At 38.2% G+C, this 72,089-nt stretch overlaps 1 long non-coding RNA gene across 1 annotated transcript; it reads right to left on the bottom strand.

Moving 5' to 3' along the window:
• Positions 1 to 38,702: 38,702 nt before the first annotated feature.
• On the bottom strand, positions 38,703 to 47,327 carry LOC127491394 (uncharacterized). Its single transcript, XR_011384264.1, has 2 exons — positions 47,121 to 47,327; positions 38,703 to 38,910 (listed from the first exon to the last, which is right to left on the bottom strand). It is a non-coding gene; the product is annotated as an uncharacterized lncRNA (long non-coding RNA).
• Between the last annotated feature and the right edge of the window lie 24,762 nt (positions 47,328 to 72,089).

Below are 72,089 nucleotides of genomic sequence, written 5' to 3'. Positions count from 1 at the left end.
ACCTGCAGTGCCAGCACACCGGGTTCTAGTCCCGGTCAGGGTGCCGGATTCTGTCCTGGTCACTCCTCTTCCTGTCCAGCTCTCTGCTGTGGCCCGGGAACGCAGTGGAGGATGGCCCAAGTCCTTGGGCTCTGCACCCACATGGGAGACCAGGAGAAGCACCTGGCTCCTGGATTCAGATCAGCATGGTGCACCGGCCACAGCGCGCCGGCCACAGTGGCCATTGGGGGGTGAACCAATGGAAAAGGAAGACCTTTCGCTCTGTCTCTCTCTCTCTCACTGTCTAACTCTGCCTGTCAAAAAAAAGAAAAAAAAAAAGGAAAAAAAAAAGAAAAGAGATCCTATCCAAGCCACATGAATTCTGCTAAAACTGAAGCCAGAAAACAAACAACAAAATTTATGTGGATGCATGGGACATAAGAATGGTAAAATTACTGATGCTTTACAAACAGTTCATCAGAAAAATGCCTTAAAGAAATTACAAATGGATAACATAATTTTTTTCTTTCTTTTTAATTGTGAGATTTATTTATTTATTCATTTATTAGAAAGGTAGAGTTATAGAGACTGAGAGGCAGAGGCAAGGAGAGAGATGTCTTCCATCTGCTGGTTCTCTCCCTAAATTGCTGTGAAGACCAGTGCCAGACCGAAGCCAGGAGCCAGCATCTTCATCTGGTTCTCCCACATGGGAGCAGAAACTCATGGACTTTGGTCACCTTCTCCCTGCGTTAGCAGGGAGCTGGATCAGAAGTGGAGCAGTGGTGACTCAAGCCTGGTGCCCATGTGGGATGCCAGCACTGCAGGCAATGACTTAACCCACTATGCCACAATGCCAGTTCCTGGATAACACATTTTAAGAAGGAATTAGATGATGTTGAATATGAAGCCTGTAGCAAGAAACCATTCACATCAATTTGTAAAGAAAAACTCAATGTTACTCATGTTCTAATTAAAACGAATCAACAATTAATATAAGAAACAATAACCACTACCACATACAACTCTGTGGGTACAGGTTACACAATTCTGAATAAAAAAGTGTAGTGGAGCCGGCGCTGCGGCTCAATAGGCTAATCCTCTGCCTTACGGCGCTGGCACACCGGGTTCTAGTCCCGGTCGGAGCGCCGGATTCTGTCCCAGTTGCCCCTCTTCCAGGCCAGCTCTCTGCTGTGGCCCGGGAGTGCAGTGGAGGATGGCCCAAGTGCTTGGGTCCTGCACCCATGGGAGACCAGGAGAAGCACCTGGCCCCTGCCTTCAGATCAGCGCAGTGCGCTGGCCGCAGCACGCTGGCCGCGGTGGCCATTGGAGGGTGAACCAACGGCAAAGGAAGACCTTTCTCTCTGTCTCTCTCTCTCACTGTCCATTCTGCCTGTCCAAAAAAAAAAAAAAAAAAAGTGTAGTGGAACAAACTTTCACCTTGATGGATGATGCGAAAACTGTTGTGTCCATATCAGCTCCAGACAAGAGTCATGCTTTCAGCAGAAATGTTAAGCAAGTGGGAAAAGGGTCCTGAAGCATTTCTTTGATGTTCTGTATCAGGAATGGAAACAAAGGTTTGTCAGTATTATTCAGAAAGAAATGCACACATACTGCCATGTCTACCAAGAGATAGAGTTGGTCCCACCAAAGCACAGGTTGATCAGTAAACACACGGGATACAGCAACAGTTGTTTAGGGTGCTGAAGACATATGCCTGTTGACCTTCTGAAGGACCCAAGAGCAATAACATTTGCCTTTTGTAAGAGAATGTTGAGAAATCTAGCTAAAGCTTTAGCAAAAAGCCACTGAAAGCTTTACCAGATAGTCCTCCTCCACCTTGACAACTGTGCTCCTGCCATTCCTCTCATCAAACAAGAGCGCTTTTGTGAGAGTTTTCCATGGGAAGTCATCAGCATTACCTTACAGTCCTGATTTGACTCCTTCTGATTTTGTTCCCGAATCTTAAAATGTTTTCATGGACATCCATATTTCTTCAGTTAATAATGTAAAATGAGTACATTGATATGGTTAAATTCCCAGTATCCTCAATTATTTAAAGAAAGATTAATATAGCTCACAAAAGTATCTCGAACTGGAGGAAATTTAAGTTGAAAAATAAGCTCTACTTCTAAGTTTTCCTTATGTTAAAGAGAGACAAAGATAGAAATATCCCACCCATTCATTCACTCTTCAGATGCCCATAACAGATAGGGCTGGGCCAGGCCAAAGACAGTGGTGGTTGTAAGAAACTTCATCTGTGTCTCCCCATCGAACAACAGGTACGTAACTGCTTGAGCCATCACCTGCTACCTCCCAGGGTGCACAGAGCAGGGACTTGAACCCAGGTACTTCACTACAGGATGCAGTTCTCTCAAATGGCATTCTAACCAGTATGACAAATACATGACTCCCCATTTTTATTTTTATCTTATAATTACATGTATTCATTAATTTTTGAAATTTCTTCTTATGTAACATCTCTAGATAGTTTCCTTTCTATAAAATGGGAAAGAGAATTCTATCAACTATGTAGAACTGTTGAAGAATAAAACATTTCTAAAAAAAAAAAATAAACAGAGATAATTGTTGTATAGCACTCAAAAACATTTGTGATAATAGCAGCAATGGGCAATGATGTTACTGATACTCGTACCATTAATTTGACTTTTATCACTTTGGGGATGGGAGTCTAGAATGATATTATTCAAAGGGGATTTGTTCCTATTATTGTTTTGTATGTGTTTATTGATTTTGTTTTATCATGCTATTGCATGACAATGAAAATATGAATTGCAACTATAATGCTATGTATAAATTGTATAAAATTATTTTGAAATAAAATATTACATCATACTATATTATAAAATTATAATGTATAGCAATGCTAGTAAGAGATAAGATGAGAACTATTTTGCTTTGCATAGGTTTATGCCAGTTCTAAAGCCCCACATAGACTAATATTATTAAAAGAGGTTCACAAATACATTATTAAAAAATCATTCTTCTGTAAAACTTAACTGGACAAACTGTTCTTGTGTGTTTTTCATCATGAATCATTTTCAGGATAACTATCAACAGACTGTTAGAACAGTACAAGAAGGAATAATATAATTAGCACATAATCAAAAGATGCCTGTACAGAATATGTAACTTAGTTCCCTACCTTCTAGGTATGTGTGGGAGGACTCCAGAGACTGACTGCAAGTAGCTTATTCTATTGTCATCTATTTAGAAGTCCAAGCTAATGGTGCACACCACTTTAATGAGTGATTGAGAACTTATGTAAAATAAATGGCTCATCAAATAGGAAAAAAAGGAGATACATTAACAGGTATTAATGTATGTTATATTGGATGAAACCAGCCCTGAATATACTCTTCCACTTTCTTGGAAGTTCCCGCAGGGAGCCAATTTTCTTCCATCATTCATTTTAAACTCTGTATGCTGATAATCCATCATTATGAAAGCAAGCATTTGAAAAGACTGCAATAACCTCTTATGAAAACTAGCTTACCATCCATTTAAATGATAACATTTGATATTGCTGATTGAATTGAAAAGAATTAAGAAGAAATAAATTTGAATTTGCTAAAGGGTAGCTTAAAAACCTACTATATATTGACAGTTGAATCAAAATGAATTCAATGGAATAATATTTTATTTTATCTTGTGAATATCTAAATTATAAATGCAGGCCAGTTCTGCAAAATCAAAATAATTTTCCCATTTAAAATTGAGAAAATTGAGACATAAAAAGAATCCTACAATTGGCTAAGGTCATACAGAAGTGGTTGATTTAGTATTTGAATTTGAAACTATATCTGTCAAATTCCAAATATTCATCTATTCCCCTTATACAAGTATAAATCATTAATCATTTCCTTTGTTGTAAAAATAGCCTGACTCATTATGAGCCGAGATCAGTACTAAGTATTTTATATTCACTTTCTCATCATTTGTTTTTTCACAGGTAACTTTGTAGGTGATATAGCATCATACATCCTCTGAGAAATGGGAAAGACAATGGCAATGATTATTTTACTTTCATAGTAGTCTGAAGAATGGATGGATGAATGGATAGATGAATAGATGAATGGTTCTGACACAATTTTAGGATACACATATTGAAACTTGTTGAAAGACTCATTATGAAGATAGATTTAAAATTTTTATTTTATTTTATTTAGCCTTAGGCAGAAAGTAACAAGAATTTTGGAAAGTGTTAGAGAAAAATATTTTCAGCAGCATCATGATGATCTTAGTAAAAATTCAAATGCAATTCAGATCATGGCTAGATAGACAGAAACCAGTTAGTTGATTATTGCAGTGAAACAGATACTACTTAATGGTCTCTCTCTCTTTTTTTTAAGATTTATTTATTTAAAGTCAGAGTAACAGAGACACAGAGGCAGAGACAGAGAGAGAGAGGTCTTCCACCCACTGGTACAAACCCAAATGGCAGCAATGATCAGAGCTGTGCTGATTCAAAGCCAGGAGCCAGGAGCTTCTTCCAGGGTCTCCCACGTGGGTGCAGGAGCCCAAGGGCATGGGCCATTTCCTATTGCTTTCCCATAGCAGAGAACTGGATTGGAAGTGGAGCACCCGGGACTCGAACTGGTGCCAATATGGGATTCTGGCACTGCAGGTGGCAGTTTTACCCACTATACCACAATGCAGGCCCCCAATGGATAAGTGATTAATTTTTTAATGTTTTAATATGAGAACCAGCACAATTACTGATAGGTTAGTTTTATTGTCACTAGACAGAAAAAATAAATAATGAGTCTAGACATGGTCATCTAAAGAGTAGTTACAGAAAACAGTCCCAAAAGCCTAGTCACTTAAAGTATAATACTTAGAGATTTAGAAAATTAGGAGAGGCCGGCACCGTGGCTCTTTCCTCTTGGAAAGATAGTGCTAGGAGCACTGTTCTGTAGTCCCCTGACCAGACTTAAGTGGTGATTGTCAAGGCACAGGAATAACAGAAGAACAGAAGAGCTGGGCTAAGTTATTGTGTTTGAAGGGTCTTTTGTGTAAAGAAATATGTGTATCCACAGCTCTCTTAGTGAGTGAGACTCACAGAAAATGTTTAATTAGAGGGTCAAGTGAGGAGATCCATAATTAAAATGATTGTCTTTATGATTATATAGGGGGGAATCATCAGAGACGAGAAACCTATCTGGAGTATTGCACACAATATTAATCATTGTTATTCTCCTTTAAGGGAGTTATATTCTAGTATTGTATCTAGGCCCAAACTCATTTGTTTCTAAGTTCTTCCTACCCATGCCAGCCCTGCCACTTTTTCCCATGGCCCAATTTCTCAAGCTTGGGGAAAAAATAACATTCATTCTAAGCCAATACTCATGAAAAATTTTTTTCAAGATTTTTTTAATTTATTTGAGAGGCAGAGTTACAGACAGGGAGAAGGAGAAGGAGAGGGAGAGGGAGAGGGAGAGGGAGAGGGAGAGGGAGAGGGAGAGGGAGAGGGAGAGAGGGAGAGGGAATCTTCCATTACTGGTTCACTCCCCAAATGGTCACAGCAACCAGAGCTGCGCTGATCCAAAGCCAGGACCCAGGAGCTTCTTTTGTGTCTCCCACGTGGGTGGAGCTGCCCGACCACTTGGGCCACCTTCCACTGCTTTCCCAGGTACTTAGCAGGGAGCTGGCTTGGAAGAGGAGCAGCCAGGACACAAACCAATGCTCATATGGGTTGTCAGCGCTGTAAGTTCTGGCTTTATCCAATGAGCAAGAGCACCAGCCCCTCTCATGAAAAATTTTATGTTTGAATGATCATTGAGTCTTGTACCTGTGAATTTGAATCCCAGCTCTGCCATTCGTGGGCTTTGTTACTTTGGAAACTTCTCTTTCACTGGGACTTCGTTTGTAATTTGTAGAAATCTAATTTAAAGGATTATTGGATTAATGAGATAATAAAGAGGTAATAAAGTCAATAATGTCACATGATCCCTTCTACTGTTTTTCCTTCACAACCTATGTTCTTGGCACTTACACCCATTCTGTTTGTCAGTACTGAGTCTAAAGGCTTCCCCTTTGTGAATCCTTCTGAAATTTTCTCCCTTTTTCCTCATACAAAAGCCTAAAACATTTTGGATAACATGAGATTTAGTAGTCATATATATATATATATATATATATGTAGATGAGAGATATTTTATGACAAGATACAATGAAATCCTTGCAGATAAGAATCTTGTGTCATATATATTTTTGTATTTTATAAACCTAACTTAAATACACTGAAGCTATAATTAACATTTGCATTTTGAAATGGAGAAAAGAATGTAAAAAAGAGGAAGGGAGAGCACCAAATCTAGGAACTTCAAAATTAGTTGTGGTGGGGCTGGTGCTGTGTGTGGTAGGTAAAGCCACTGTCTGCAGTGCAGGCATCCCATGTGGGTGCCGGTTCTATTCCCGGCTGCTCCATTTCTGATCCTGCTCTCTGCTATGGCATGGGAAAGCAGTAGAAGATGGCTCAAGTCCTTGGGCCCCTGCACCCGCATGGGAGACACGGAAGAAGCTCCTGGCTCCTGGCTTCGGATCAGCGCAGCTCCAGCTGTTGCGGCCAATTGGGAGTGAACCAGCGTATGTAAGACCTCTCTCTCTCTCTCTCTCTCTGCTTCTCTTTCTCTCTCTGTGTAACTCTGACTTTCAAATAAATAAATAAATATTTAAAAAGAATTAGTTGTGGAACATAAGTTCTAAAATTTAGTTAAAAACACTTTGGAAGATAATTAGCATCATTAAACCTTCAAGTCTTCATGAGTAAAATAGCAATTATAATAAGATACACTATATATACTATGCATGTGTGTGTGTGTGTGTGTGTGTGTGAATCTATGGATGACCAAAAGAGAGAGAGACAGAATTTTGAATGATATATCATCTACAGCCATGATCAAACATTCCCTATAATACAAACTTGGCTGCAGTTGAGAGTTACAGTCCTAGTTCTAGTGGTTCTCAAATTTTGTCTTGTCAAAACCAACTGAAGAGCTTTTTAAAGCATAGAGTTTTAGATAACCTCCATGACATTCTTATTCAACTGGTCTTGGCTGGCCCAAGAATTTATATTTCTGGCAAGTCCCCAGGAGACCCTGATGCTGCTGGTCTAGGGCCACACTTTGAGACCATCTGCTCTAGGTAGTCACCTCCATGTCCACCTCCAGTTTCAGTTCTGAAAATTTGGCATACTCACATCTTTGTCCCTCTAGGCACAATGTTGCAGCTTTCCTTCCTGGGTAACCATCTTTAAGAGCTGTGACTTCTTGGCCATGAAGAAGAGGAGACCTGTTAGTAAGGTGGTGCAGTCTTACCTGTAGCTCCATCTAAGCCCTGGACATCATCTTAGGCTCTGGCCCCCATCTCCCTCTTAGGCTCTGGCCCCCATCTCCACAGTAAGCTTCAGACCCCAGCCCAGCCTGATTCACTAGATATCAGGTGGCTAAAAGGCCCAACCACAAGTGTCAGCTCTATCCATACCCTAACATGATTCATTGCTCCCACTTCCCTATCCCCTGCAAGAGTATAACAGGACCTGCTTTCTGCACACGTGGTCTCTCTCTCTCTCTCTCTCTCTCTCTCTCTATCTCTCTCTATCTCTCTTTCTTTTTTGAACCTCCTTTCTTCTTTTTCACTCTCCCTCCAGCCTGTCAGATATTCCCCTATGAACAAACCCTTTCCCTTATTCCAGTTTTTGGTGTGTTTTGTGGTGGCCTGGCAAGACCTATACTTCCATCTTATTTTTCCCTCTTCCAAACATGCTTTTTCTTCCTAGCACTGCTATTTTTGTGCATGTGTTCCTTCGCTGCAAGTACAAGTTGTGGATTTTCTGTCAAATGACCCCAGAGGTGTTATCCTCGTCTTTGCTGGGGGAGAATTCCTAGACTAGCAATCTATTATGTTGCATTCCTGCTTCAAGGGCATCATTGATGAACACCTACTGGACAAAGACTAAATAATTTACCTCGATAGTTCTGACTTGCTTTATCTAAGGTCACATCAGTCTCTGCTGTAATTCTGCCATAACAGCCTTTGCATTGCTCTTTGATATGCAGTTCTCTATTTATGCCCAGGGAAATAAAAGATATGAGAACAGGAGTAAAAATCCATAAGTTCTAATCCACTGTTGTTAGTATCTTTGGAGTGAGGCTCAACAGAAGCCTTTTATCTCCATTTGACTGATTAAGAAACTGAGTCATCTGAAAGTTAATAAAATCAATCTTGTCATATAGGGGATTGGAAATGAAACCACATTTATTATCTCATTTGATACATATAAACTATATAAACAGAGAGAGTGAGTATCTATTACACTCACTCCCCTTTTTAATTTTCTCCTTCCCATTGCTGTAGTTTGCGTAAGTATTAGCATATGCATTCTTTAAGAGAATGCACTGAAAAACAAAGTGCTGTTCCCTTCATCAAGACTTTCCTAGAAATCCACTTTCTAGGTTGACTAGAAATGAATGATTCTATATTTGAATTGTTTGAAATTTCTTTTAGATTCTTTTTTTTTCTTTTAGATTCTTATAAAATACACACATTCTCAGGGATTTGGAGGGTAAAGAATGGGAAAAAGATTATTGTTCACCTGAGCTTATTGTGGGAGCTAAATTCAGCTCTCTGTTTCTTTCCTGAAGATTTGATAACCCGGAGTTCTAGCTGCTTGATACTCTGTGTTAGAACAAAGACATGGCATGGGAAGCCAAGACACTGTGGCAAAAAAAAAAAAAAAAAAAAAGACAAGACAAGACCTAAATGAAAGATCTCTGTGAGTGAGATCCCAGTGGAAAGAACGGGCCATCAAAAGAGGAGGTACCTTTCTCTGAAGGGAGGAGAGAACTTCCACTTTGATTATGGCCTTGCCTAAATAACGTCGGAGTTTGTGAACTCAAGAGGCTTCCATAGCCTTGGCAGCTCATGACAAGAGCCTCGGGTGATTACTGATGCCATAAATAAGAGTGTCAATTGTTGAATCAACAACAGGAGTCACTGTGCACCTACTCCCCATGTAGGATCTCTGTCTTCAATGTGTTGTACTAAGAGAATTAACGGTAAAACTACACTCAAACAGTACTTTATGCTTTTGTGTCTGTGTGGGTGCAAACTGTTGAAATCTTTACTTTGTATATACGAAGTTGATATTTTGTATATAAAGATAATTGGAAATGAATCTTAACGAAGAATGGGATGGGAGAGGGAGTAGATGGGATAGTTTGTGGGTGGGAGGGAGGTTATGGGGGGAAAAGTCGCTATAATCCAAAAGTTATACTTTCGAAATTTATATTTATTAAATAAAAGTTTTTAAAAAAGAACAAAGACATAAGCCTCAGCCATTCTCACTCATTGCCCAAAAGATTAGATAAATCTTGAAATTTATTCCTTGCCCTTGAATCTCAAATGGGTCTCACATCCTATTGCCTTTACTCCCCCTGCATTCTTCCCCAGGTTCTGGAGGCCCAAAGCAGCCACCTGAAAGACCAGTTGCTTAGCCACCTGAAAGACTAGTTCCAAGAATTCACCTCAGCCTGCTGCCCCCTTCTCCCACCCCAGCCCCAGCACTCCTGGTATATAAAAAGGGCTGGCTCCTGGGATCGGGGCCTCCTGCCATACGTTCCATCAATGTACATGCTGTTGGCACTCACCTCTACCAGTTTATTTTCTCTAAATAAATTTTATCTGGCTGTAGATTCATATACTCCCTCCTGTCTGTTCTGTGCCTCTTTTTCTAAGACTGTACCTGTTTCCTTCCTTCAAAGACTTATGCACTGAGAGTGTGAGAAAGAACCAGATCAAGACTGAAAAAACAGCAGACATTTCATTCATAAAGATATTGTCTCCCCAGTCTATAGAATAAAAATTAATTCTCATTCAAGACAGCCCACAAATGAAAGAGCTAGAACTCAAATAGATACATGATAGAAACCAATGGATTGGATTTCTATTTTTTTCAACATCAGTGTGAGCTCAAAACAGAATATTTAGGTAAGGAAACAGCTATGCATTCCAGAATCTCATTTTTCATCCTAAGGCTATATGTAGATAATCATGAAGAACAAAAATCAAGTTGATAAAAGTGATCATTTCAACATTTTGTTCTTGTTATTAGACATGGGGTTCACTTACAGGTTAAATCATAGACCAACTTCATCTACGTCACATTCTCTTCCCTACTGGGCACTTGAAATCTTACTTGAGTCTGGAAGAATTTTTTGCCCCAGATAATTTTAGGCTATAAGGATTATGTATGCAAATCAAAGAGAAGCAGATAGAAACCAAAGAAAGTAATCTGAGATCTCAAAACATCCAAACTGTAACTTTTTCTCCTATGTTTCTTCTCTCTATTTCTTTTTGAGTGATTATCTAATTGTCTCACAGGAAAATCTCTCCAGATGCTTCCGAATGGGATGTGGGAGCTGCAAAACCTCTCCAAAGTGAAAAATTATCTCCTTGTTTCCATACATTGACCTCAGGGAGGAATACTCATTACTCATGTTAGATTATGTGCCCGCTTCTTCGACCAAGCACTGCTGCCAGGAATATGATATGATTACCCAAGACACTGTCACATGCCTAAACTTTGCCCAGAGATCAGGATTTGACCGTAAAAAATAAGATATGCAATTTTTCAAGACATCAAAACTAGCTTAGCTAAAACAGATCACCGCATCCACTTGTTATCCCTAGAAAATGATTAAAGTGTGGATGTCTATTTTTTTTTAATGATTTCATTTATTTATTTGAAAGGCAAAATTACAGAGAGTGAGAGGGAGTGAAAGGGAGAGATCTTCCATATGCTGGTTCACTCCCCACATGGACACAGTGACTAGAGCTGGGCCAATCTGAAGCCAAGAATCAGCAGCTTCTTCTGGATCTCCCACGTGGGTGCAGCAGCCCAAGGACTTGGCCCATCTTCTGTTGGTTTCCCAGGTGCATTTGCAGGGAGAGAGATCCAAAGTGGAACAGCTGGATCACTGACCAGCAGTTTTACCCTTTATAGCACAATGCTGGTCCCAGATATGCATACTTTTATCTTCCTTAGTAGAATTCATTCTTGGTCATGAGTTCTGTGAAGCGATGGAGAGGTCAGTAAACAATAGCTGTGAAGGCACTGAAAGTTTACTCCATGTTTTTTTGGTGGCAAATTAAAGGAGCCTTTCCAATTTGACTCCGGATCTGTGGTGCAGCTCAGTGTAAGCTGTCACAGAAGGCTAAACAGAGGACCTGGGACAGCGTCAATACATCTGCCACACACAGCCCAGCTACCCAGAGCCCTGTTTTTGATTACTTAGTCCCTAGAATCATTTTTATATGAGAAAGGAGCTTCTTTTATTGATCTCACTGAAATATCATATGTTTTTCCTTTGAATCATACTGTGTGTTAACAATGTTTACACCTCATATGACAGAACACAGATTCTGAATTTTGACAGAGAATAAATAAGGTCAGTGTTTGTTGATATCATATACCAGAGATACCAACATATGCGTACAAACAGTGAGAATATTCAGTACAAAATAATTTGTCTTTTCAATGAGCAGCTGTAGCTATGTGGGATCAATGTTGCTGAGCCTTTTTCCCCCGTAAATCACCCTGCTTATAAAAAAGAAAATAAAGCATTCAAAATCAAACAAATGCACACGTACTTATGATTTATTTTATTTGTGCCAAACAAAAGTGACTTCCTCAAGTGTGACAATGATCACAACATCTGTGTCATTTAAACCAAGTACCAAAAGGTGTTATTATAACATTATCACAGTTGTTAACGCTATGCACTTTTAAAAATGCTTGCGGTCTCTTGCTTTAGATGATGTTCTATGGTCTGTATTAGAAACCTAAATCAATTTCCATTTTGTTTTTGATATCTGAATCACTTTATTTCTCTATGCAAAACCCTATATTAATTTGGTAACGTAACTTGCAGAAACTTAAAAGGATTTTAATGCCATATTGCTGAATCTTCATGGAATTTCACTGTTGATATTCCAGATTTATCTGAAAATGTACATTCTGAATAACGTTAAGTACTAAAGAGAAAATAGCCTTAAGTAAGGCTAGCTTTGAATAAGCAACTCCCATTCCCATATCTTTGGTAACTCAAGATATTACAGGGAAAAATAGTGTGCCTATCACTCCTATATTCACTTTTAAAGAATACATTTATCTGGGGAACTCGCTTATCTTCTATTAATTAATACTCTTGTAATAATGACTGAGTGGCACCCGGTCTATCGCTTGGCCCCTCCCTACCATGTGTCTACCATGTACAGATCAAATAAACATAACTTCGCAGAAACGCTATGTGCTAGGGGAGAGGTAGAAAAAAAGATAAAAAGATATCAAAGATATTCCATGCAGTGGAATGAAGCATATGTGATGTTAAAAGTTAATTGCAGCAGTTAGCAATCACCAGCAATAGTGGAATAAAGAACTAATTAGATCAGCTTGAACTTTAGGGTTTTCTTGTACTATGGGATGGGGGGGGGCTGTATTATGCCCAATAAATGAATGAGCATGTATAAATAAAATCTAACCTAAATGTATGGCAGCACCTCTGCTGCATGGTTTTTTTTTTTTTTTTTTTTTTTTTTTTTTTAACATAAGGCATACCTTTTCTTGCGTAAAATTTGGGGTACTAAAGTTGTTAGCAGAACGCTGCCGTCTTATCTGTAGCACCTTCTATGCCCTGAATGCCATCTGATGCTCTGGCCCCCATGGCCACTTTGCACAGGAAGCTTCAGTCCTAAGCCCCATGTCCCAACCACAGGTGTCAGCTCCACCCCCATCCTGCCGGGGGATTCGCTGCTCCTACGTCCCTGCAGCCCAGCAAATGTATAACAGGACCTGCTTCCAGCACACTTGCCCTCTCTTTCTCCTGATCCCTCTCCTGCTTACTCTCTCGCCTTCTCCTCCCAGCCAGTAGGGCTTCCCCATCCGAAAATAAACCTTCCCTTTAACTCCGGTGTTTGGTGTGTTTTGTGGCGGCCTTACAAATATATGAGATTTGTGCCTTCTACCTATATTCCATATAAAGTCTAGAAGGAAATAAACCTCAAAGATTTCAGGTACAAATTAAATGATTTGTTGAATCTCCACTGGGGAATCACTACAGAAAGGTCCCTTAACCACTGATCTAAAACTACTGGTGAATTAGCGTTCAACACTCTGATCCTCACCACCTAATTTCCAATGACTTCAAGGCAAATTACAGACTGTCTTAAGGAGTATCAATGTGGGCTCCTTTGGGTGATTCAGAAAGTGCAATGAGGTTCAGAAGTCGTAAGTTCCAAAACAATCTTGAAAATATTTGGGGTTCGGGGCTGGCACCGTGGGTCACTTGAATAATCTCCGTCTGTGGCGCCAGCATCCTATATGGGCACCGGGTTCTGTCCCAGTTGCTCCTCTTCCAGTCCAGCTCTCTGCTGTGGCCCGGGGAGGCAGTGGAGGATGGCCCAGGTGCTTGGGCCTCTGCATGCACATGGGAGACCAGGAGGAAGCATCTGGTTCCTGGCTTTGGATTGGTGCAGCACCGGCCATAGCAGCCATTTGGGGGAGGGGGGTGAACCAACGGAAGGAAGACCTTTCTCTCTGTCTCTCTCTCTGACTAACTCTGTCAAATAAAAAAATTTGGGGTTCAAAAAGTGGAAGCTTCTGTTGTGGATCCTTTCCATTCAGACTTTTCCATTACTCCTTAGACAGGCTTATACTTTAATCAAGGCTTCTATTAAGCATTAAGTAAGATTCTCCTCCCTCCCTTTTTGTACTCTGATAGAACTAAAATAAAGTGAGATAATTAGATATTGGAATTTCAGCAGTTTTCCTAAAAATGAGTGCAGGCTTTTATGCCTTCCAGCCTATATTCCCATCAGGTTAAAAGAAATTACTTAAGCATTTTTGCAAGAATTTACATTTGTCTAATGAAAAAACTTTAATAGCATTGATAAATTAAAAAATTCATTTTTGTTACCAAAGCTGTGCCATCAGAGTGTAAACCATTCTAAACTGACTGTTTTGAAATCTAAATGCACTTTACTTTAAAAATGAAGTAAACAAAGAATATTTCAAAATAATACCTTTTAAATACCCACAATTTTCCATTGTTGAAGAAAACAAAATTTTATTTTCCTTCTCCATGTATAGATTTATAATACTCTGAAACTAGTTGGCTAACATCATCTATATACAGATAGCAGTAAAAGAAAAGATGGTTTTTGAATTTGGATTTGTGAGGAGTCGGACTGGCTAAATAGGCAGTCAGGTTGGTCATCGTGGAAATTAAGGGTGCAAAATGCTTGCTTTCCACAAAAGTTATCTTTAGCAAGGTCAAAAGTGCCTGCCTGCCCAGTCCTCGGGAGTCTCCAATTTTATTACGAGAATAGCAAGGGAGTAAGTGACTCCAGCCTCTTGAGCTCCCAGTTTACTGTAAACCAAGTTAGGTAACCCACTCTTCTTATGGTTCTTTTGTTTTATCATGAGCAAGCCAGACAGGGTAAACAAGGTTACAAATCAGGTGTTTTGATGACTTTCTACACCCCCAGTCCCTCATCTCCGCCTTGTACCAATTGACAGTTGTTTTTTGTTTTTTTGTTTTGTTTTGTTTTTCCCAAAACCATGCTTAAAAATCCCACTACCATCAGCTCCTTTGGTTTTGCCTCTCTTGGACACCCTTCCTGGCCACTCCACCAGGAGGTTTCTGACTTAAATGTATCTTGCTTTTAAATAGGTCTTGCTTTTCTTTCTCCCTTGTCTGCTTAGAAATTCTTCTTGCTTCTGAGCCAAAGAACTGACCAAGGTAATCTTTTTTGTTTGTTTGTTTGTTTTTTTGTTTGTTTTGACAGGCAGAGTGGGCAGTGAGAGACAGAGAAAGGTCTTCCTTTTCCATTGGTTCACCCCACAATGGCCGCTGTGGCCGGCTTGCTGCGGCCTGCGCACTGCGCTGATCCGAAGCCAGGAGCCAGGTGCTTATCCTGGTCTCCCATGTGGGTGCAGGGCCCAAGGACCTGGGCCATCCTCCACTGCACTCCCGGGCCACAGCAGAGAGCTGGACTGGAAGAGGAGCAACCGGGACATAATCCTGCGCCCTGACTGGGACTAGAACCCTGGGTGCCGGTGCTGCAGGCGGAGGATTAGCCTATTATGCTGTGTGCCAGCCCCAAGGTAATCTTTTCTCTACTTTTCTCCACCACCTTTTCACTAGTAACAGATACGTATCATTTCTCTGGCTCTGAGCTAATTTAAAGATTCTAAGTGACTGACTTATTCTCTCAGAAACTTTACTCTTTCAAGTGCAAAACAATGCTGGGATGATTTATTTTACAAGGTAGTTAAGATGATGGACATGATAAACAACAACTGTTTGGCAATGAATAAGTGCTCACTTCCTGGTTTTCCTTGTTAACATTACAAATCACCACACACACACACACACAGATACACACACACACACAGGATCAATAATACCCCATAACAAGATTTTGGGTGATCATAAGGCTTATTGTAAGTACCAAATTGAAAAACATCACATTGTGGTAATAAATACATAGAAGAAAGTGGGCACCACTGAAGAGTGCATACTGATGGATCTCTATACTTATGTACAGCCATTTGTCCACCCACAGATAGACTGCTGAAAAATTTCCACCACCTCGGGAAGTCCCATTCCACTTTCTCCCACTGTGCATTTTTCCCCTCCACTACAAGGGTAACTAATATCATCATCAATTATTCCTGTCTATTGTTGAAAATCCCACGAATTAAATTAAGGGATATGTATTCTTAAGTGTCTGACTTTTTGCCTAGCATGATATCTGTGAAATTCACTAATGTTGTATATATTAACAATTTCTGCTTTTCCTTTCATTGCTGAGCAGTAAAATTACTATTTTGATTCAAATATATACTTGAATGTTTAGGGGAATAATTGAAAACGTGGATAGGTTTCCTACAGGCTAACCTTCTGTAATTCCTCCATGCACCCAAGGAAGTCTATTTCTTTTCAATCTTCTCTGCTATTTTATCTCAGCTAGCATAAGGTTTTATTTTCCATTGCTCCTATTACCAGGAAACACCTCTCTCTTTCTCTGCATATGTTTTAGCACCTCCAGTGCCATCAATTTCCAAATGAAAACATATTTTTTATTCCCTTGGTTATCTATTTCAGTTCCTCTCCGATTCTACACTTTATCACAACTTTATTGCCTGACATCATAGAAAATTCTGGATTTGTTTGAAGTACAGACATCATACAAAGCAAACTTGTTTGGATTATGAAGTGACATGTATGTCAAGGCTAAGAATAGGGTGGTTGATGACGGATTTAAAAAATCTACAATTTACCTCAGATAAGAGTGCTATTAGATCCCAACTTTCCAACAATACGCCCTTTCTTAAAATCCATTTCCTCAGATTGAATCTGAGAATCCCAAAAGGCCTTGCTACTTCATAATTTTTTAAATGTTCAGATGATCTCTCCAAACAACTAATTTTAATTGGAGGACATTACCCTAAGGAACATTTAAACCACAGTGAAGAGCTTCAGACTCTTGCAAAGAAAGTTACAATTAATTCATTTCACTCCTGGAGGCGCTGCCTGACATGTCACAAATGGAAATTTCTTTCACTGAGAAAGAGTAAACCTAAACAAACTGACCATTTGAACTTTCTTTTGACCTTTTTTCTTATTTATTTTTTACTCTTTACTCTGGATGCATCTCTCAATTTAAAGAGAAATATCAGGTTAACAGATTTTAATAGTTGTTTTTCTTTATCAGTATGTATAATGAGCAGGAGAAAGACTATGTACTGCGAATTAACTGATTGATTTTACATCACTTGGGAACTGCACAAACCCAGCGTCATTCTTTCTTCTCTATTCACTGACATAAACCTATAGATAATAAAACACAGGTAACTTTGCAAAACTTCAAAACTGTTTTCACTTAAAATGATTTGTGAGGATGGAATTTATTTTTTAGATTTTCTTGAAATATTTTGAGTCTATAAATATTTCATCAGATAAATATCCTCCTCCCTCCAAAATATCAGCCTAGATAATTAAATAAAACTAGCTACCATTTACTGAGTTATTATTATATAATGTCCTGAACTATACTCTGTATTTGGAAAACACTAATATATTCATTTTTCATAATAATCTTGATAACTTTCAATACATGTTTTACCTTGGAAGAAAAGGAGACAAGCCTAGAAAAACCATGCACAGTATTTAGGATTTTAGGTTGATGCAAGCAGTGAATGCCAGGCATGCAACAACTTCATTCTGTTCTCTTCTCAAAAGCTCCTTCAAATGTCACAGAACTTAACTATGATCACAATTATATGCCTATTGCCCTTTTTGGGTAAGTCAGAGATGAGTGTCAGCAGTGTTTTTTCATGAAAACATCTGAGATAAGATTCTAACCAATAAGGCAGGGATTTAATGATACTCATTTGCCTCATCGATGAAGAAAAATATAATAGATTTATCATATCAGTGAAAATTTAAATAATTCACTACTGCTCCCTTAGGACTAAAACATACTTAAGTTAGTTCATGGCTCATATAAATTTAAGTACAAATTATTGAGGGTATACAAACATGTACATGTTAAAAAGGAGACTTTGAAAAATTTGATATAATGGTGTCAGAAACTCCAGGGATCCTTAAAACCAATGGAAGAGAAAAAGAAAAAAAAGCATTCAATAAGCAAAGAGTGCAAAGAGAATAGTGAAGAAAAGAAATTTTCAAAAATGAAGGAATAAAAAGGGAAGAGAAGAGGAAACAAGAAATCGGCAGGGAGTGGAGGGATAGGAAGCACTAATCAGAGAGAATCCTCACTTTCCCCCACTGGCATTTAGGCTATCTTCTTTTGTAGTTTTGGTTTTTTGGCTTAGTTGTGTTTTGTTGCCAAATCTTGAAGAAGAGCAAACAATTCTCTGATTCCATCCAGCCTAGATATTTTGCTTCTATCCTCAATGCTGAATTAAAAAAATAAATAAAAAATACATATCATCTGTTCTATGTATTTGGTTAGATTCTTTGTAGTGCTGGAACAGGACCATTGAGTTCCATCAGCCTTGTTTGAGAGGAAACCACAGCCCTCAATGACTTCTTCTGAGGACACTTCAACAATGGCCCTGGATGCACCATGTTGTAATATCTTTGTCTTTTTTTTAATACTATACAATGCAACAAGATGTTGTCATTGTTTTTGGCGTCATCTCTGTGACCACCATCCTTCCCACAGAGCCATTAGCATACAATGTGCATTCTGTGTTTTTCAAAGGAAGACTAAATGAAAAAGTGAATGAAGGAAGGACTGAACTGATTTTTTTTAAACTTCAAGATCTTGGGATGTGATCATAGCAAAAGAAGCTCACACTTCATAGTTACTGTGTTCAGCACCCTCATTTTTCAAGGACCCCTGCACACCTTTGTTGCCTCAGGCTTTTGCACTGTCCTGCCTTTGACTGATTTTCAGACCTCCAAAGGCATTAAAATCTTCCTCCTCCCTTTTTAACCTTTATGTCAGTCCCCTCCATTATCCTCACTGAAGTGAGAGTTAATTATCTAACAGACACTCAGATTGACTTACTTACCTACTCTCAATGTCTCTTGTTACTGAGGATGAATTCAAACTCTTTAACAAGATCTTCAAAGTCCTCAATAGTCTCCATCTGCTTTCTCTGCAGTCTCACTTCTTACAAGTTTCATTACCTATTCTCTGTTAATATGACATGAGCTGCTGACTATTCTTAAAGAGCCAGCCCTGCCTTTGGCCTTTGTACAAGCTGCTCCTTTGGTCGGAATGAACATTATGCCCCATTTTCGCCTGAGTTACCTCTATTCTGTCTTTAAATTACAATTAAGTTTTCTCTTGTCCCAAAGGGACTTCTGAACTGTTGCTTTGCTTGCTTCTATTTAAATATCACCCTCAGATAATTTATCATCCATTGTATTGTAATTTATTTATTTATTTGTTTAGCCCTGGTCATGCCACATGAATAACTTCAGGGAAGAAACAATTTCATAGATTTTAAGTTTATGTCTCGGGGCCGGCACCATGGCTCACTTGGCTAATTCCCCGCCTGAGGTGCCGGCATCCCCGTATGGGCGCAGGTTCTAGTCCTGGTTACTCTTCTTCCACTCCAGCTCTCTGCTGTGGCCGGGTAGGGTAGTGGAGGATGGCCCAAGTGCTTGGGCTCCTACACCCGCATGGGAGACCAGGAGGAAGCACCTGGCTCCTGGCTTCAGATCGGTGCAGCTCTGGCCGTGGCAGCCATTTGGGAGGTGAACCAACGGAAGGAAGACCTTTCTATCTGTCTCTCTCTCACTGTCTATAACTCTACCTGCCAAATAAATAATAAAAAAAAAAGTTTAGGTCTCAATTTCTACTTCATGACACTGAAATTAACACATGGTAGGTGGTCTTAGTCCAATCATTCCATTTGTTGTAACTAAATGACATGGAGGAAATAACTGATAGTTAGAGGACATGTATGCCTCAGAATTTTGGATATCAGGAAGTCCAAGATCAAGTAGGGGAGATTCTGAGTCTGGTGAGCTCCTGCTTCCTGCTTCATGGATGGCAGTTTCTCACTGCATCCTCACTGCGTGAAAGGGAATATTTACAACTCTCTGAGGTCTCATTTTTAATGGCACTAATTTAATAGAGCAGAGTGCCTCTGAGCTGATCTGCTCACCTTCCAATAGCTCCACCTTCAAATATCATCTCCTTGTTGGTTAGGTTTCAACTTAAGAAGTTGGGAAGGGGCACAAACCTTCAGACCATTCCATTGTTATTCAGGAATGCTGGTGTTATGGGATAAGAAAGTAAACTGACAAAGCTACAAAAGCCCCAACAGCTCATGATGAGTTCAGTGTCATTCACTTGTCTGATTCTTGACTCCCTCCTGAGAAAGTCTCCACAAACTCAGTTGGAAATTTGCTCTCTGATTCTTGAGTGTCCAGTTTTCTACTCCTTCCAATACCCCTTCCTTGTGGCTTTATAAAATGCCTGGTATGCTCCATCTTTATCTCAGTCATCCCTGGGCAGGAATCCTGAGTGAAGCTGTGGTTCACCTGCTACGGGGCTCAGCGCAACACTTGTCTCCTTATATAGAGTACAGCTGTTATTTTCCAGGATCTCTGTCCCGCTAGGGAAGGGGCAATGCCTCCCTCTACTTACCTATGTGTATATAGGCAAGTAATAAGAATGTCTAATGCACTAAACAGATTAAAAGAACTGTTCAACCAGGTCATTTGTATTTGTTACTTAGATTGATGGCTATGTGAAAGATAGCTACTATTTACTGAATACCAAGTAAACATTAGTCTCTAAACTAAGCTTTCTCTGCAGTGACAAATATTCACTCCACATTTATGAAGATGACACTGTATCAACATTTCAGGTAAAAATTATACAACTCTGAGAGGCTAAGAAACTTGCATAAAGTTCCATAATTGAGAGGGAGAGAAATGAGCTTTGAACGTAAGTTGTCTTTTTTTTAAAGATTTATTTATTTATTTTAAAGTCAGGATTACACAGAGAGAGAAGGAGAGAGAGGTCTTCCATCCACTGGTTCACTCCCCAGATGGCCACAACAGCCAGAGCTGTGCCTATCCGAAGCCAGGAGCCAGGAGATTCCTCAGGGTCTCCCACATGGGTGCAGGGGCCCAAGGACTTGAGCTATCTTCTACTGCTTTCCCAGGCCACAGCAGAGAGCTGGATAGGAAGTGAAGCAGCCGGGACTCGAACCAGTGCCCATGGGGACGCCGGCACTACAGGCAGCGGCTTTACCTGCTATGCCATGGCGCTGGCCCTTGAACATAAGTTTTCTTATTCTAGAGCCCTTGCACTAATAACTATGTAATGCTATCAAGCTGAAGGTAGTGCAAGGAGATTGCTGATACCACTATTTTGTTTTTTTTGTTTCTTTCTTTTTGTTCCTTTTTTTCCCCTTTGACTTGTGTCTTGTTTGGGCTGACAATCATTTGCGCACAATCATCAACTGATAGGAGCAGCTTAGAGAGAATGTAAAAAGAAGCATAAAGTGAAAGAAAGACATCATTTTAATTTTTTCTAGCACATGGTATTGGATTGTTAGAGAAAGACTAGATGTATTTAAAGGAGTTAGTTAACAGCAAACTTTAAGGATGAATAGCTTTAAATGATTTAATGATCTTAAAATTGGTTTGTGATTTTATAAATTTTTGTATGTCACATGCAAGAAGGAAAATAAACATCTTTAAGAATAGCGAACGAGATAAACAACAATAAGGAATGTCTTCACCACCTGGTAGATATTTAGGCACTTTTCGAATAACGTAAAATTACAAACAAGGCCTAGTTCTATTTGGGGAACTTGAAGGTACTTGACAGAGCTGACAATCTGAAGATCACTTGGATCACTCCTATTCCTTTAATGTACTCAGGACCTCCATGTCAATGATTAAAGTCCACCCTTCTCTAAAATATTTTGGGTAAACATTCTTCAGAATTTTATACTTACTGTCTTTAAATTTCAAAGACTACCTATGAAGAAATATGCTTTCTTTCATTCATTGCTTTGCAAAAGATCATTGCTGGAGATAAAACATATAATGCCATGTATGATTTTAATAGGAAATATAAAATTAGGTAAAATAAGGAGTAGAAAATGTTATTCCATCTATTAATAGAAGGACTTGTTCCATTTCTGAATTTGACTCTAAAAGGAAAATTTGCTGTAAGAGGTTAACCGCAATGATATATTTAGCTGGGATTGTGCAGCACGTTGCTTTACTTCAAAACTACCATTTTCGCCCCCTCAAAATCCCCACTACACTTATCCTTGATGGGACCTCCCAGAGGTACTGCTCTGTACTGGCCAAGCTGGGAGCAGGAACAAATGTCATGGTGACAACAGTTCACAATGAGCAGGAGAGGATAAAAGTGGCCTGTCATTTGTTTTAGACCAAGTGGGAGAATGAGAAGGTGGCTGTGGTGTTGTGATTGGCAGCTGGCTTTGAGGCGAGGGTGTAGGACTCAGAAAGAGGACCCTTTGGAAAGTGCTGTACATCTCATCTTCTGGGGCCACATGTCTGGATGCAGCCATAAATGCCTCTGATCATCTTCAGTCCCTCAGGAGAATCCTTTCCTCCCCTACCCGCTTTTGAAACAGGGAGTACAGAAAGCCCCAGGGTATGGTAGGGAATGGAAGGAATGGTGGGCCCACAAGGAGCTGTCTTCATGAAAGAGAGCTGTGAGCAGCAAACTGTCCCTGTGTTACATGGCCCAATGCAGCTATGCAGTGAGTATGTTTTACCCCTCTATTGCAGACTGCAGTAGCAACTGCATAAGAAAGAGGATATGGTAGAGTCAGCTTTTTGTAACTGTAGTGAAATACATGAAGCATGTTAACTTTATGAGAAAAAAGGGTTTTTTATAACTCATGATTCTTAAGGTTCCTGATCAATACTGGGTAGGTCTCATTAGTTCAATATCTGGTGACAGTGTCCTTGTTGACAGAGTCCCACGGCATCACCAAGCAAGAAGCAAGGAGCATAAATGTCTCTCTATATATGTGTTCTCTCTGTCTGTGTGTCCGTGTCTCTCTCTTTCTTTCTTGAAAAGCCACCAGGATTAAATCATTGAGTTCCACCCTAAGAAACTAATAGAATCCAATCACCTCCCATAAGCCCCAACTCTAAACACTCTAATTTGATTACATTTTGCCTTTCTTAGTGTCATTAACTTAAGACTTTAGGGACTAAATGCTTGCATGAGTTTGGTGCACAAATATTCAAACCATAGTACTATGCTGTATTCAGTTCAACACTGATATTAGAGTATGATTTTAATCTGAGCAACAAAAGATGGGCAGCCAAGTTTGCACAGTGACTGTGGGCAGGCTGTGCTGTTATGCATAGTCCTAGGCTTGCACTACCTGATGGCATCTTGCTTCGTAGACTAGCTGCAGGCTGTGAAGAATGTGTCAGACATAGCTGTGACATCCAGGCAAGAGATTATAAGCTCAGTAACACCTTCGAATAACACCTAGAGATAGGTTGCTTTCATTAAAATTAGTATAAACAAAACAGTTGCCAGTAATACCGTAAAGCAGAAGTACTTCCAGAAACTTGCCACTGTCTGCTCCTTTTACTTTTTAACTGTGTGCAAAATATTTTTGTTTATTGGAAAAGTCACATTTTCCTCATTTATCACTAGAGGAATATTTCAACAGCACCCAGAACATGTCAAGTGCAAACACAATGAATGCGCCTGTGTTTGACACTGAGGTTAAGAGCTTTGCAGCAGGTCTTTGCTGGGTCTCTAGAAGATTGGGCCAACAACCTTTAGGAAAACAGCCAAATGCTGTCCCTGCAAAGCTTTCATGTTCTCTTATTGTCGCCTGGGAAATTTGGAAGGATTCAGGGCTATGTGAGCCACCACAATGTGGAAGTGTTGTCATATTGAAGAGGCTTTTAATGTTTCTATAAAATGTTCCCCAAGCTGGAATTGCAGAGGTCCTCATATGTCAGCTACTCTTCTCATATCCAGTGTTGTAATGTCTTAGAGAGCATCTTGATCATCCAATCTACTCATGAATACTTACTACCTCCACACAAGAGGGAGAGGTGCATTTGTAGACAAAAACCTGCCTCCTTGTGACTGCTGTGCAGGATTTTCCTCCCATCAATGACAGTGTGATATACTTATGCACTCATGCACGATTGCTTATTTGCTATAGAAATATAAAGTATGCATTAAACTTGGCCAGCAGTCTCACTTGCAGCAATCTATTCTGAAGAATTGGCATAGAACTATATGAAACAAAAGAGTGCAAGGAAGTTTGCTGGTGAGTGGCACTGGAGTTGTTCCAGCAAAACCAGAACCATCAGATATTCTAGAGGACATTTCTGCCTCAAACAGGAAACTGGATTTGATGACCTTAAACATTCTTCAGATCATGAACTCATGAGCTCTCGAGATTTCCTCCTGCAGAAATAAAAGGGGAAGGATTTTTTCTGTTCTCTCTCTCCTCCTCTCCTTTTTTAAAACTCTATTTATTTTGATTCTACTTCTGCCCAGGCTATGGAGATTCATGGAGAAGATCAAAATCAAGTCAGCATCAGGAGGCTTTGTATAGTCTTGGCGGTGTTTGAAGAAAACTTTTCTGGTAGTACTAGGAAAGAGGGAGGAATCCAACACTCAGGCTCAAAACAGAAAACCACAGAGCCAGCAGGAGCAGCCTCCCCACATCCAGGGGGAAGCAGAGCTGGCATGACCTTGCCTGTACTTCTGGTACAGCCTCAGAGGGCTCTGTTAGTAACCAGTGTTGTAAGCTTGTCCTTATCCTCACAGTATATTTCCAGCATGTTGCCAGAAGCATCTATCATCTCCCCAGAAGGCAATATGTGTGTGGTGATTATAGGAGCAGATACAAATTGCAAATTTGTTTCAGAAAAAGCTAAGAGTCCAATATTGGGGACTCTTCTTTCAATCTTGCAGAGAGAAGTGTATATAAATGAGCAGGCTGGACAGAGGGCATTCAAATCCAATACTAAAATCCAGAGAAAAAGGAAATGACAGAATTTCCAACAGAAGATATGCGCTTCATTGAGGGACCCGGGAAGACAAGTTGACTTTGGCATCATCTTTTTGATGATATTTAGTTTGTTGTGGAGTGAGTAAAAGGAGATTGGGGAAATCCCACCGACCAAGCTCTTCCCTCCACAAAACCAGTTCCGGTTCTACTGTAAAGAAGTCTACTTTACTTAATAAAAGATAGGAGGATACTGTCTCCAACTAGATAAAGGTTTTCACTTAAAACTCTTAACAGGATTAGCTCTTGATGAATTTCAAAGCTCACCTAACTGCATAGATAGTATTCCTTAGGATCTGCAAGTAAGAGATGGAGAAATATTGGTTCTATTCCCGCAAAAGTTCAAAGATCTCTTTACTATACAAATTGAAGTCTCAGGTTCTGAAACTAGAGACCTAGAAAGATTAGCTATGTATTAAAGTACTTCAAAACTGACTGTACAGCACATGTGTAGATGAGGATCCCATATCCAAGGCACTGGGGAGAGCACCATTGAGACTATTTATCCAACAGAATATGGTGAAGGGCTAACAAATACTAGAACCATGAATTCTGAGACCAAGAGAATAGTGATATTTGAATCTCTTCAAATATAGGGGTCAGAGATTGGGAACCAAAAAATTCTCTTGACTTTAAATAAATCTAGTACATTAAAATGCATTCTTAAGAAGATATGAATTTGAATCTGTTCTGCCCTAGAAAATTATATTTTTGGCATTGAGGTATAAGACTGGAAAGTCAAACTCGTGTTGCCCACTGAATTTAAGAGAAGTACTCTCAAATTAGCTGTCCATACATGATACTCACCGTTCCTCTGTCTCCACCTTGGTTTCTTATCACTCAGCGGCAGTTGCTGGGTAGCGAACATTATGAGCAACTTTTAGAAAGGTTATGTCTTGGAAGCTGTTTCAATGAATCAGGAATATTTTGATTTTCTGATTTCTACCTGGGTTCAAAAAGATACTGAATGACTGCTTTCATAAAATAGAAGTACAAATAAAGGATTAAAATGACAACTCTATTTTGGTTGTCAAATGGCTTCTTTTTACTAATTGGTCTATTTAAGACAGTGTCAATTCCTCTTCTTTGACGTATTCCTCTGATGTTGCACTTGTAAGAGGTGGATGCTTTGGAGACAACATTTCAAAAACTTAAACAGAGCCCTCCATTTCCCTGTATTCTCAACACATGAGCAGTAACCCACACACATAATCACACACCGAATCACACACATTCATAGGCACACACATGCACCTACAAGGTCCCCAGGAGGGAAGTGGTTGCAGTACAGTCTTGAAGCAGATGCCAGCTCACTGTTTTATTACACAGTTGCTGGCAAAATTCTAAAATGGTAAAGTTTCACTGGACGCAGGTGGTAGCATGACACAGAAGGAAAACCAAGAACCTTGAAATCAAACAGCTCTGGGTGTGAGTCCTCACTGGGGATCCTTGAGTTGGTGGCATCCTGATTTGATTCCTTAGTTGCTGTGATAACTAAATCAGATAAGAAATTAACAGCTTCTCTTCCAGTCTAGTTCTCTGTTGTGGCCCGAGAAGGCAGTGGAGGATGGCCCAAGTGCTTGGGTGCCTGCACCCGCGTGGGAGACCAGGAGGAGGCACCTGGCTCCTGGCTTCGGATTGGCGTAGCTCTGGTCATAGTGGCCACTTGGGTGGTGAACCAATGGAAAAAGGAAGACCTTTCTCTCTGTCTCTCTCTCTCTCTCACTGTCTAACTCTGCTTGTCAAAAAAAAAAAAAAAAATTAACAGCTTCTAGTCTCAGGCTAGATACATAAGTTGGATATAGAATGATTATGTCTCTCCTTTCCATTCAATTTCTTGAATTCATAGTCTAATACGTTAGATGCAGCAATTTTAAGATCAGAGAATATCTGAAAAGGAGGAAAGAAGTAACCCCAGTAGATGCTGACAAATCAGAAACAGATTCTACCTATTACACACATTTTCTATATTTGACTATGACTTTGATAACAGTTTCAGAAAGTTTATGGATTGTTGAAATGCCTAAAAGTGAATTAATTACATTTCTTTTCCTGTTGGGGTGAGCTACAGACCATTTTTAAAAAAGCTATATAGTGGAATGGTGCAAACACCAGTGGTGAAATTTCAAAGCTGCCATTGCCACTTCCTTTACCATTACTTGGGATATTGCTGTAATACGGGCATGAAATGAAGCTAACGATCAGCTTTTTAAAATTCCTCTCACTATCCCCAACCAAATCATTCCCTTCACAATATCTAAACAGTTAATTCAAAATAACTTACAGATTCTCCATTCTACTTAAGGCATTAAGTAGACTGGCATTTTCCATGTCAAGGTATACATGAAAGCATGATATGGACTCGGCATACTGGATGGAAGAGGAAGATGCCTGTGGATTCTGAGAGCCCCCTCAGGCAGTCTCAAGGATTTGAAATGTTCATTGTTGTTTTGGTTTGTGCCTTGCTATCCTTCTCAGCACTGTTTTTCAGAGCCACTGTTCCCACTTCCTTCAATAATTAATATTGATACTGGAAAAAAAAAAAAAAAGAGAAGCTACTCTTCGTTGATCACGTCATTGCCCACTGCAGATGCGTTAAATAGTTCCTGACTGCATTACATACGCACTCCCTTGTTTCACCCAACAAGCACGCCCTGGGAAATGTAAGCATAAAGATTACCTGAAGTAACAAAATTGATCAAGTCACTAAACCAAGTCTCCAAGAAGTGGATGAGAATTCCACTCAGGCAGTCTCACTGTGAAGTTCCTCCTACCTAACTTTTAAAACCTAAGAAATCAGGGCCAGCATTGTGGTCTACTGGGTAAAGCCGCCGCCTGCTGTACCAGCATCCCGTATGGGTGCCAGTTCGAGACCCAGCTGCTCCACTTCTGATCCAGCTTTCTGCTATGGCCTAGGAAAGCAGGGGAAAATGACCCAAGTCCTTGCGCTCCTGTACCCATTTGGGGAGTGAATCGGTGGATGGAAGCTCTCTTTCTTTCTCTCTCTGCCTCTGCCTCTCTGTAACTCTGACTTTCAAATAAATAAATAAGTCTTTAAAAAAAAAAAACCTAAAAAACGATTATGTAGTTATTAAGTTTCTTCATTATTCAATGTCCTTTTCTCAATGTTCCATCCTAACAGTTTACCTCTTACAGAATGACGCTTTGAATTAAAGACAATATGGACGATATGCCTCATCCCAATCATGGCCAAATATGTTAAAAAAAATTCAAAATAAAACAAAACAAACCTGCCTGAGTAAATTCAGTGTAGCCCCATCAAATTACCAACATACATCCAACTTTCCTGCTTCAAATGCTCAGCTCATAAATAATATCTACACCCATCCTCTAGATTTGCTTTTGTTTTTCTGGACTTATTTCTGCTGCCTTAAATAGTTAAAATGTAAATGGAATTCACATGGCTGTGGCACAACATTCCAAATGATAATGAAGCATTTGAATCCTATTTCTATTATCCAGCTTAGTTATTTGCTCATTTCCTGGATAGCTGAAAATATGATCACCTTACACTAGGGCATTATGCAAGTTATCTGAAAATATGCTACATATGTCAGAGCCAATAACATAGCCTGTCAGATCCACAGGGTCCTTTCCATTTCATGTGGAATTAGAGAAAGAAAGTGGCAGGGGTGGGGGACTGTCGGGTAAAACCAGAACTGCAATATATTGCCTTTTTTTTTTCCTATTCTGGAATAAATCAGGAACTTTGGGTATTGTGTGACTGACGGGAAAAATAACACAATTGACCCATTTTTAATGCAGTGTGTTAATAGAAAATTAAGCAATTTCCAAGCAGAAGGAAAGAAAGAGATTTAGAGATGAATCATACTGTAATTATTTATGCTACTTCTTATTGAGTTATGTTAGCAAAAGGTATAATAAAAATAATAATTCAGGTCAATCGCTCTCAATTATAGATAGAACTACATTAAGAATAATGACCAAAGAGGTTTTAGTTGAAAATGTTCAGCAATCTAATACTAATTAATGAATACGGAAAAAACTCAATCACAAATTTAATTCTTTTTTTTAGATTTATTTATTTATTTGAAAGTCAGAATTACACAGAGAGAGAAGGAGAGGCAGAGAGAGAGAGGGAGAGAGAAAGAGAGAATGAGAGAGTGAGAGAGCGAGAGCGAGAGCGAGAAAGAGTGAGAGAGAGAGGTCTTCCATCCACTGGTTCACTGCCCAATTGGCTGCAATGGTCAGAGCTGCTCTGATCCGAAGCCAGGAGCCAGGAGCTTCTTCCAGGTCTCCCATGCGAGTACAGGGGCCTAAGGACTTGGTCCATTTTCCATTGCTTTTCCAAGCCACAGCAGAGAGCTGGCTCAGAAGTGGAGCAGCCAGGACTTGAACCGACGCCCATATGGGATGCCAGCATTGCAGGCGACGGCTTTGCCTGCTGTGCTACAGTGCCAGTCCCACAAATTTAATTCTTGAGCCTTATATAGAGTGTGATTTCTCTCATGCCTACTGCATTTTATTCATATTTTTTTCAGTTTAGTACCATATGTTTTAAAATATCTTAATTTTCAAAAACAATAAAATAAAAAGTTAGAAATTGTTGATATCCAGCCTTTAAAAGAGTTAAGGAATATTAGAATACTTTTTAAAGCAGTGGTGGACTTCTGGTGAGCAGTTAAATCATCACTGGGTTACCTACATCTCATACAGACATAGTGTCTGGTTCAAGTGCTGGCTGCGCCACTTCTGAGCCAGCTTCCTGCTAATGTGTACTCTGATAGCAGCACGTGTAAGCTCAGGTTCTTGGGTTCCTGCCACCCACATTGAAGATCTTAGTTAAGTTCTGTGCTTCCGGCTTCAGCCTGACCCAGTCCTGGCTGTTGCAGGATTAGGCTAGTGTACCAGTGTTTGGAAGATCTCTCTCTGTCTGTCTCTCTTTCTTTCTCTTTGCCTTTCAAGTAAGATGAAAGTAAATAAATAAAAATAAAAAAGGAAGAAATTAACAAATGTGTCTCAATGTAGTCTGGGTACTTTTTAAAAATTTCCCTTACAAAGATGGCTAACTTTTCTTCTTCAATGTCTTCTTTTCATTTCCATTTTATAAAGCTGCAGGTTTTGGGAAAGAACTGAATTAGTGACTATAGTCATTTAATGGGCATATGCACCTAAAATCTGCATTCATATACTTTCCCTTAGTAAAATCTACTCTATTGTTGCACAAGAAATAAAGTAGCCAAATCATACACTCTTAATCTACCCCCAAATCATCAATGATTCCACCTTGCATTCTAAAAATTCTCTACAGTTAGAGTATATCACTGTAATTTTAAAAATCTAATCTTTTCTGCTTCTTCTTTTCTCTGTTTCTCCATTAAATTCTGTGGATCATCTATTATTTCCTCAACATGGAAGTGGATTGTTTTGCTTTAGATCTATCTATTATTTCCTTCTCCTGGGAGTTCTTCCTGTCTCACTCTCTGTAATTTGGGGGGCGGGAGGTTGTCAGAGATGAGACTCTGTCTCCTTACCCTAGATGAAACAGGTTAGGAAGTCTCATGCCACTTGATAGGTGTGTGGTCCAGGACTGGGCAATGACTGCAACCAGGAGAGAGTCCTAGGAGAAGTTTCGTTTATTAGATAAACCATTAACATTTACACTGAAATTTTCCTTCAAAATATACTCCTACATAATCAGGGGATTCATCACATTCTCTAGGATTTTCTTCCCAGGAATAGTCCACATTTTTATTCCCAAAGAAATGAGACCCATGCTCTCCTTCCTGCCTGTGCCAAATACTTACATCTGTAACAATGCTTGGCCAAGAATGTGTTATGTTCTTTCCTTGATAGAGTGAGCTCTCTGCTACTAGCCTGGTATAACTACACAGAGACAATGACTGGTCTAAAGTCAATCCACAGGAAAATAGGACTGAGCAGTAGAAGAAACAGACTTTCCTGGAAAGATTGTTTAAGCATGGGGTTGCACCAATTATCAAGAAAAACCTACATTTTCAATTTTCATTAAAAGCCGATAAATTCCCATTGACTGCTATTGCTCCCAACATAATCTGTTTTGAGTTGGGCTTCTCTCAAGTGCAAACCAACACCACCCTCCTTCCTTGCATTCTTCTGTACTTTTATTCTGGCCTCAATCACTGCTTCAGAGGATGCTATAGTGACTTTTTAGATGTGAAGTTAACTTGGACAATTTTTATGTTGGATGGGTTGGGTAACATTTGGTCTTGGGTAACATTTGGCATAAATCATAGTGAAAATTTCACAGTATCCCAAAGATATGTCCTGACTCTTTTCCCATTAAACAATGGATGTAACTCTAGCTCCAGTCAATGTCTTTAAAACCTCCAAACAAAAATAGTAAAACACAACAAAAAAATTCATGTGATTTACATGACTCATTAATCTCATATTACTTTTGCAAATTCTCAAATTTAGAATCATCAAAGATTATTATGTACACTAACTTCTTTTTACATGTATGATTTTCTATTTTCTATTTTTTATTAATAATCATAAACTATGTTTCATATTTGTTCATTAATTTATTTATTCTCATAACAAATGTTTTTGGAATATCAACTATGAATCATGCACTATGGTGGATGCTGGAATAAAAATACAAAGAAATATGTTAATCATGGTTTAAAAATTATTTAAGGTTATCATGGATTATTCAGGAATACAATTTAACTTCTAGAATCCTCTTCTGTTATTCCTTGTTGAAAAAAGCTTACTTTCTTTAGGAGAACTTTCCTTTTTTATAAATAGGGACACTGACTTTGCCTCACTATAGTAAATGGAAACAAGAATTTATATTCTTTTGCATAAAAATTAAAAAATGATCAAACATCAGCTTATTTTGAGAGAGGGGAGAGCATCCTTTCCATTGGGTAGAATATTTCCAGAAATATACAAAAATATCACTCTAATTCACTAGATCTCAGCCATGAAAGCATGTTTACTTCATCAAAGACAACATTTTAAAATTAAGCTTCTCTTTAAAATATCTGTTTCACTAATTGAGAAGAGAATTTCCAACAACATTTGACAATAACAACATTGCAGGCTTTAATCAACTTTTAAAAACAGTGCTGAAAGGGTTTCATTTTTGAAGGTAATACTAAGATGTACAATTGCAAAAGAAATAGGTCAAATATGAAAAGACTGTGGATCATGTCTCAGTTCTTCACTTGTTCCCCTGTATGACCTTTCCCAAGTCTTTGTCTTCTAGACCTTAGTCTTCAGCTCACCCAAGTATCTCATTTTTAGACATGTGCAGTAACAACATTTTATTGACACTGGTACATTTTCTCAATTAACACCTAATACTAAGTTGTCAAGTGGAGGTTCATTGGAATAGCTATGTCCATATTCCACGTAGGTCTGAGATCCCTTTCTTTATTCATCCATTTTTTTTTTTTACCATTTTCATTCATTCAGTCAATGCTTCTATTCTATTTATGCCTCATAAAAAGAAAGTTTTTACTATAAAAGGGTGCACAGTGAGTACTTTAGACTTTGGAGACTATACGGTCTTTCAAAATGATTCTGTCCTGTTGCTGTAACAGGAAAACAGTCAAAGACAATAAACTGAGTGTGGCTGTGCTCCAATATCTTTTTATTTTAAAGATGTGTGTTTATTTGAAAGCTTAATTATACAAAAAGAGGAAGAGAGAGAGAGAGAGAGAGAGAGAGAGAGTCTCTTTCATCTGCTGGTTTACTATCCTAGTGATCACAATGGCCAGGGCTGGGCCAGGCCAAAGCAAAGAGTCTGAACTGCATCTGAATCTCCCATGTGAGTGGCAGAGTCCCAACTTCCTGGCTATCCTTTTCCACTGCTTTTCCAGGTACATTATCAGGAGCTGGAAGTAGAGTAGCTGGGACTCCAACCAGCACTAATACAGAATGCCAGCATCACAAATTATGGCTTAACCCACTGTGCCATGATGCCAACACCACCCCCCAAACGGTAGAAAGATAGCTATCCCCCAGTGACTGCAGTACTGATTCTTGTTTTATACAACAACAAAACAAATTTAGATTGAGCAATGGGCACCATGACAATGCTGTCATACATCATTTTGTTTAATGCATATATACATACATTCCAATCATTCAATATGTGAAATATAGCCAAAAATATTAAACAAATTCAACATTCTCAGATGTGTTAGGAGAAAATTCATAATCCCTTAAAATTAGATCAATTATTTGAAGAAAATAAAGAGAAAATGATGAGGTACTCATCAAAGTTAAGTATCTAGTGAATGTGCATACTATGTAAAGCACATTTATTGCAGTAGTTTGAATATATGCTTCTAGAAATAAGTCTTGATTTTTTTCAGTGTAAGAAGAAGTGTTACATAGAAGCTGTAGTAGATACCTCTCACTCTTTGCATGTTAAAACTCTGGGATATGTTTCATATTGTATTGCAAATTTCTACTGAATTGAAACCCATTTGTCCATAGTGGTAATCTACTTGCTAATAGCTATCTTCATCTCTCTTACTTCTCCTTTGCCCTATGAATGCTTCATAGGAAAGCCTTGCAAATAAATAAAATACTTAAACTGACACGCTTGTTTCTTTCTTTTTCTTTTTTTTTTTTTTTTTTTGACAGGCAGAGTGGACAGTGAGAGAGAGAGACAGAGAGAAAGGTCTTCCTTTGCCGTTGGTTCACCCTCCAATGGCCGCCGCGGCCGGCACGCTGCGGCCGGCGCACCGCGCTGATCCGATGGCAGGAGCCAGGAGCCAGGTGCTTTTCCTGGTCTCCCATGGGGTGCAGGGCCCAAGCACCTGGGCCATCCTCCACTGCACTCCCTGGCCACAGCAGAGAGCTGGCCTGGAAGAGGGGCAACTGGGACAGAATCCGGCGCCCCGACCGGGACTAGAACCCGGTGTGCCGGCGCCGCTAGGCGGAGGATTAGCCTAGTGAGCCGCGGCGCCGGCCCTGACACGCTTGTTTCTTAATCTGAGTTTGGGGGTTCTCAACCTAAGACATAGCTGGTGTATAACTCTGATGTATATTTCTTATGTTGTTATTGGGTCTCACCTTTATTTCCTATAAAATAAATATAATATAAATAGATTTATTTTATTTATTTGGAAGACAGAGTTAAAGAGAGAGATAGAGACAAACAGAGAGGTTTTCCATCTACTGGTTCACTCCCCAGATGGCACCAACGGCCGGAGCTGCGCCAATCCGAAGCCGGGAACTAGGAGCTTCTTCCAGGTCTCCCACGTGGGTGCAGGGGCCCAAGCACTTGGGCCATCCTCCACTGCTTTCCCAGTCCATAGCAGAGAGCTGGATCGGAAGAGGAGCAGCCGGGACTAGAACCAGCACCCATATGAGATGCTGGAGCTTTAGGCCAGGGCTTTAACCTGCTATGCCACAACACCAGCCCCCATATGTGTTTTTTATTTATGTTGAACTTTCCCTCCTGTTCTGGGCAGAAGGAATACTTCACAAATCTGAACCTAGACATGCATATTACATTATCATAGCAAGCAGACGAACATGTCTAGGCTTGATTGCATTTATACTGGACTTTTCTTATACTATAATCACTGGTCCTTTTGTAGTAGTGATAATAGTGATGGCCATTACTAACTTTGTAAATGATTATACATAAATGCCACAAAATCACAGCATTCTGACAAGGCAGCTATCACTTCCATTATTAGTAGCAGAAACTGAGACTCAGTCAAATACCTAAAATTAACTTAGTTTTACAGCCAATAAATATTGGAACCAGGCTTTGAAATCTGATCTGTTTTCTCATTTGAAATATGCTGTTGTGCAGTCTATTTGAAGTCTTCTTTCCAAAAGTGAGACCCTTTTGTCACTTTCTACATTTACCAAATTTAAATTATTGATGTGCAAATCAACCAAGAACAAATGCTATATAGTTAATGGTCAGTAAATGGTAGTATCTATTACTTTTATTACTGTAATTGCTGTTATTAGAAAAGACCATTTTGGGAAATCATAAGACTTGCCAAATGCTATATTTCTATTTCTTTTTTTTTTTAAAGAATCCTATATCTATCCTCCTGAAATCAGGACTCATAATGTGTCCAATATCAACATACATATGACTTTCACTTGCAACTGCTGTCTAATCATTGCATAATCAAACTGTTATTTTTGGCCGGCGCCGTGGCTCAATAGGCTAATCCTCCGCCTGCGGCGCTAGCACCCTGGGTTCTAATCCCGGTCAGGGCACCGGATTCTGTCCCAGTTGCTCCTCTTCCAGTCCAGCTCTCTGCTGTGGCCCGAGAAGGCAGTGGAGGATGGCCCAAGTGCTCAGGCCCTGCACCCACATGGGAGACCAAAAGGAAGAACCTGGCTCCTGGCTCAGATCAGCACAGTGCACTGGCCACAGCGGCCATTGTGGGGTGAACCAACGGAAAAGGAAGACCTTTCTCTCTGTCTCTCTCTCTCACTGTCTAACTCTGCCTGTCAAAAACAAAAACAAAAAAACAAAACAAAACCTGTTATTTTTATTTAGAGAGCACTCATCCTTCTAGGCTTTATTTGGAGCAGTAATCAGAATTTAATTTAAAATGTGAATGGGATGGGTGTTGTGCTGTAGCAGGTTAAGCCACCCACCCCTTGAGAATCTGAGTCCCAAGTGCCCCATTTCCAGTCCAGCTTCTGGCTACTGCACCCAGATAGGCAGTGGATGCTATCCCAAGTGTTTGTGTCCTTGTCACACAAGTGGGAGACCTGATTGAAGTTCTGATCTCCTGGGTCTGTCCTGGCCTAGTGCTAACTTGTGGTCATTAGGGTGTGAGCAAGTGAATGGGAAGGCCCCCCCCCCACTCTCCCCATCTCTCTCCTCTCTCCCCCAACTACTTCCCTACTCCATCATTCTGCTTTCCAAATTCATAAATGAACAAATCTTCTAAAACTTTTATTTATTGTGTACCAACTTACCTAGAAGTGGTTAATATAAGTTCAGTTCAACTTTATCATGAATTCTTTATCAGAATTTCTTGCTTATGATGGGTTGTTATTTTGATTATTCTTATTTTATAGATTGCTTCTAAGCCAGATTTTTAGGATCTTCTAGAATAATACAATTTTCTCTAAAATAATCAGAGTCTGCCAGATTGCTTGTAACCAAAACTGAAATGTTACATATCCCAAAATAGGGCTTAATATAAGACAATCTCAATAGATCATTCACAGAATGCATTATACAACTCTGGGTTTCAGAGCAGTTGAAGAAAAGTTGGAAAGTTCTGAGCTGTATTTTTGTGTTTTCTTAAACAAATCAAAACTCCTAAATATCCCCAAACTATCTTAGCAGCTCTCCACATTTTTTTTTTTTTTTTTTTGACAGGCAGAGTGGACAGTGAAAGAGAGAGACAGAGAGAAAGGTCTTCCTTTGCCGTTGGTTCACCCTCCAATGGCCGCCATAGCCGGTGCGCTGCAGCCAGTGCACCGCGCTGATCCGAAGCCAGGAGCCAGGTGCTTCTCCTGGTCTCCCATGGGGTGCAGGACCCAAGCACTTGGGCCATCCTCCACTGCACTCCCTGGCCACAGCAGAGAGCTGGCCTGGAAGAGGGGCAACTGGGACAGAATCCGGCGCCCCGACCGGGACTAGAACCCGATGTGCAGGCGCCACAGGTGGAGGATTAGCCTATTGAGCCACGGCACCTGTCACCATTTTTGGTTTTTAATATCTCTGTGGGGTGCATATTTGCTGCAGTGCCTAAGATACTGCTTGGGATGCTTGCATCCTGCACTGGATACTGGGTTCTAGTCCTAACTCCACATCCATTTCCAACATCCTGCTAACGTGCACCCTGGATTATGCTTGGTCGTGATGGCTCAAATGCTTGAGCCCCTAAACCTACAGGGGAGGTCCAGATGGAGTTCGGGGTTCCTGGCTTCTTCCAGAACTAGTCAGTGTTGAAGGAGGTATTTGGAGAGTGAACAAGCAGACAAGTGATTTCTCTCTGTCTCTGTCTTTGTCTCTCTATTTTTATTACTCTTTCAAATAAATGAAAGTGAATAAATGAAAAAATTTAAATAATTATATATATACATCTGACCTAGAAAAGAAATCAAATTCTAAAATTAAATATCCTTACTTCTTATTCAAGTAAGACTTATAAACCACTAACTTGTGTCTAGTATCTAGTCAGTACAATGGAATAGGCATTTGTGTCTCAATAAGCCTTTGACGTTCTCTTTCAAAGAGTATTACAATCAAATTAGGCTTGTTTATTCTTCATGAATTTCATGTTTGCCACAAAAGAATCTTCTCTTCATTTTAATAATACTTTTTTTCTTCAAATTTGGCTTCTACAATTGAATGGAACTTGATCAAGCATACATTGAAGTAAAGTACAAAATAAAATAAAATATAATCACATATACTGCTCAATGCTAATAGAATTATATTAATTTTTATAAAATCTTTAAATTCAGAAACTAATGATAAACTATTAAATTGATACCTAAAATATCCCCTCAAGGAATTTAAGTCCCTTGTATAAACAACTGAAACAGAAGATCTAATCTTTCTGCTATATATTGAAACATTATTTCCTTTGTATCACTATGTGATGGATTGCATTGACAAAAATATGCACAATTTAGGTGCCTTAAAAATAAGAAATCAAAAAATTTCTCAAAAGAATTACAATTTCTTCCACCACAGAACAAATCTTTTTGAATGTAAATGACTAGCAAAATGTATTAGGCTTAATATATTTAAACAAAAATGCAGTATTCTCCACTAAGGCGTCTCAAAGATACCAATTTGAGGTTCTATAGAGAATGGAAAAGTGCTGCAATATAAACACATTTATTATATTAAATTATATTTGGAATTGCAACATTGGATTTTGCAAGATTTTTATTTTAGTCATTTTACTTTGTTTTGTTTTTCTTCATGAAATATTTCATTACCAGTTGCAGCTTCTGAAAACATTTGGAACATTTAAGGCACAAAAACTCAAAAAAAGGTTTATGATGTTGTTAAGTGTAGACTAACTTTTAAACAGATTTTTTAAATGGTATCAGAACAATTCAAAAATGTATGTTTTATAATTGTTGAGCCCTCAGAAGCAATACTAAAATTTTGTTGTTTTGGGGTAAGCAAATCTGTGTCCATTAAGCAAAATAATCATATAGAGTAAAAATAGGCAGGCAAATGTAAAAATATTTTAAGAGTAGGTAGTGTTTCTTATTTTCAAAATATGTCACAAGGAGGATTAAGTGATATTTTATTTTTCTTGATAATTAGAGTTACTTTCTATTTTTCTCAAATCCTGTTTTAAGAGGGCAGATAATTTGGGGCACATTTTCATCACTTTGAATGACCCTATAATTGTCCATCTACCAAATTTGTCAGGAAAATATTAGCAGTAGATCCATTCAGTGCCAGAATTGAGTGGATTGTTAAGACTTATCCATTTTTCTTCCCTTTTTTAATCTCTTTTTGTCAGAATTTAGTCTGTGTTAAAAGAGGGCAAGAGAGTGAGCATATTTCAAGCATTGTCATCTTCCTGGAGCCTTCCAGGATGAGGACGTGCTGCATATTGAAATACGCTAAGGACACTTCCCAGGGGAAGATGACATTGAATCCCCTACTGACACGACCGGGAAAATCTGTCATTGCAGCAGTCACAAGAATGCAAGTCTATTTCTGCTCAAAAGATTCTCCACTAATGTATATGAAATACATTTAGACACTTTCTCTTTGAGAAATACTCTCTCCTTGTAAAATACTCAGAAGGTGGCCCATTAGGGGATCCATTCTGTGTTGCACTATCTGTTAAGAAAACAATCAGAAATTCCCCTCTAGAGATTCTGCTGCATGGTGATCCATTCATGTGAACATATAGGCTCTCAGCTGTGTGTCACTTTTTCGTCCAAATAGAACTTGTTGAATTTAACAGGAAATTGTTTTAATTTTTCCTATGTGATCAATACTGTTTTAGCAGTGACTTGTAGTATGGAAAATGTGTACAGCAATGTGGTCAGATGTTGCAGATGTTTTGTCCACATGAAACTCTTTCACATAATCCTTGCCACAAATTTCTGGAATAGTTTTTATTACTACTCTGTTTTACAGATGGGAACCTAGTGGAAGTTGTGGAATCTTTTAACGGCTATGGCCCACACTTGGTGGGAGAGCCAACATCTGTCAGAGCAAACCCGGCTTCATACACTGCTTCAGAGCGTCTCTCCCAGCTTCAGAAATGGTGGTGGACCATCGTCCATGTCGTGGGAGGCAGAGCTGAAAGCGACCATATTCACATTGTTGTACATCCAGCCTTTGCACACAGCAATCCCTGGGAATGAGCAGAAAGTATGCCGTCATGTTAGAGGTGAGAAGGTGGTGTTCAGTTTTCTCATCAAAAAAATGCGGATAGTACTCAAACAGTACTTCATACTTTGTGTTTCTGTGTGGGTGCACACTGTTGAAATCTTTACTTAGTATATACTAAATTGATCTTTACTTAGTATCTACTAAATTGATCTTCTGTATATAAAAATAATTGAAAATGAATCTGTTTTTTTTTTTGACAGGCAGAGTTAAACAGTGAGAGAGAGAGAGAGAGAAAAAGAGACAGGTCTTCCTTTTTCCGTTGGTTCACCCCCCCAAAATGGCCGCCACGTCCAGCGCGCTGCACTGATCCGAAGCCAGGAGCCAGGTGCTTCCTCCTGGTCTCCCATGCGGGTGCAGGGCCCAAGCACTTGGGCCATCCTCCACTGCCTTGCCGGGCCACAACAGAGAGCTGGACTGGAAGAGGAGCAACCAGGACAGAATCAGGCACCCCAGCCGGGACTAGAACCTGGGGTGCTGGCACCACAGGCAGAGGATTAGCCAAGTGAGCCACCGTGCCAGCCAAAAATGAATCTTGATGTGAATGGGATGGGAGAGGGAGTAGGAGATGGGATGGTTGTGGATGGGAGGGAGGTTATGGGGGGGAAAAGCTGCTATAATCCAAAAGTTGTATATTGGAAATTTATATTTATTAAATAAAAATAAAAAAAAATGTGGATAGTAATCATCCCTACTTCTGTCTACAAGAGTCTGAAATCAGATACACAAGGAAAGCATTTATTACAACATCTGATGGACAGTAAACCCTCATATCCTCATGGTTTCCTTCTTACTTTGTAAACTGTAACAGGAATAGGGGCTGGTATTGTGATGTAGTGGGTGAGGTTGCCATTCGCGTAGCCGGCACCCTATGAGTACCGGTTCTAGTCCCGGCTGTTCCACTTCTGATCCAGCTCCCTGCTAATGTGCTTGGGAAAGTAGTGGAAGATACCCCAAGTCCTTGTGACCCTGCACCCACCTGGAAAACCCAGAGGAAGCCCCTGGCTCCTGGCTTTGGCCTGGCCCAGCCCCACTGTTATGGCAATTTGGGGACTGAGACAGCAGATAGAAGACCTCTCTCTTTGTCTCTTCCTCTCTCTGTTTCTTTAAGTCTGCTTTTCAAACAAAAGAATTTTAAAAATTACCAGGAATATTGCAATTTTAGAAAAGTGAAAATTTTCTCATATATGAAAGAAATCAGAGCAAGAAGAAAAAGTGTAAAGAAAGATAATAAATGTAGTTAAGGAGGTTTCAAGATGGTAGAATAGCAACAGGACAATCCGAATCACACAGAACAAAAGTCATATTTAAAAAGGGTTGAAACGACACATCTGAGATAAAGCCATATGGAATTTGCAGCAGAAAGCCCAGCGAGAGTGGCCGAGACTGTCCAGGTCTTCGCTGAAAGGGCAAATAAGAAAAGAAAAAGAAAAAAAAAGGGGGGTGGGGGGCCGGTGAAGGCTCCGACCTGGAGAGGACTCTGGCCCCAGTGGACCCGGTGAGAGGGAGAGGGGAATCCATGGATTCCCAGAGCTGCCGATAGCAGCAGGAAGGAGTTCTTGGTGAACTGCTTCTGAAGTGACATGCCACGTGCCACGTGGGGAAAGAATAAGTGAACAGGTAGGGAGGTGGTGCACCTCCCTCCCCCACCCCCTCATCCTACAGGGACCTCCAGCCACCAGAAGCAGCCATTCTGCTCCTGTTTTTTTTTTTTTTTTTTTTTTTTTTTTTTTTTCTTTCTCTAATTTTGGACCAAGCAGGTGGCAGCTGCCCCCACCTTCCATGCACACACCCAGCAATAGCAGAAGTTGTTTCAACTGCACCCAAACAGCGAGGAACACAATACTTCAGAATACCTTCCCCTGCTGCAAGTGGAAGCCATGCCTACCGAAAGCTCATGCTGGCTACCACCATTAAGAAGCCCGGTAGGTGGGGGCTCCACGCATGTACCTGTGACCCACAGACCTATAGTAGCTCACAACAGAGGGAACTGTGCTCATAGCAAAGTCCCTGGTGTTTCCAGCACTAGTTGGGACTGCTTAATGAATGGCAGCTTTGTTCTATTGCTTATGGCCTTGTCAAGCTACTGGATCCAAAAGGCTTTCATAGCTGAGGCAGCTCTTGTCTAGAACCTTGAGTGATCACTGATGTCATATATAAAAGTATTTTTTGTTAAATAAACAACAAGAGTCACTGTGCACTAACTTCCCATGCAGAACCTCTGCTCACAGAGTTGTATCCTGAGACTTAAAAGTAAAACTTGTTCTCAAGAATCACTTCCTTTTAGTGTATTAAAAGGAGGATATAATTATGTCTCATAAGTTATAGTCCTAAGAGCTCACAAAATATGTATCGTCCTTGGGTTCTTCTTTAAAGACAATTAAGTTTCAAAAAGGAAGGAAGAGGAAGAAGGAAAGGAAAAGAAGGGAAAAAAGCTAAAACAACTTTGAGAAGCAACAGCAAAGAACAGTCCTTGCTTAGACTGTTGAGGAACAGTTCTTTTATTTTTTTTTTATTCCATTATTTCTTGCTTTCTTTTTTTCTTTCTGTTTCCTTTTTTTTTCTCAGACCAAATAGGAGAGGGGGAAGGAAGAAGTGGGGAGTGGGTGAGAGGTCGGGGATGGTGGGAAGAATTACTGCTTCTAATGTTGTATTCATGAGATACATACAAATAAATAAAAATAAACCAATAAATAAATAAATGTAGTTGCCCTAAGGAAGAATGTTAGGAGGGAAAAAAGTGATGGAAAATAATGGATATTGAGCACATGAAAGAAAAACACATAACAGAAAAATAGAGACTGCAAATAAAGTGAAAAATGAAAAAACATAAGATATTTTATTACATATCTGAAAAATCTTGATGCTGGTAATGTTATTTGCTAACAAACTACAAGATTATCTATAACCAAGGTGGATAATTCAATCTTCCTGTAGCACTCAATGTGATAAGCTTTTTTGGCTGCTTTTAAAATGTACATATACTTGTGTTTGTCAAACACAAAAAGTTGAGATATTTAAAAGCAGGAAATTCATTTTATAATCTCCTCAAATTTTTATCACATTGCAGTTTCTATAGCATACAGGAACTCAATAGAAGTCACAGTTAAATGCTGAAGTTGAAAAACATAAAGATGAAGTTGAAAGTAGATAAAGATGCCACATGTCTTGTAAATTTTGCATAAAATGAATAATTATTTAATTTTTGAAATTTATTCTCACTATCCCTAAAATTCATTCTATAATGAATTACAAGTTGATGGCTATTCTATAAAATAGAATGTGAAACAATAATCCTCATTTTTTATGACAAATGATTCAAGGTTAAGTTTTGCTATAAGTCTTTGTCCTAAGTAATTAATTTCCAAAACTGAGGACAAAAGACAGAAATGCTTGCCATGCCTTTAAATTAGTGGTTGCCTACAAATCAGTTGTACTCAGATCAATTTAGACCCATGGACTCATTTTTACTAAGCATCACCTTATTAAAAATGAAAATATGTTGAGCCAGTCATAGGAAGGAAAGCATTTCAGTGTAAGCTACACTGAAGATTTTGGGTACATAATTATAAAATACATGATAAATGTAACAAAACAAATATAAACATAATGATTTCATAAAATTTCTAGTACAAAAAAATGAGATCTTTGATGAGTGTGAAGTAGATTTGATAATTATGAACGACTGAGATGTATGTCCCAAAGATAATCCAGGTAGAAGGGAATGTTTGATTTTGCTTTGCAGGACAGCATGCTTCCCTGACATTGTGCTCTGAGGTTGCGCTTGAATTCTCTCTGTCATGGAGACAGTGTAGGAACATGGCTACAATGGGAGCTGACTGAATCAGAATGTGACCAGTGACCTTTTCTAGCACTACAGTAATATGATTTCTGTCTGTCATTTAATCGACATTCTGAACTAATGATTCATTTTCACTACATGCAAATCTTCAGAGTTTATTTATTTATCATTTAAGATATACTAGACCCTGTGTTAGATACAGATAGATATAAATAGATACAGTTAGATAAAATGATGCATTTTGTTATTCGTTCATTCTGTAACAATAAAAATAGTGAGGAAAAATAAGAACTTTCTTTTGATAGATGACTGCATAGTTAAGTACAAAGAGCATTGCCTCTGGAAATAAATAGTTGTCACATTTATCCCTGAACTCTTCTATTTTCTTCACTTGTAATAAAAATTTGCTCACCTTATCAGAAGTTTATCTTTAAAATTATGTAACAGGGGCCAGCATTGTTGCGTAGAAGCCCCTGCTACTCCACTTCTGATTCAACTCCCTGCTAATGGTCTGGGAAAAAGCAGTAGAAGAAGGCCCAAGTATTTGGACCCCTGCTACCCTTTTGGGAGAGCCAGATGAACTCCTGGCTCCTGGCTCCTGGCTGCAGCCTGGCCAGCCCTGGCCACTGAGGCCATCTGGGGAGTGAATCAATGGATGGAAGATTTCTCTCTCTCTCTCCCCCTCCTCTCTAACTGTAACTCTGACTTTCAAGTGAAAAAATAAACATTTAAAAATAAATAAATAAAATGTATGTGATATCTTCTAATATGATAGTTGTGAGAATCAAATAAATTACTTTAAGAATCCAAAGCAGAATCTTCCCATTATCTCTATCCAGACAGTACAATTATTTATTGCATTCTCATCTTAAGTCCCATAGGACTCATATCCATATTATTAAAACTGCATTTTGTATCGAGGTATAAAATATGCAATTTATGAGTCTTCATAATATTCATTGCTTAATATCCATAAACAAATGCATTTCTTTCAAATGTTAAGTATCATGCTTGCCACCCAATTCTAGCGAGATTTAGGAGACTTCTTATTATCTTATGTTCTAGAGAAATAAATATCCCTCTGAAAAATGCTTTTTTCCCCTCTCACTTCTTAGTGGATATTCTATAATTCTTTAAATGACATGAAATGCAAATTATTAACTCATGCAGCAACTTATGGGTCAACACTACCTTTGGGAAAGGGTGGTATTAACCATTAGGAAAAAAGAAAGATATTTCAATTTTAAAATAAACATAACTGAGTCTTTGGACCTATTTTTACTTATTTGGAGAGGTTATATTGTGAGGAGTCAGATAGGTTAATAGGCAGTCAGAGTGGTCCCAGTGGAATTTGGAGTATGGAATGCTTGCTTACCCCCCAAAAGGGTATCTTTAGTATGAACAAACTGACTGCTCTCCTTCCTTAGGAATCTCTAAATTTTGGTAAGAATAGCAAGGGAGTGGTGATCACAGTTTATTGTGAACATAAGTTACCTATCCCAGCCTTCTAGATGGTTTTTTGTTTTATCATGAGCAAGCCAGATAGGACAAAGTATTGTAAATTAGGTCTTTTGATGGGTTTTGTCCCTGCCTGGTAACTGAATGTCAATCTGATTGTCAAGTGTTTTTTTTTGTTTTTGTTTTGTTTTTCTTTGAAATTGTACGTAAACACCCCAGTGCCACGGGTCCTTTGGGTTTTGTTTCTCTTGCACCCCCTCATACACCGCCCCATGCCACTATGGCTGGAGGTCTTTGACTCTAATAAATCTTTTAAATCTCTGCTTGTCCACTTAGAAATTCTTCTTCCATAGGAGACAAAGAACCAAGGTATGTTCTCTGCCACCATTTTCCCACAGCAATATTAGAATAATGAGATAAGAACAGGGGTACATTGAAGAAATTAATATGTGTGGGTACCTTCTATGTGTTAGTCATAATGCTAAGCACTTGTCAATTAGATATATTGCTAAGTAAGGAGAGTTAACATCTAAAGTACATGATGCTGTCTAATTTGCCTGAAATAGATGAAAAAGTTTTAGAAAGGCACCTAAGCATGAGTGACTGTACTTGGCAGCTTTCTGGTACTATAACAAAATACCCAAGACAAGCTATTTATGAAAAAAAAAAAAGTTTATTTAGCTCATTGTTTGGGAGGCTGATAGTCCAAAAACCCTCCTTTGACTGTGTTACCTCATGGCATACAAAAATGGCACAAGTGGGGCTGGTACTGTGGCATAGGTTAAGCCTCTGCCTACAGTGCCAGCATCCCATATAGGTGCCAGTTTATTTCCTGGCTGCACTACTTCTGACCCAGCTCCCTGTTAATATGCGTTAATATGCCTGGGAAAGCAGCAGAAAATGGTTCAAGTACATGGGCCCCTGCATCCACATCGGAGACCTGGAAGAAGCTCCTGGTTCCCGGCTCTGGATTGGGCCAGCTCAGGCCTTTGAGGTCATTTGGGGAGTGAACTGGCAGATGGAGGATCTCCAGATCTCACTCTCTCTCTTTCTCTCCCTCTCTCCCTCTGCCTGGCACCCCCTGACTTTCAAAAGAAGGGAAACAATAGCAGGAGTATGTTTGGTAGCAAGATAATATAGTGGAGAGTGGAGGAAGGACCAGTTTTATGTTAACCTCTAATAAGAACTACCTTAATCCCTTGCAAGTGTGGCCCTATTGACCAAAGGGCCTCCAATTAGACCCTGCTTCTTTTGTGTTCCTTTAAAGATTTACCTATTTATCTAAAAAGCAGAGTTAGAGAGTTAGAGTTAGAGTTAGAGTTAGAGTTAGAGTTAGAGTTAGAGTTAGAGTTAGAGTTAGAGTTAGAGTTAGAGAGAGAGAGAGAGAAATATCTTCCATCCACTGGTTCACTTCCCAAATGACAGCAACACTTATACTTGACTAGGCCATATTCACAACTTCATCCGGGACTCCCAAGTACTTGACTCATCAATCGTTACTTCCCAGGTAGATTAGCAAGCAGCTGGATCAGATGCAGAGCAGCCAGGTCTCGAACCAGCACTCTGATAAGGGATGCAGATGTCCTACTTCCCAACTTAGCCTGCTGCATCACAACACCTTACCCAAACCCCACTGCCTCCCAATATCACCATCCTGGACACCAACCTTCCAACACATGGCCTCATGCATCACAAATACATCCAAACCACAGCAACGATTAAAAATCCTCTAGCCAAGGATGGGTGTGCAGTAGAAACACATTTTAAACCCAGGCCTGTGAGCCTAACACCTTTTCTTTCCTAAGATTACTGCCCTGGACTCAGATGCCAGGCTTTGTTTGGGACAAGGCTGACGTTGCTGCATATCTATGTGCATTTCTACTGCCTCAGTAGTCAGATCCACCTCCCATTCCAAACATGGAAGAATAACTTAAGTTCTAAAGCTTATATCCATAAATGGTTTTTTCATGCTTAATAGTGGGCTGATTTGCTATTTTTTTTCCCTCATAGTAGTCCAATATTTGAAGTCTTACTTTTCTTTACTTATTTTTAGAAGTTAATTACAGGTAAACTAAGGTCTGTTTAACTTCTGAGACTTGTATTTTCCCCTATGGTTAGCAGCACTTGAGTCATGTTTTATATCACACAACCACTAGTGTAAAATGCTTCAGGCCAATTTGCATCCCCCTCCCTTTTTTTTTTTTTTAATTAGTGGACTTAAAAGAGCCGACACTTTAATTGGAGAGGAGGGAAGATTGGGATGCGATGCTTGTTATTGTTCAATATTTCTGAGGGGCTAAGAAAGGTGTAGCAAAGCTTATCTATTAATAGTCCTTGGAAAGCTGGCCTCCAACTCAATTCCCCTCTTTCTGATTCTAATTGCTAATTCAAGTGTAAACACTAATCCACCTCAAGAAGTGGCAGTGAATGTTATCCGATATGATGTGCATGATGTGTGGTGAACTAAAGCTCTGTAATATGTTCAAAGATCAACTGCGGCTTACTCTGTATTAGTATATTTTACTCCTCCATTGAAATAAGAGAAAAATAGCTGAGCCAGGACTATATGGTACATTGGCTTCTTATAATTTTTGCTGCTATCTTCTGTCAGCATTATTTCCTTCAGTATATCATTTGCAGCAAGCAGATTAGTAAACACCATTAGCCAGAGTCTAGTAACTACAATCAAATTATCTTTGACTAGAGAAATAAGCACATGAGAGATCATTTACTACTAATGGGAGCTAAGTGTTGTACTAAAGAGAAAATCCTGGTTATAATTGCTCAGGATAGATAGAATAAGAATGACAAAAGTTGATTTCCGAGGGTCAGCATAATCTCAGCAAAATGATGTGAATCTTCATTGTAAGAAATAATATGATTTCAGATTATTTAGAAAACAGAAAATTCCATACCTGGTAAACTGACAGCTGGTTTGGTGCTGGGTGGTTGTGAAAGAGATAGGGATCAGTTTAGTAGGGACACAATCCTGCATGAGTCTACTCCGTCTCTGGAACACCATGGAGATAGTCAACTCTTTATAACTTTCTTTTCAAGATAGAGAAGCAGTCTAAGATGTTTCTTCCATACCCATGATCCAAAACGCAATGTACAATTCAGAAACATCTAAAAAGAAAAAAAAGTAAATGGAAATTTTTCCTCAACTTCAAAATATTTCAGTCTCCTAAGCATCTTATCCATTCAAAGTACATAATATCATAAAGTATATAACATCATACATTTTTAAACAGAAGCTAGATTATAAGGATGTCTCTATAACTTATGTTTCAGAAAATAGTATTGTTGTATAGAGACTTCTTATAGAAGTGAGATTAAATTAAATTAAGCAAACAAGAAAAATGAATTAGAATGTCTAGCCAGGTGGTAAGCTACAAATATTTTTAGATCTAATATTTAATTATATGCTTCTAGATTGAGAATTGGAGCCTGGCACAATGTTACATTAAGCAAAAATTTTCAACCTCTGATTAAATGTTAGTTGTTTATAAGAAATGAAAGCTCTTTAGAATTGAGTTCAGTTATTTGTCCTTTGGGCTTTAGAGATAAAATTAAAGCTTTCTTACCAACTTCATTTTTTTGCTAAAACAAAAGATCTGAAAGATTTTTTAAATTACAATAGAAAACTTGTTTTGTATTCTTACTTAATGAGGACATGTTAATTCTTTCTGTTAACATTATCCCTGCAATAATCATTCAAAATAATTACACCTCTTACCTTGAAGAATACTACTTGGTGGGTCAATAGATGTGAATTGGGATGAAATTTATTCTGCAAGATCAGAGATGGGATTGATCTTTTTTTAATCCTTTATGTTAGCAATTGTTGGAAAGTGGGTGGTAAAAATGCCTGTTATCTTAATACTTTACTTTTCATTATCAGGTTGTCTAGATAATACCTAAAATGGCAAAGCAATTCTGAAAAACCTACTAAATCTGCTTCACCTATAGTCAGAGAAGCCATAAACTCAGGGGTAGAAAACACAACAATAAGTGGTATTTACCCAACATGTAGGACTAGAGCCAAATGTCTGTTTTGTGTGTTCAGAAGCTTTAACAGCTTACCCAGCTTCCTTTTTTGGTTCTCAGAGCATCATAGTCATGATGACCCAATAGATACATATTGTCAAGCAATTACTCATACTTCTTAAAGTTTCTGTTCAAATCATCTAGATTACTTGATGAAATTCAGTTATCACAGACCAAACCAAAGCTAATATAATCAATACAACTAATATAATTAACATAATCAATACAATTAATCAATACAGTTAATATAATCAATATATTAGAGTTAAGAAATTAACATTCCAATAATCTTGTTAGGTGACTTTTACATGCTAAGTTTGAGGTCTCCTTGATGGAAATTTGAAAAAGAGAATTAGGGCTTTGCTGTAACTGGTTCCTTCAGTCTCTGGAGGCCCTTCTTCTATTCTCTAAGGGTAAAAGATTTCCACATAACTGATGCTCCAACCAACTGTATGAGGTTGTGGGAGTTCATTTTCTTCTACTCATTCTAGTTTTCTGACAATTGGATTCAAGACTTCACATTTTCCCAAATACTACTTGAGCTGTATCACAAATTTTGATTTGGAAAGCTTTTAGTATTATTAAATTCTAAGTATTATAAAACATTTCTGGCTATGTAACTGAAAATGCTGTTTCAAACAGAAGCTGTTTCCAAATAGTGGCTAGAAATAACTGAAATAATGCTATTGCTATGGCACCTAAAGTATATTGTAGTATAAATAAGGTTTTGCTATTGTCTACAATCCAAAAGACTAATCCACCACTGGTTTTTATAGAACAATGTGATACAGCTTAAAAAAAAGAATTTATAAAAATGAATTCATAGAATACACAAACATTTTAAAGTTGATGTTTGCCTATATTGGTAATAACTGCTTTTATTGGACAACAACATACCATATTGTAGCTCTAAAAACATTCAAGATGCTGATTCTAGTTATTTCTGTAAATATTTTCTTTGTAGAGCTATGTAGAGATAGCAACAGAAAATGTGTTCACAAAACCCCTTCCAAATCCTTCCAGAGCAAAATGCTTGGTTTCTCTCTCTTCCCATGATTTTGACTCCTTATGCCAATGCAAAATTCACAAACTTAAACAAGAAATACTTATAATTCAGTGGATTTTTTAAAAAGATTTATTTATTTATTTGAAAGTTAGAGTTACACAGAGAAGGAGAGGCAGAGAGAGAGAGAAACAGAGAGAGGTCTTCCATCTGCTGGTTCACTCCCCAGATGACCACAAGGACCAGAGCTGCGCCAGTCCTAACCTAGGAGCCCGGAGCCTCCTCTGGATCCTCCCACAAGGGTATAGGGGCCCAAGGATTTGGGCCATCTTCTACTGCTTTTCCAGGCCTAGCAGAAAGCTGGATAGGCAGTGGAGCAGCCGGGACTCGAACTAGTGCCCATATGGGATGATGGCACTGCAGGCGGTGGCCTTACCCACTATACCATAGTGCTGGCTCCAATTCAGTGGACTTTAACTCTTATAGTTTTTGGCATTTTTCCTACTTATTTGAAAGACAGAACATGAGTGAGAGATTGAGAGATCACCCATCCACTGGTTCACTCTTCATGTATCTGTGATAGCTGGGGTTAGGTCTAGCTGAAGCCACGAGCCAGGGACCTCATTTGGGCCTCTCACATGAGTGTCAGAAAACTAAATACATAAGCCACGATCCACTGTCTTACAGGGTTCACATAAGCAGGAAGTTGAATGGGAGGTGGGAGTGGGATTCAATCCCAGGCCCCCTGATATGGGGATGTGGGCAACCCAAGTGATGGTCTATCCCACTGAGCCACAACACCTGCTTTCTCCTAGTATTTTTTTTTTTTTTTTTTTTTTAGTTTCAGGAAGACTAGTGAGTGAAGGGGGAAGATATTTTGGAGCAGAGAATCTGTTCTCCCAATACTAGAGGTTTCCTATTATTACTGAGGGTCTTTTAGAGAACAAAACAGGACTGAACAGAACTAAGTGACCAATTATTAAGAGTACTGAGGTACTGATAAGACAGCAACAGTCACTTTTTAGTTAGTTCATTAATTTTTAATACCTAAAATTTGCTCTACTTCAATTTCTTATCTACCAGTGCGATATCAAAGCACGGGGCCATTTTCTAAATCAATCAATTGGCTCTGAATATCTGAGCTGTTTCTACAAGCCAAGAAAGGAAAGGCCGATAGTCTTGGGTCATAGGAATATGGGCCTGATCAGAATAACCCAGTCTTCTTAAAGCCAGTTAATTGGACATGATCCCCGTTACTGAAAATAATCCATATATTAAAAGTCAGCATGCAGTGAAAAGTTAATTAGTCTGTAAGCAACATCATTTCTGATGTTCTTTAATCTGTGCACTCCTGATATACTTTCCATTTATGAGATTATCAGATTGATGCTTCAGAGAGATTCATCCTCAGAAGTTAAACAAAATGAATTCAGTATTTTTGTCTTAAAATTTTGAATGCTACTATCTCCCTTTGCTCATAGTAAAAGTGCATTAGCCACATGGTACCCTGCATTTAAAGGGCAAAAATCCAATTTGGATTACTATTGTGGTAAATGGAGTGTATTTTCTTAATCACTAAGTAATATAAGCTAATAGGACACATACACACTCAAGTCCCATTGTCATAATGCATAATTCTCTTTCCCAATTTAAATAGACTCTTAGATGCAATGTTTGAAGAACAAATGTGAAGAAGTTAATGCCATGCTACTATGCCCCAGAGTTAGAGCTGTAAATATCAGCTTTAAAACCTATTTCTGTTCAGGAGCACTGGAAAGAACAAAAGAACTCAGAGTGATTTTTCATTGTTAAAAATTTAGTTATTGGGTAGTAAGTGATGCTTGGTTACAATTTTATGCTGGGAATTCTTTTCTTTGGGAGATGTATTTCCTATTAGAAGGTCTCCAAGCCAACATCACCAATGATTCAGAAAGGAGATGCAATCAGTCTGTATCTAAACCTTTGTTCATCAAACTGGGAATCTGATATTTACCCAGGAGCATACCTACAGGATGAACATGTGTGTGGTTTCTGGGAAGAACAATAATTATCTGTGAGTAGTGATGTGTAAGAGGTTGGAAGGGAAATTTAAAACTTCCATTGGAAGGAGTCTGTTTTTTTCATAAATAATTTATACGCTACTACTGAGATGCTTGCATGCATCACAATCAGGAAGGTTATATTATGGTTATTAGAACCACAAATCATATTGCTCGTTGTACAAAAGAAATCTGGGACTAAAAGGTGAGGAACACACAGGCACCAACATAGCCTGATAATAATTCATCTGGAAACATCTTCATAGACTTTCATTTCTGACTGTGGAGGAAAATGACTATATATCAGCAAATGTATTGTGCACATTGCATTCATGTTTGTTGATCAGCTAATTGGTAAGAAAGCACACACATCTGCTCTGATGTCTGTACTGTCAACAACAACAACAACAAGAGATAAGGAAACCAAGAGCTACATTTAATGTCAAGCAGAGGTAAAAACAATTCCCAAGTTTATTCTCAACTCATCCTAATAGCCATTCAGGATGTAATTCTTGAAATTTTCATTAAGATAATAAAAAAGGATGAGCTGAACATTTAGTGCAGGGGTTAAGGTGCCATTTGCGATGCCTGTGTCCCATATTCAGGTGTCTGGGTTTAAGTCTCAGCTCTGTTCCTGATTCCAGCATCCTGCTAGTACACAGCTGGAGAGGTAGCAGGTGATGGCTTAAGTAATTGGGTCCCTGCCATCCATTCTGGAAATGCAGTAGAGTACTGGGTTTCAGTCTGGTCTATCCTCAACTGTTACAGGCATTTATGGAGTGAACCAGTGGTTGGGAGGTCTCTCCCTCTGTGTGTGTGTGTGTGTGTGTGTGTCCTCTGTTTCTGTCTCCCTGCCTTTCAAATAATTTTTAAAAATTTAAAGGTAAAAATAATATAAAATAGAAATAGAAAAATAAATTTGATCTATTTGATGAAGATAAAATGTATAATGACATCAAAGTAGATAGCAAGGTTTCCAAAATTCTTTGCTCTGCTTAAACAATGAAAACGGGGAGTAAAACTCATTATAAAATTTCTAAAATTCAGTGGGTGAACTACAGGACTGTAGCAATCCAGGAAGCATTTATTAAAAATACAAAATATGATAGATTTTCAATAAAAACAATGGACTTTGGAGGCTTTAGCTAGTCCTATTTCATGACCTCCTTCCATGCTTGGGGATAGCTATGAAAACCAGAATCCTGCAACCATAGTCATGATCCCACACCGAGCAGTCACTTTCAAGGCAAAGAAGGTTGGGACTCCTTCAATACTCAACTCACAAAGAATTTTTCTCACATTTCTGATTTATTGTAAGACCTCACTAGAAAGGCTATTTTCAAAATGACGTGATGCAGAGCTTGCCCATTGCCAACTGGTTTTCCTAGGAATATTTGTGCAAAAAACAAAATCATACTCAATTGTTGTATATTCTGATTGCCTGAGGATGTATACAACAATTGAAGAAAACCATAAGCTTGAAAAGGAACAACTTAAAAAAGAAATAAAATTACCCCGGAGGGCCTTGAGGAGTTCTAACATGTTCCTTGGAGCCTTGAATGCCAGGATGTGCATCTGTTTATATATATAAACACAGACTATTATCTATGCTCAGGAAAGACCTGATGGTTCCAAATTCCTTTCTCTCTCTCTTTTTTTTAAGAATTATTTTAATTTATTTGAAAGACAGAGATACAGAGAGAGATAGAGCCAGAGAGAGAGAGAGGTCTTTCATTCCTCTGGTTCACTCCCCAAATGACCGCAATGGCCAGAGCTGAGCTGATCCGAAGCCAGGAGCCAGGAGCTTCTTCCAGGTCTCCCACGCGGGTGCAGGTGCCCAAGGACTTGTGCCATCTTCCACTGCTTTCCCAGGCCATAGCAGAGAGCTGGATGGGAAAAGGAGCTGCCGGGACTCGAACCGGCGCCCACATGGGATGCCGACGCTGTAGGCTGGGGCTTTAACCCACAGTGTCACGTCACAGTGCCAGCCCCTCTAAATTCCTTTCACCTCCTGCTAATCTGAGGCTTCTTTGCAAGCAGGAAGTGAAGGAGAACACAGAGTGTTTGTCAACCTCTTGGCTTAATGTTGAAGTTGTGGCCCACAATGCACACAGACTTCCATGAGGGAAAGAAATCCTGGAATGATTTTTTCATCGATGCATTTTTAATGAACTTCTTTAAGACCTCCTCATATACATGGATTTCAAACAATTTTTGCACCAAAACAAATGCATCTTTTAATTCCATTTCCCACACACTTTTTGAAGTACCTTCATACTAGTTTCGGACTTAAGGAAATTTGTCCAATCACTTTTTGGACTCTGCTCTATGTGAGCAGAGATTTCGTGAGCCATGCATGATAAAGAAGACATGTAGCAGAGTCTCCAGGTCAAAGAGGCCCAGTTCTTCCCTGAGGCACCACCACTTCCCCTCCGTGGTAACCATCGACCATAAGCAGATTATTTTTCCCTTGGGGATCCCCCTCCTTTAGCCCTGTTATGATCAATCCACAGGTTGTTTTGTTCAGAGAAAACATTTCATTCTTTCAAAATTCATCTTCTGCTGGTAGAATCTGTTGCTGACATATTCATCCTCTAAGTCCATTACAAATCCAAGACGCTTTCAAATTTGCATCCACTCCAGAAGGCCATAGACATACCAAGGTCACTGCCTAAAATGCAGGCCCCCTGCAGAACCTCTTAGCTTCCTTTTCTATACTACATAAGGTTGTTCCCTGAGCCAGATGGAGAAATAAGTTCCAAGAGCCCTTATCTCCTTTGTCTAGCCACACAAATAATAAACTCCTGTTACAAAAGGCTAAGATCTCTGAGTTTGGCTTACAGAGCGTGTCAGGCAAAGGCCTCATTGTGCTAATCCAGCATAGATAGCCTTTCAGAATGAGTTCAGAAAAGTCACTAAACTGGCAAACACACAAAACCCACAGCAACAAACTAATGGGAAGTAAGAAGTCAAATTTTAAGAGCTGACACATTTTTGTTATATAAACATCCAGCTTCAATAAAATAATTAAGAAGTGACACACAAAAAACAAAATAACAAACAGAATGAACAGAAAAGTCTCTATTAAAAAAATAAATCATTGTAAACTGCCTCTAGGAAAGCCTAGACAATGGAATACTGGGAAAAGAGTTTAAATAAACTTGTAAATATGATTTAAAAATAAAGAAGTCTCATCAAATAGAGATTAGTCATATAATGACCACAATTTAAAAAAATGAACCAAAGGGAAATTCTGGACTTGAAGAGTGCAATAACTATAATGTAAAAGTCACTAGAGTGACATATTTGAGCAGGTGGAATAATGAATCACTACATTTAAAATACTTCCTTTGAAACTTTGAGTTTTTTGGATCTCATACAATCTCTGTATTTTTCCATTTCATATTAAACTAAGAACAAAAATTGATGGACATTGAAAAATGAGTTGAAATGTAGAGAAAAAAGTGAAAAAGAGAGAGAAAGAAAGAATAATTTGGGAATTATTTGTCTAATTGTATGCATATATGAGCATGAGAGAAGAAATTCAAGAAAAGATACAGAAATAATTGAATACTTATAAAGTTGTGCATCGTATAGATTTAGAATAATATGAACAGTATCTTGGAAGTCAGAATGATTCTTTCAATTGTTTTACATCTATATGCTTATGTAAATGAATAAAAATCTCATTTTCTATTTCATAGGGTTTTGGGTTCTTATGAGCTAATTCATGCAAATGTAGCCCCTATAGTAACACTCAAATGTTAGCTATCATTACTGTTCCTATGACTATAAACACACATTTAGTGTAATTAAATGAAAAGTTCCGCTCCTACTGGATCGGATTGGTCTATGTAGAACTACTTCCTAATAGCTGAATTAAAAGCAGCATCAGTAATTTTGAGCATCTGCCTTTCTTCTCTCTTTCTATGGTGGCTTCATGATTACAGTATTTCTCTCTTTGATCAACATTCAAACAGGCTCTTGCATTTAGTTTCTGTCATTCAAAGTAAGCACTGCCTTCGTTTTAAGGTGCTCTGCACATGCCACAGTCCAAAAAAAATTTTTTTGTATGTGACCAACTATACTTTACAAATGTCAAATTATTTTTTAAATTTAATTTTTTTAAATTTATTGCATTTATTTGAGAGGAAGAGGCCAGGAGGGAGAAGAGAGAGAGAGAGAGAGAGAGAGAGAGAGAGAGAGAGAGAGATTTTTCATCTGCTGCTCACTCCCAAAATGGCTTTAAAGGCCAGACCAAACCAGCAGCCTGGAACTCCATCCAGTTCTTGATGTGGGAGGGAGTAGCCAAGACTTGGCTATCCTCCCCTACATTCCCAGGTACATTATCAGGGAGGATCAGAAGCAGAGAAGCCAGCTCTGGAACCAGTGTCCCCATGGCATGCCAGTGAGGCAAGCAACCGCTTAACATGTAGCACCACAACACTGGGCCCTAATTTTACTTTTGCATTTTTCTATCATATATTAAGATATTTTTGGAATAATGCATCCATGTGATAAATGTTATAAATGTTTTACAATATATATTTACTGCTTATATACCATTCCAAAGTTTTAAGGCAAATTATAAACTGAAAACATATATGCCTACAACATAGGACAAAAATTAGCCCCCCCCTTTTTTTTTTGCATGTGTGTGATAGATTGAAGTCAGAGAAATAGTGAAAGCAGGAACCATATCTGGTCTAGCCTTGAAGACACAGGCTGGGATGCATGCATCCCATAACAGAGTGCCAGGGTTCTTTTCAGCATTGCCCCAAATTTCCAGCTTCCTGCTAATGCACAATCTGAGAGGCAACAGGCAGTAATGGCTCAAGTAGATGGCTTATGACTTTAGTATGGCCCCTGCAACTCTCATGGCATTCAGAGAGTGAAAGTGAATCAGATCTCTCTCTCTCTCTCTCTCTGTCTCTCTTTGTTTTTCTGTCTCTCAAATAAACACAACTAAACAAATTAAATTCAAATAACACCAAAGTAAAACATACTCTTTTGAAACATAATGACATATAATAAAAAGAATATCAATAGAAATGTTTGAAACCACAGTGTTGGATGTGAATTATGAAATGTGAATAATAAATCATTCAAAAATGTTAGTGTATGCTTCCAAAAAAATATAGATTTAAAATAAAAGTAGTTTAGGTATATTTATTTTGACTCAGGAATGAGATGTAATTGATTTAATATATTAGGGCCAGGATTTAAATTAATAGAGGAGAGATAACAAGTGCACTTAAAGGAAACATTCTGAATTCCATAAATCTCGAAACCTTAAGTGTAATACACTATTTTATATTTTTCTCAATAGTTTAATTTAGTAGAAAGCCATATTATAATATGTCTGATTTATACTTTGATTAGCCTATATGCATTTATTGGGAATGATGATAGTTTTTCAAGGTGCTTCCATGATGTTGAATAGTTCAATCACTGAAAATTAAAATATTGAAGACTGAAGTTGCTATGTTAACTTCAATTATTCTCTTTTTTTTTTTTTCTGGAGTGTCCTGTCCCCATTTGTTTGTTTGTTTGTTTTTTTAACTTTTATTTAATAAATATAAATTGTGAAAGTACAACTTTTGGATTATAGCAGCTTTTCCCCCCATAATCTCCCTCCCACCCACAACCACCCCATCTCCCACTCCCTCTCCCATCCCATTCTTCATCCCGATTAATTTTTATTTATCTTTATATACAGAAGATCAACTTAGTATATACTAAGTAAAGATTTCAACAGACTGCACCCACATTGACACACAAAGTATAGAGTACTATTTGGGTAGTAGTTTTACCATTAATTTGCATTAAAGATAGAGGTCCTACAGGGGGAGCAGGTGCACAGTGACTCCCATTGTTGATTTAACAATTGACACTCTTATTTATGACATCAGTAATCACCGAGGCTCTTGTCATGAGCTGCCAAGGCTATGGAAGTCTCTTGAGTTCACAAACTCCATTCTTGTTTAGACAAGGGCATAATCCAAGTGGAAGTTCTCTCCTCCCTTCAGAGAAAGGTACTGCCTTCTTTGATGGCCGGTTCTTCCTGCTGGGATCTCATTCACAGAGATCTTTCATTTAGGTGGTTGTTGTTGTGTTGTTGTTGTTGTTTTGTTTTGTTTTGTTTTGTTTTTTTTTTTTTTGTCACAGTGTCTTGGTTTTCCATGCCTATGAAACTCTCATGGGCTTTTTAGCCGGATCCAAATGCCTTAAAGGCTGATTCTGAGGCCAGAGTGCTGTTTAGTGCATTTGCCAATCTGTGAGTCTCCAACTGTAATTATTTTCTTAAGGCACTTGGTTTGAAACTATTGTTATAAAATAAAACCAAATATGGTAGCTAAAGAGTCTCTATACAACACACATAAATGTACTCTAGTGGCCAATTAGGTATGACCCTCTAAATTCTAATTCCATATTTGATTAATATTACTTGCTTAAAAATATCTAGCAGGGTGGTTTTTTTCAACCAAAGTGTGTATTTATTCCACCCTCCTTTGACACAGGACATCTGAGGAAACTTGTAAGCATCTACTGCTCCTTTAGCTTCTATCAACAATGACAGCAAAGTGTAGTTCATTATTGTATAATGAATGCACATCAGCTAAGAAGCACAACTTATTTACATTTCCTTAAAAAATACTGTTTTCATTTGGATCTGCATCTCAATGGTTCTGCTTCTGATGCTTTGTCTCATGGGCATCATTTAAAGCGACAAGCCTAAAAATTATAACTCTCCTTCTGTCTATCCCATAATGGCTAAAGAATCCCACATCTGTTCCCCAGTTTTGCTTGATTAATAAAGATGTGCAAAATAGGAATTATCTTCTTCCCTGTCCTAGAAAAGAAAAACAGAGGTTCAGTAATACTAAATAAATTGTGGATGAAACTGTATTTTCCATCACTCAGTGCCAGGGAGGATTAGTTCATTGTTATCACATGGATAGTTTCTAATTTTGATGTTACATCAATTTGTTAAATTTTGTAAGATGATTTTCTTCTCAATTTTGGACTTGAAAAGAAATGTTCTAAGATCTGGACATGGATGGATTCTAGAGTGATGTTGTGTGCAGCAAACTGAAACAAAATGATTTTTACTTTCTTGCCATTTAGCTTTAATTTATAATAAATTTGCCACACAAAAATCACACATTTTTTCTCTCTTATAGCTTATTTTATGCACACAATGTTAACTATAATAATAAGAAAGAAATAATGTAAACGCAAATGGGACAAGTGTTCATTATAATTCAAACAGTTTTGATGAATTTCTGTGCCAGTTGCTATATTTTAAAAATGATTAAATGGAGAAGAAAATATTTAAAAAATAATATTTTGATTTGATTACCTTGTATAATATTAGGTTTCCTGGATTTTAAAATTGATTTAAATAATGCCTTACATTTGGACAATTAGGTGAATTGCAATTCTTTTCTGTCTTTATAAAATACAGAAATGAACATCCTAAAACAAAATATTTTTATATTCATTTCCTAAAAATATATTCCTAGAAGTTAGATTTATATTAAGAAATATGAAAATTTTAAGGCACTGGTATTTCCATGAACATGCAATTCATTTCATTTTCATTAAAAACCATTTGACTATATATATATTATAAATAGATAGATAGATAGATAGATAGATATGGCTCCCACCAGCTTTGACAATAATCTAACTTTTTGAATATATGCATCACATTTTGAAATGTAAACAAAGTGCTAGGATCTAAGTCACATCATGTTTGAAAAAAAGTAATTTTTCTAATTTATGAAAACCCAACACAAAGTCAATGAATAGGTGCAGGTTTTATGACACTTACACCATTGCACCAATAACCTGAAATTAGTAGTGGTTCGATCAACATTAGGACCACATTAGGTTTTCTGCATATTTTAAGCTGGACACAGACATCTGAAGCACCTGTTGTCCACAGAATGACTGACAGATGCACAGGACAGACAAAACAGCACCTTCTGTTACCATTAATGAAAATGGCATTTTATTGTTCCTTCAAGATTAGCAATTTGTTCTATTTGTATGCTAATCAAACCATATTTATAAATAGCTTAATTTTCACTTTCACCCAAGCAAAATTTCTAGTGTATTCCATCTCAAATTCCTACAGTACCATCAATGAAGTGAAGAAATCAGGGAATGCGCCTAGGGCTTTAACAAAAATAGTGTGTGCAGGTTACGGAACACACAATCAAAACTCGATGACTACTGATTCACACATCACATACCTTAAAATTTCCAGCCTAGGAAGCTACTGAACACCTAACTGCACATCATAGTTTTCTATAAATTGTATTTCAGACATATTGGAAAGAGTTATAGAAATAATAAGGGGAACTTCACTTTAAAACTGGGTAATACACATTGCTTTCTATTGCTAACAAATAGCATTGGTATTATGCATGTTTTGAAATATTTTAGAGAATTACTTATAACCATAAGAATCATCAAAAAATGTTTTGTTTTCTAGTTGAGTAATAGCACATGCAATGCTCCTAAGTTGCTGAGACACGATGTTCTAACTTCAAGCCCAAATATAAACCCTTTCCAAATCCTACTATCTGTAAGCTTTAGCTTTTAGCAGTAGAAATCTAAATTAATCTACATCTACAAAAACCAGCTAATATTCATGTAGTCTTATTTAGGATTGATGGACATATCTGCTAAATTAGACACTGGAACTTGGTCACTGCTCATATTAAGGTGAATCCAATTTGCAAGATATGAATTATCAAGTCATGAAAAGACATAAAGTTATCTTACTTGTATGTTACTAAGTACTCTATCTGGAAGGCTGCATAGTGTTTGATTCCAAGTATATGACTTTCTAGAAAAGGCCAAGCTGTCGAGTCAGTAAAAATATCAATGGCTGCCAGGAACTAGGAGGGGAGACGGTGGACAGGTGTAAAAAATTAAAACAGAAGAGCAAGGCTGTTCTTTAAGGTACTATAATGATGGATACATGCCTCTGTACTTTTAAAAACAAATCTTTTTTAATTCCTGAAGCAACCCCAATGCAAGCAAAGTAATCTGAGTGACAATAGTCTGTCAATGTAATTTCTTTCATCAGTTGGAACCCACTTATCATGGTGACATGGGGTGTTGATAGTAGGAGAGGTTATGATTATTTGTGGGATCAGGGGTTACATGTGAATGTTCTGTATTTTCTGCTCAATTTTGATGTGGAAGTTATAGTTATTCCTAAAAACAAAGTTCTATTTAAAGGTGATGAAACTAAAACAAGGCTAAATACCATTTTCTAAAAGTCAATAGTCATGTATAAGAAAAAAATCTTAGCTGAACAGAACTGGAAATAACTATCCCAAATGAAATTCTTCAGAATTTCAGATACAACATTTATTTAACAGTTGTATGTTTTAAGTTGGCTTCATTGAAAAAGCAGACTTAAATGAAATTCCACATACTCCCCATGTATGAGAGGTTCTGAAAAATTCTACTTTCATAACACCTTTGAGTCTCAGTATTTTTTTGTCCTTTCACTAAGCCAAAATAATTACTTAAAAGGGACTTTAAATAGTAATTTATAGAATATTTAAGTTCAAAAGACACTAGTATTTATATTCTGAGGCTTAGTCATCACTTCAAATAAATAATGTTTATTATTATTATTTCAGACTTAAAAGCCAAAATACTTACTGTGATCTATACATATCTAACAGACCCCATATAAATTCTCAAATCTTAAGACAAGGTTAGGTACCATCAACCTCATTTGCTGTTCCACTCAGATTTCTTGTATTTTACACTGTTGGTGTTGGGAATCATAGAAGTCACCAAAAATCTGAATTATTTAAGATAAAATGGCATCAAAGGAACGTAACCAGATTTCATGTTGAAGCAGAGAAGCATTTCAAACTAGTAGTACACGCAACTTCCAAAAATTGCACATTTGGCTATACTTCAAAGTTTAAAATATTGTGTTATCGTTGAGGTAAGGTATCTTAACAAATAACTACTTATTTGAAAGACAAAAAAAAAAAAGAGAGAGAGAGAGAATGGGATATTCTATTAGTGGGTTTATCCCCCAAATGCACAAAGCAACTGAGATTGGGCCAGGCCAAGATCAGGAACCTGCTGCTCAGTCCGAGTCTCCCATGTAGGTGACATCGACTCAAGTAGTTGATCAATTGCCTTCTGCCTCCCCAGGTGCACATTAGCAGGAAGCTGGAATCAGAAGTGGAGCCAGAATGTAACCCAGGAACTCCAGTGTGGGAGGTGAGTGTCCCAGGCAATGTCCTAACTTCTGGACCAGATGGCTACCTTGACAATAAACTTCTTACAAGATTCTCTAGTATTAACATTGATCACTATTTGTTCTGTTCTTTGATAAAAACATATAAATGCACTTTTGAAATCTGTCAATATGTTATTTTTAAATATTTGTACATTGTTAACCATTGAAATGTGAAAATTTTTAGTAGCAACTGCACTGTTTTTTTAATATTGAAAATTATTCTGAACAGTGAATCCTAAACATATATTGTTCAGTGAATATATATGTATATATATATAAATAAAACTTGTTGAGTCCAGTTTTTTTAGTCCAGTTCTTTCCAGGATATTAAAAAAAGAAGTTAATAAAACACTATGAGTAAATCAAAAGGCATCTTGAAATCTAAGACATAACTCAGAAAAAATCACAAAAGAATAAAAATCTGAGTTACTACTTTCTCATATCAAATCACATGTACTGTTTCTATGATAAAATGATGAAAATTTGTATTCAGCAACCTGCAAATAGGTCAAATAGTAAAGCATTTGAAGATGTCCTGTAGTTCTTCCTAAAACCCAAAAACTGTCATTCCATAAAAATTAAGCTCAGTTGTGACAGAGTATGTTTGCTAAATGGCCCAGAAAACCCCGCAGGCATGATCTAAAGTCAGAAGAGAACACCTAAAGCATTTCTCTTTCTGGTCAACAGGTGTCGTTATCATTAGTTAATGCTTTTGCTATGTATGTACTGTGCACAGAAAGGCAAGCCTGATTACCTCTGTTGTGTTTGGAGTCTGATTTTAAGTGACCACTTTTCATTGTGAGTTTATGAAATCTTTAAGAGAAGCTGTGAAAGAATGTAATAAATTCGAGAAATAAAGCTGTCTCAAGCACCACATAGATCCCAGTGGATACAATTTCATGGAACAGAGTTACTGCTTAGGACAGCCAAGATATTCTTAATGCTTCTATGTATAGCCCAAGATTCTCTGATTTACAGTTCTAGAGGGAATAAAGTCTTCTGGTTAATGCGATGAGGAAAAGACAAAAGCTACACACAAATCTGTGATTTAGTTAATGTAGTGTTGTTTGGCTTCCTGAATCTTTCAGAAACTTATATCACTACATGTAGGTCTATTATTTCAATGATTCAAATACCACCAAATGTCAGAAGAAATCAAATCAAAAAAATCTTTAAAGCACTATAAAGAACAAAAGGAAGTTCTGTTCATGCCTTAGATATTCTCAGAAGTCAGAATAAACCCAACTGAAAATCAATAATTTAAGCTGAAGTTCACATTTAGTTTTATCAGAAACTATGCACTTTCAGCTGTATTAAGTAGTGAATGCAAAAACATGGGCTGTTAACTCCTGAAAACATGTGCAACAAAAACTTCACTGCTAAGTAACTATTAATTTTTTTTAAAAAAATTAAATCTTCACATGTGCATGTTCTCCATTGTCTTATAGGATACTGATTTGCTACTAGAAATTGGTTTTGACTATAATCCAAAGACTTGTTTGATTTTTTGGAACTTGATGGTTTTTCTTATTTTCCCTTCCCTCTATCAGTAACGTATTCAGTAATGAAGAACAAGCACAATGAATTCCTCCTATGTGGAGTCACTGGCATAAGAAAGTTGGTGAACTATGACTTACAAAGACACCAGCTGCTCATAATTCTGTATTACCTACTGATTTTGTCCAGAAACACTTGCCCTGGTATGTCTGACCTTTGCTCCATTATCTACGTATCAGCGTATCTTCTGCAGACACTTAACACTTACCGTCCATTCATAGCCTCTGTTTTCTACTGAGCCTATTGTCCTGCAAAGTGGACTTCCCACATCCTCCAAGAGTTGGCAGTTGATTTTTTTGACATGATTACTGGTTGCTCCCTGGGCATTTTTCACCCAGTCGAGCTTGAACCTTGGACATCTGTAACAAGCCCTGGCAGAGGTCTTTGAGGGGTTTGTTTTATAGAATAGAGCAACAATAACTATTCTTGAGTAATTAAATAGCTGCTGATTGAATTTATTTTCATATATTCACTGTCTCACTGCAAACTAAAGTATTTTCTCTGTTTCAACAGCTCAGGGAGTAGAACGCCCTGTTGTGATAATTTTATTGAGAAAATTATGATAAGGCATCATTCTACCTGTCACATTTTAATGTTATTATTTAGTAACCCATTTTATCCTTTAACAGTTCAATGAAGTCCACATTGTCAACAGATCCTTTTATTACAAATGATACTGGATTCACCTTGCACTTATACACAAAACACACGTTAGCCAAATCTTTGAATGTTATGTAAGAAGTTCAAAACTCCATGTGTTCTGTGAATCCTGGGAACTTCTAGGTTAAAGACACTACCTGTTGAAAGTCTCTGCTTTTGATGAATGCATTCTGTTCACCATGCATCTATTGTCCCATGTTCTGATGTGAATCACACAGCTTAGTAATTAAAAACAGTGTACTCTGCAAAATAACATCAAGTGAAGATAATCTGAGTAAGTTTAGTTCTGAAATCTTTTCAGGAAACAGTATAGGATTCTATTTCAAATCAATAATGGGATCAATTTAAAATGAAAGCTTAGATTTTCTTACTCTTAAAGACTTCAAGTCAAATCTCCATTGGAATGATTTCATTCACAACCTTTTTCTGTGGGTGGGTTTCAATTTTACCAGATTATACTAAAATGCTATTGAATACATACCTTGTGCAATATAAAGTACTAGAGTTTGAGATACATTATATATATATATTATATTATATATAATATATAATTGCATTATATATATATAATTGCATTTTCTACTGTAATGATAATTACATTATAGTGAAGAAAAATAAAACAAAGACAATCATAAAGTAACATGTTAGGTGATAATGAATTTCATGAAACATGAATAAAGCAAACAAAATATAAATTGATGAGTAAGTTTTCTTCTTCTGTGTTTTAACACCATAATTGTAAATTCTCCTTTTAGCTCTGTGATTGTCTGAATGTATTTTGGAATTTCATCTAGTTGGTATATACTGATTTTGAATTCCCAAAGTAAGCCATCAGGGTTTGTAATAAAAGTAGTATGTCTCCTAGTAATTCTATTGATGGGCTTCAAACTGTAGTTTTATTCGTAGCTACTTTTATGGAGGGAAACTTAAGATATACACTTTAAGTGCATATTTTTTACTGGGCCATATTATTATTATTATTTTTTTTTGACAGGCAGAGTGGACAGTGAGAGCCAGAGACAGAGAGAAAGGTCTTCCTTTTGCCATTGGTTCACCCTCCATTGGCCGCAGCCGCCGGCCCACTGCGCTGATCCAGTGGCAGGAGCCAGGTGCTTCTCCTGGTCTCCCATGGGGTGCACTCCCTGCCACAGCAGAGAGCTGGCCTGGAAGAGGGGCAACCGGGACAGAATCCGGCGCCCCAACCGGGACTAGAACCCGGTGTGCCGGCGCCGCAAGGCGGAGGATTAGCCTAATGAGCTGCGGCACCGGCTGCCATATTATTTTAATTCAAATTATTGCATTAGACTTATTCAACAAATTTGGCTTGTGTTTTTCTTTTTTTTTTAACATTTATTTAATAAATATAAATTTCCAAAGTACAGCTTATGGATTACAATGGCTTCCCCCCCAATAACTTCCTTCCCACCCGCAACCCTCCTGTCTCTTGCTCCCTCTCCCATTCCATCACATCAAGATTCATTTTCAATTCTCTTTATATACAGAAGATCAGTTTAGTATATATTAAGTAAAGATTTCAACAGTTTGCACCCACACCGAAACACAAAGTGTAAAATACTGTTTGAGTACTAGTTATAGCATTAATTCACATTGTACAACACATTAAGACAGAGATCCTACATGAGGAGTAAGTGCACAGTGACTCCTGTTGTTGACTTAACAAATTGACACTCTTGTTTATGGCATCAGTAATCACCCTAGGCTCTTGTCATGAGTTGCCAAGGCTATGGAAGCCTTTTGAGTTCGCCGACTCCCATCTTATTTAGACAAGGTCATAGTCAAAGTGGAAGTTCTCTCCTCCCTTCAGAGAAAAGTACCTCCTTCTTTGATGGTCCGTTCTTTCCACTGGGATCTCATTCGCAGAGATCTTTCATTTAAGTCTTTTTTTTTCTATGTGCTATGACTCATTCTAAGTGACTTTTCAAATACAGTTCATTCAATTTTTATAAAACTCTATGAATTAAGTTCTTGATACTCTGTTTTGTAAGTGAGACAAAACACAGAGTAGCTAAATACTGGCGCAAAGTCATATAAGTATAAACTGCAGAGCTGCAGTTCAAATGCAGGTAGTCAGTTTTCTGAACCTCTATACTGCGCTACCTGTAAGAGTCTGCTTGGATTTGCTGACAACTATAGCACTGAACAACTATCCATATTGGTACCTAATATTGAATGTCAAAATATGGCCTACTTCAAAACTATTTTTCCTAAACAAAATCCCAAGAGGGAGTGTTACTTTAAAAATTAGCAAGAGGAAAAAATTATTTAAAGAATGAATTTGAAACTGTATCTCTGATCATGAGAACAATATGGTGCTCCTTTCCCCATTTAACTATTTTACTACATCCAGAAACTACCACTCACAAATATATAATACTTTAAAAACTTGATCATCTGGGGCCGGCGCTGTGGTGCAGCGGATTAAAGCCCTAGCCTGAAGCACCGGCATCCCATAAGGGCGGCGATTCTAGTCCCAGCTGCTCCTCTTCCAATACAGCTCTCTGCTATGGCCTGGGAAAGCAGTAGAAGATGGCCCAAGTCCTTGGGCCCCTGCGCCCACATGGGAGACCTGGAGGAAGCTCCTGGCTCCTGGTTTTGGATCGGTGCAGCTCTGGCTGTTGCGGCCACCTGGAGAGTAAACCAGCAGATGGAAGACCTCTCTCTCTCTGTCTCTGCCTCTCCTCTGTGTAACTCTGTCTTTTTTAAATAAATATTTTTTAAAAAATCACTAAAATTTATGTATCTCCAGCCCTACTCTCTAGGGAAAAAAAAGAGAAGACCAACATTCCAGAGCGGGAAATGACACTTAATTTAATTCAGGTACTTTCTACTAACATAACAGAGACTATTAAAAATATTTAGCTTATAGGGCAAACACTGTGGCGCAGTAGGTTAATCCTCCACCTGTGGTGCTGGAATCCCATATGGGTGCCAGTTCTAGTCTCAGCTGCTCTTCTTCTGGGCCAGCTCTCTACTATGGCCTGGGAAACAGTAGAACATGGCCCAAGTGCTTGGGTCCCTGCTCCAGTGTGGGAGACCCAGAAGAAACTCCTAGTGCCTGGCTTTGGATTGGCACAGTTCCAGTCTTTGTAGTTGTTTGGGGAGTGAACCAGCAGATGGAAGATTTTTCTCTGTCTCTCCCTTTCACTGTGTGTAACTCTACCTCTCAAATAAATAAATAAATAAAATCTTAAAAAAAAAATTTAGTTTGTATAAAGATTGGGAAATTTTTTATTTAGTTAGTTTTTTTAAAGATGTATTTATTTATTTGAAAGTCAGAGTTACACAGAGAGAGAGAGGCAAAGAGAGACAGAGAATGAGAGAGAGAGAGAGGTCTTCCATCTGCTAGTTCACTCCCCAATTGGCTGCAAAGACCGGAGCTGGGCTGATCAGAAACCAGGAGCCTGCAGCCAGGAGCCAGGAGCTTCTTCCAGGTCTCTCACATGGGTGCAGGGGCCCAAGGTCTTGGGCCATCTTGTACTGCTTTCCCAGGCCATACTAGAGAGCTGGATCGGAAGTGGAGCAGTGGAGACTTGAACCCCGCCCATATGGTTTGCAGGCACTGCAGGCAGCCAGCGGCTTTACCTGCTATACCACAGCGCCAGCCTCTGTTGTTTAGTTCTAATAGATAGAACAGAGGAGGCTTTCACTTCCTCCCAAAAAGAATGCTTGGACAACTTCTAAAATTCTTAGTGCAAATAAAACACAAAAAGGTAAAAATTACTAAATATGATGCTGATATGACATGTAGATGTGATAAAGTTTTAGGGTTATGTCATTAGAATGATTAATTGATATTGTAATTTTATAATGAATTGAATTCTTGAATTACAAGTTTATTCCAGTAACCTCTGATAATTCAATCTCTAAATAATAGTCACTTTAGTTTAATTGATTTTAATACACTTTTCCACTTAATATTGCTTAATATTTTGAGATAAGCTCATTCTATGAATACAGATAGAAAGTACTGATCCCTATTTGCGAGTAGGAACAGCTTAACTAGATTAATGGATCTCAAATATCATTTAAGAAAAAATAATTAGAAACTAAGTCTATTAGGCATAATTTAAAATGTTTGACAGGTAATAAGACTGTATTTTCACATCATATTATAGATAATAATGGGAAATATTTCTAAGTTAATACAAATATTTAAGCTTTTCTTTGTCATTTAATTGCTTGAATACTGCTCATTTTCATTTTATTACAAAATTATTCCAAATCCCTTTTTAAGATGTAGACTAAGTATCCTAATCCCTTCCACATACCATGAAGTCAGTAAAATGACACGAAATATGTAGGAGTACACACAAATCAAAATCACTGAAGATAATGAAAAGAAGACACCTTTGAGGGATTGGCAACTGTAAGAAACAGTTTAGGTTGGGAAGAAGACAAAGTGGCAACAAAATTATTTAAAAAAAAATTATTCTGGCACTTGTGTAGCACAAAAGGGTAAACTGCCATTTGGGAAGCTGACACCCCATATCGGAGTGTTGGGATGCATCCTGCTTCCTGCTAATGCACACAGGAAGGCAGCAGAAGACAGCCAAAATGCTTTGGCCCCTGCCACCCATATGGAGACCAAGATGGATTTCCTGGCTCCTGCCTTAGGCCTGGCTCAGATCAGCTGTTGTGGTGTTTATGAATCAGCAGATTGAAGATTTCTTTCACTGTCCCACCCTTCTCTTACCCTTACTCTCTCTGTCTATTTGCCTTTCGTATAAATATATGAATAATTTTTTGAATATCATCCTTTATACACAAATAATGCTACCAAAAACAATTCTTGGTGGTGGAATTAGCTGGTGCTTTAAAAACCGATAACCAAACCAAACATACACAAAAACAAAACAACATGTTGTCTAGTCCAAAGGCTTATTTCTAAGGGGATTCAGCAGGACAAGGTGTTAGGGATGGAGTGTTTGTATTCAGAAACTAATGCTAAGCAGGAAGTCCAGGTTTTAGACATGAGATGCTAAGTATGTACGTTGTCAGACTGGGACCTGTTAGAAAAACTTGGTTTCAGAAAACTTCCCTCACTCAGTACTTAGTGACAAAACAGGAAAAGACGACTCGTGGTATCTTGTCCTAAATCGTCATGCAAAGTACCCGCAAAGGCAGATACAACGGAGGAGCAGAGGAAATCCTGACAAATATGACCATTCCCCCAAAGCAGTGGGTGCTTGGCAAAGCACTTAAGACATTGCTAGGGATTCCCACAGCCCATGTGAGAGTATCTGGGCGTTAGTAATAGCCCATTTCTCTTTTCCCGTTCCAGGTTCCTGCTCATGCATACCCTGTGAGCAGCCTCCTGGGTGTTCATGCCTGGATCCCTGGCCCAGGCAGAGCTGTTGCTGGCATTTAGGGAGTGAACCTGTGGATAAAAGATCTGTCTCTACTCACTAAGTCTTTCTGCCTTTCAAATAAATAGTGATAAGAAATTTAAAAAGAGCAGAAACTGTAAAAGCTAAGAAATGTTTTATATACCCCCCCGTCCCCACCACAGACCACACAAATGATTGAACTTTATAAAAATTCGTGAAGAATGTATCTAGCTTGAATTCTTGACTTCTGGTTAAAGCCAAGCCCAGTCATAGTAACTATGGGTATTTAGGGAGTGAACTAGAAGTTAAGAGATCCCTCTCTGTCTGTCTGCCTGTCTCTTGTCCGTCTCTCTGTCTCTCTCTTTCTGCCTTTCAAATAAAAACATTACACAAATATTATGACACTATAATAACAGAGATAACATGGATATAAAATATGTCAGCAGCTAAATAAACATAGAACAAATAAATTAATATGGCATTTCAAACAAATGGGGAACGTAGGATAAAAATAAATGGTATTAAAATAATATATTATACATGTGCAAAAAAAAAAGATGGGATGTTTATTATCCGAAATTCCAGAAACCTCCAAAATAAAATGCAAATGAATCCTATTAAGTGTATAATAAATCACATATTATATTTTATATATATAGAAAAAACATAATAGAAAGAAAATAAAATATAATCTGGTTATGTTTTTCCATTACACAATGTAGTATTAAACAAGACCTAAAAATGAACACTAAAAAAGAAAACAGACATGGATACACAAAGAGACATGTATATTGGCAGACTACCCAGCAGAACAGATTGGAATTACAATTATTAAAATAATATGTGACAAATTATTTTAAAAATCAAATGATCCATTAAAATTGGAAAGGATCTCAAAATATTCACATTTTAATACATATTAAATCTTTTTACATATTTTTCACTCATTAGACTAGTAGACATCACAATGGATAATCATTTCAAGGGTTGGAAAGAAATGAAGAGTTTCATACTCTTAATAGGATGCAAATTGGTTTAGACTTTTAGAAGGCAAATGAGAAACAAGATTAGATATTCATACATACTCTTTCATTCAGAAAGTCTTGTAGGAGCATACCTTATAGATGTATTTGCATGTATACATTAATAAACGTGCATAAGAAGGTTGAAAGAGCATTATTTGCAGAAAAAAAGAAATAACATTGATGCCCTAAATTGGGTTAATAATTAATTTAAAACTTGCTCATATTGGTTATACTTGAATTTTATTTTACTTATTTGAAATGAACAGACACAGAAAGAACGATACAGAGACAAACACAGAGAGAACTTCTAGCTTCTGGTTTGCTCTCTAAATCCTGTTACAGTCAGGTTTGGGCCAGTCCAAATGCAGAAGCCAGGGACTAAGTGTTAAGTCTCCCACAAGAGGGACACAGACCATGTATCTGAGTAGTCACTGCTGCCTCCCAAGGTATACATTTGCAGGAAGCCAGATAGAAAGTCGAGGTGGAACTTGAATCCAGTTATTCCAAAATGGGTAGCAGGCATGTGCGAAATCTTTAGAAGCAAAATACAGCCTGCAAGAAAATAGGTACATGAGACCTGTGACTACAAGGAATGGGACTCTGTTAATAGTCTAAATGTGTTTAGAAATAGATTATTTTTTCTAAAGTTATTTATTTATTTATTTGAATGGCAAAGTTACACAGAGCAATGGAGAGAGAGAGAGAGAGAGAGAGAGAGAGAGAGAATCTTCTGTCTGCTGCTTTTCTTCCCAAATGGCCATAATGGCTGGAACTGTGCTAGGCAGAAGCCAGGAGCCTGGAGCTTTCTCAGGCTCTCCCATAAGGGTGCAGGAGCCCAAGTACTTGGGCCATCTTCTGCTGTTTTCCCAGGTGCATAAGTGGGGAGCTGGACTGGATGTGGAGCAGCTGGATCTTGAACTGGAGGCCATCTGGGATGCCTGCACTGGAGGCAGTGTTTTAGCCAACTCTGCCACAATGCTGGCCTCTAGGATTAGATTCTTTCTATGAGCCAACAGGTAATAACTCAACCCGTGGACACCTTGGTATCCACATTGTGAGACTCTGATCAGAAAATCCAGCTGAACCCACTTTGGCATCTGACCTACAGAACTGTGAGATAATAAATGAGTGTTGTTTTAAGCTTCTGTGTTTGTTGTAATTTGTTTCAAAGCAAAAGTCATACTCCATCAAAAAGAAAAAAAGTCACCTTTCCCCAACTGTTCTAAAACACGAGCTTTTTCTTTGAGCCTTTCTTTCTGTTAGTGACAAATATAGCATCACTTTTGCCAAGATTTGTGGTTTTAATTCCATTTCCTACTTCTCCCTTAGAAACTTTTTTGAAACCCAGAAACCTTTTATTTAAGGTATACAAACTTCATACATTTCATAAATACAACTTTAGGGACATCCTGATTCTTCCCACCCCACCGAATCTTGATTGCTTTTCTACTTTCCAATTAATTTTCTCACTAGCTTTATCATCTCAGATGAGCAACTCCAGACTTTTCCACCTTAACTATGCCTGACCAGTGACCTCATACCTCCTCCCACTAGTGTCTTCTCATATCTTTCATTTATAACTCATTCTTCATCCCAGCCCTGTCATTGGAATTGCAGACCTATATATCAAACTTACTACTAAATAGCTCTTTTTTTGATGCCCCACAGGCAACGCTAGCTCAATAGATCTAAAGCAGAACTAATCAACCCCTGCTGTCTTTTAATCTCAGGGAGTGGAACCAACACCCATCCAACTGATCAAATACAAAGCAGTACATCATATCCTCCCCTGCGTCTAATCAGTTGCCACCTTCTGTGGATTATATACTCTGAAATCTCCTGACTGCCTCCTTTGCTGTCCATCTCTTTTGCTAGTATTCAGCTGTACATCATCACCTTTATCATCCAATAACTCAA

Source organism: Oryctolagus cuniculus, chromosome 18 (genome assembly GCF_964237555.1).
Source record: "Oryctolagus cuniculus chromosome 18, mOryCun1.1, whole genome shotgun sequence".
Taxonomy (NCBI): domain Eukaryota; kingdom Metazoa; phylum Chordata; class Mammalia; order Lagomorpha; family Leporidae; genus Oryctolagus; species Oryctolagus cuniculus.
The sequence above is the reverse complement of the archived record's forward strand: the minus strand, read 5'-3'. Positions and strand labels throughout refer to the sequence as shown.